At 32.3% G+C, this 72089-nt stretch overlaps 4 protein-coding genes across 8 annotated transcripts; all 4 read right to left on the bottom strand.

Moving 5' to 3' along the window:
• Window positions 1–3192: 3192 nt before the first annotated feature.
• LOC105799406 (uncharacterized) lies at window positions 3193–11216 on the bottom strand. The gene is made up of 9 exons (XM_052621080.1): window positions 10698–11216; window positions 8822–9544; window positions 6824–6919; window positions 6650–6733; window positions 5429–5663; window positions 5175–5335; window positions 3979–4257; window positions 3711–3895; window positions 3193–3541 (listed from the first exon to the last, which is right to left on the bottom strand). Exons 1-8 carry the CDS (start codon window positions 11055–11057, stop codon window positions 3845–3847), a joined length of 1989 nt encoding a protein of 662 aa, XP_052477040.1. The 5' UTR covers window positions 11058–11216; the 3' UTR covers window positions 3193–3541; window positions 3711–3844.
• A 17740-nt stretch (window positions 11217–28956) lies between these two features.
• LOC105799407 (protein DETOXIFICATION 42) lies at window positions 28957–32530 on the bottom strand. Of its 5 annotated transcripts, none has more exons than XM_052621435.1 (14): window positions 32364–32530; window positions 32095–32222; window positions 31807–31928; window positions 31457–31666; window positions 31130–31320; window positions 30863–30998; window positions 30668–30764; window positions 30476–30576; window positions 30238–30350; window positions 29940–30011; window positions 29732–29848; window positions 29548–29643; window positions 29339–29460; window positions 28957–29217 (listed from the first exon to the last, which is right to left on the bottom strand). In XM_052621435.1, exons 2-14 carry the CDS (start codon window positions 32172–32174, stop codon window positions 29175–29177), a joined length of 1500 nt encoding a protein of 499 aa, XP_052477395.1. In that variant the 5' UTR covers window positions 32175–32222; window positions 32364–32530; the 3' UTR covers window positions 28957–29174. The 5 variants fall into 5 exon arrangements, with proteins under 5 accessions (XP_052477395.1, XP_012485402.1, XP_012485400.1 ...); XM_012629948.2 differs by having other exon boundaries at window positions 30187–30350; XM_012629946.2 differs by having other exon boundaries at window positions 30139–30350.
• Window positions 32531–56318: 23788 nt separating this feature from the next.
• LOC105799409 (dicarboxylate transporter 1, chloroplastic) lies at window positions 56319–60681 on the bottom strand. The gene is made up of 3 exons (XM_012629952.2): window positions 59395–60681; window positions 57619–57840; window positions 56319–57079 (listed from the first exon to the last, which is right to left on the bottom strand). Exons 1-3 carry the CDS (start codon window positions 60487–60489, stop codon window positions 56717–56719), a joined length of 1680 nt encoding a protein of 559 aa, XP_012485406.1. The 5' UTR covers window positions 60490–60681; the 3' UTR covers window positions 56319–56716.
• Window positions 60682–67514: 6833 nt separating this feature from the next.
• On the bottom strand, window positions 67515–71505 carry LOC105799410 (transcription factor MYB46). The gene is made up of 2 exons (XM_012629953.2): window positions 70962–71505; window positions 67515–68351 (listed from the first exon to the last, which is right to left on the bottom strand). Exons 1-2 carry the CDS (start codon window positions 71243–71245, stop codon window positions 67670–67672), a joined length of 966 nt encoding a protein of 321 aa, XP_012485407.1. The 5' UTR covers window positions 71246–71505; the 3' UTR covers window positions 67515–67669.
• Window positions 71506–72089: the final 584 nt, after the last annotated feature.

Below are 72089 nucleotides of genomic sequence, written 5' to 3' on the forward strand. Positions count from 1 at the left end.
AATATTATTTAGAATCTCATAGTTCTATAAAGTTATGAGATGTAGTAAATTTTGAAATTTGCTTTGGAAGGCACGAATCGATAGTTCTCATGAGCATGGAAATATCAATGGGAAAGGTATTCAACCCATTTAGGTGATGAACATGATTTTGATCCTACCCAGAGAATGATTAATAATGTTCATGATAAAGGATGTAAAAATGTAAGATGTAATAGTCAAATGATTAGACAGTTAATGATTATCTAATATGACTATATTCCTAAAATATATGAAAAAAAACCCTTATACGTGTATGATTTGTTGAGAAAAAATAATGTTATTTGAGTATGCATACATGATAAGTTTTAACAGTCATCTATTGACTATGAAAATAAATATGAAAAATAACAAATATATTATTTTATTTGATCACCAAGGGATTTGAGGCCTCTTCACAACAACTTGGTGAAAAAGACACAATAATAATGTGATTACTGTGAATTGATAATCATACAAAAGATATTCTTGATAGCATTATTTTGTGAAAGAATGAATAATTAAACATGGTGAGGATGTTGGTCTTGTAAACTTTCAAGATGTAAATAAATATAAAGTTTCATTGTGTGATATAGAAAATTAGTATAGCTGTGTTGGAAATTTGGGGATGAGGTACAAGTTCATAATATTTGAGTCACTCATGATAAAAACTCGACACAACGCTAGGTATAACGTTAACTCTTGAGTTCAATGAGACAAACTACATCATCAATATGTGACTACTAGCACTATAAAATAATATATAATATATCATCCAAGGAAAAAAAGGTACTAGGTACCCATAATGATAAGGAATGATGAGTAATATACTCTTAATAAACTCATAACATAAATATGTTAAGAGTGTTATAATTATAGGAACACTCTTTGATGAGATCTACCTATATGAGTGTGAAGTGTGACCACTTTTAAAAGCTCAATGGCTTGGCTCTAGCAGCATTCATGAAAAGAGGTTATAGACATGTGACATAATGGTGTATTTGGATACTGTATATTGATTGATGTTGAAATCGTTGTGTGAGATAAGTTTGGTTAATCAAATGGAATAGCTTATTCAAAGTATAGTCTCCCATGCAATTTCAATTAACTTTAATATGTTTTCACTAAGTGAATGTTCAATCGTAAGACACCTTCATTTATACAAATGGGAGAGATGGTTAGAACATTTTCAAAATAGTTATAATTAAAAGTTACAAATAGTCCAAAAGTTATGTCTTTTGGTTATTAATCAAGAGTTGTCACAATTCATAGTAATGAGTAATATCTCTTGTTACCAAAGTTTTGTCATTTAATTAATAACAAATGGTCATAATTATTTAAGTAGATATCTATTGAATAATTATGTTTATTGCTAAAATATGTGACCATTCATTATGAGAACTCCTTTACATGGGAGTTAAATTTCATTTATTTAGTACACCAAAACATCGAAACTTTTATTTTATTTTTCATTCTTCTCCATTTTCTATTATTTTTACATTGTTCAATAAAAATTATTGTAGGATTTGTTTATAAAATTGATATTTTTGCTCAATGAACTATTTTCGTCATTACAAAACGTAAACAATCATTGAGTATCATTGTATCCACGAGATTCATTTATTAGTAATTATTTTACATACCAAAATATAAAAGGAATAAATAAATCCTTAAAAAGTAACATTAATACACGCATTAAAGCTTAACCTCACACTAATAATTAAGTGGAAATTTACATAACCAAAAACTTAAGTTGTTTAATGAAAAACGTATGATCATCTTTCATCTTCTAATTTATTATTATGTTTTCAATTTATATTTCCTTTAATAAAAAGCCAATTATATATATATTATATTAAATTGGTTAGTTGTATTAGTTGGTTTGTCAATTACATAAATCAACATTAAACAAATCAACTTATTTAAACAAAGAATTTTGGTAAGCCTTAGTAGCATCTTGGTTTGCCTTTTAAGCTACAAAGGGCTAAATACAAATCCAAAAAAAAGGTGATTATTGGTTAAGAATTGGGTTTTATTTTTGATAAATTCCAATTATGTTAAGAGATAAATTAGAAAAGTTTAAATAAGGTAAGAACCTGTCTCAAACAGCATAAAACATATAGAAAACGGAACTCCCAACTAAGTCGGAACCATCTTCCTACCATATGAGCCATCGGGCCACCAAACAAAAACCTTCAAAAAGGAAGCCAGCCATAAGCCCGAAAAGCCGAGCCAACTGGCATGCATAGAAAACCATCGATATTAGCTCATATAGCTGTCACAGTGAAAAATTCCCACAGCAACACACTCTAATATACAGTTGTCAATGGCTTGATATGAGACAGAAAGAGCATGCTTCAACCTCATACAAATATGTGTCTTTGCGGCTTAGCTATTCTAAATATTCGAAGAGCTCTTTATCACTGGGTGGGACTGCTGAGGCAACGGTTGCAGAAAAACAAAGGGGATGATTGGCCCAAGCTTTCTTTTGTCCCCACAGTGGAGCATAGCTGCACAAAAGATCCACTTGAAACTGGTTTTCAATCCGGATAAAGTTGCCTCAAGCTTGTTTTCCAAATTTGTCTTGAATCTAGTTGCGTCAAGTTCCTAAATTCCGACTACTTTGACGAGCAGGACAAAGCATCATTGGACGGCTGTTTTCTTTATGTCAATGATTAAAGTGGAATACAACGAAGTGAATTATTATCTACTTTAACGCTAAAACTGCGTTGAGGTTTTTCCCTGCAATTCATACTACTTGTTTTTTTTTTTTCTTACAAACATTAAAAGATAAAACCAAGTATAACTAAATTTAATTAATTAAATAATTATACTAACAATTATTATTACAGATGAATTTTTCGTCTTCACTTTAATCATTGATGTATAGAAAACAACCGTCCAAATTAAATTTTTTGGCTAGAAACCCCACTCCAATTGGATTAAAACTTATTTTTAGCTCGAACTATATTCAAGATAAAAAAAATTAAACTCATTCACTTTATAAAATATAAGCCCAATTCTCATGTTAATTAATTACGGTTGAATTCAAATTTAAATTGAATTTTTAATATTAATTAAAATAATAATAGAATAAACTCGATTTACATTAGAAGATACAAATTCAACTCACTTGATAACTGAATAAAGATGCATGAAAATCACAAAAAACTTGAATTATCCCCCCAAAAAATAAACAAGAGACTTCAAATTTCAAAAGCGAGTAACAGTTTAGTCAAATGGCAGCATTCATAACTAAGGGGCATATACTTTTGCAGCAGATGAATGAGAAAACAACCAAAGCTTTCTTCATGAAAGTGATACACTAATTTGACAGGAAATATATCTACAACTTCTAATGGTACACTATTACATGTACAAAATGCTCAACTGATACATACAGAAACATCAACCCAAAATGTATGTATCACTAAGATGCAATCTTTTTAACATAAAACTGACCGATAACAGTTCCCACACTGCTTCAACTGAGTAAAAAGCAGTAGCCGAAATCAATGTGTTGTGCCTGCAACACACATGCATTGCAAAGAGGAAGTTTTAGCCATAATTGAATGATTTCCTCCAAATGAGAACTTTGTCAGTTTGATAGGGTAATGTTTTATGATGGCGAAATTGCTAGGCCCACTTCAATGACCATTTTCAATCAAAGCAATTAAAAATCAACCAAAACTCACCATTTTTTTACAAGCCACTGGAGAAAGCCTTGAAAATATCTTACAGAAGAAAAGCGGTGAAGAAGACTGAAAAACTAACTGCTTCAAAATCTCTTGCCTTTTGTATTCCGAGTAATGAATGAACACAGACATGCTTAATTGTCCCCGAAAGCCATAGATTGCCCTAGCACTGTTCTCACACGGAGCTGTACAGCCATATTCTTTATTAGGTTAACCAGAAAAGTGAAGCGAACAAAAAACAGATTCGAAAGATAAAAAAGATAGTGACCTTAACATCAACACAAGGATCATTAACCATATTCTTTATTTGAGAAACTATCCCAGCATTGCGCAGCTTTTCAAGCCTGCAAGGTGCACCAGGACTCGATGGACAAGTAAGATTCACTATTGTCCAGACAGTTGCTGTGCGTAGCTGGCTATCATTACTCTGCAAAAACTTAACCACAAAAGATTGATTCTTGTCACCCATTTGTGTAAAGAGTAGCTGCATCACTGCTTCCCTGTGAAACTCATTCCCACTTGCCACATTGCACAGTGCATACATTCCCTATAGGGCAAAGAGTTCATAATAAGATAAAAAGAGAAATTACAAGTAACGCAATATAAAATCATGGCACTATCATATATTACTCTTGTTATTTCAGTTGTCAAAATATGCATCTATGACATTTAAATCCTTATGATTATATATGGAAACCAAATCAAATCCTTTCAAGATACTAGCCAAAATTTTTAATGGTTGTTGCCTTGAATATATACACAAAAAATCACAGTTGTAATTAGCTTATCTTAGGTTCACACACATTGTACTTCAATAGATGAAAAACAAGTCCATGAAAACTAACACATATTGTGAATCCCTACACGCTAATACACAATATACTCTCTCTGTATATGCTATAACAATATGAGCTTTCCATCAACTAAACAAGTACAATAATATCAAAAGAACTTCAGGCAACTTGTCAAGATCCGACTAGCCAACTACCAACTCCTCAAATCATGAAATGCAAAACACAAAATAGCACATATAATTTGATGAAAAGGGAAAACTAAAGGTTGTATTAGTGACACTAAGAGAACTTTGTCCTGGTTAAGGATGCAAAATAATTAATCATGAGATCTTCATTTCAAAGGTAGATGAAGGTTCGTTCAATTTTTTGTGCAAAAAGTAGTTACAGTTATATTTAAAAAAACAAAATGCTTGCTTCAATATAGAATAGAAGTGGAATTATCAAATAAAAAGGGCATAATTAGATGTGTGCTACTGCTGATATCTAAGGTTCCACATAGAGAAATCTTTATTGGTTACAAAGACAAAAATGAACGAAGAGATGTGATTTTTTTTAAGTAAAGCTGTGATCTTCAATCCAACTTCAAAGCAATTTTAAATTTTAAACAATTAAAATATAGAATGTTAAATAGTAACTGCAATCTAACTCATTATTTTCCCAGAATCCAAACCTGTATCCCTATCTCAGCTTTTGAAGCACACTGTAATTGTCTTCCAATGGCCCCTAATATGAGGCCATCTTCAGCAAACACGAACTCAATTAAGTTTATACATCCATCAACTAGATTACGAACAAGGGCCAAAGCTTGCTCTTGTACCGAAGGCTCTGGATCTGCAAGGTACATGAGTATTAAGCAACAACTTGATTTGATCTTATGTCAGCACATAAGCAAAAAACATCATGAAAAATCGTAAATCTTATTACCACGGATAAGGCTTGATAACAATGATGCAGTGAGCTCTGAGAAAACACCTTCTTTCAACCTATTGTCTGCTTGGAATACAAAATTCTTCAAAGCCCACAAAGCATTTGACCTGACAGAGGATTCCATGGACTTTGCTAACTGAACCAGCTGTTTCATCCCTCCACATTGTACAAAAATAGATTTACGTGTTGTAAAATCAACCACTATGTTGCTAGTGGCACCAAGTGCAGCAACCTGGAAACAAAAAAGATTTAATGACGGTGTTAACATCCACCCGATTCATAAGTTTTTGAGATCCAGTGGAACAAGATGGATTAGCTTGTGATATCAGACAACATAATTGTTGGACAATTAGTATAAAGTTAATCTCCATGATGTTGTTCTTAATGATTAATCTTTAGTTGATATAAAAACTGAATACAGGTATTTAGCAGAGGTTGAAGCAGTCTTTCAGGTCAAAAGATTGCAGCTTCCAAACTTTACAATACCATCATAATATTGACTTGTGGTGGTACCAAATTGCATCTAGATAATTTTGTATTAAAAAGGAATGAAAAAGAGAACACAACCCATACAACATCTAGCAAAGGAAAAGTATCAGGTCTTTCTGATTTCTGCTGCCATCTATAAAGGCCATGCTCATTAATACAGAAGGTCAAAACAGCTCACTCAACCAGACAAAACCAAACTAAAAAAGAAAGAAAGAAAAATTAAATGGAATAATTTCAACTAAATGACAATATATTTTGAGAAATTATTTGGTACACTGTCAGTGGAGTTTTTTTAACTCCACAAGCACTGTTAAATGAGTGACAAGGGTTAATTTTGATTAATTTCTCTCTTTTTTATATTATACAAGGACACATGGGGAATTCTAAACCCTGCTTATGGAGTTAAAAAAACTCCACTGACAGTGTACAGAATAATAATCCATTTATTTTATGAAATTAGATTAAAACCAAAAGCCTTTTTGATAATTAGCTTGACCTACCACATTTTATTTTTCAATGATATGTTTTATTTTTAGCTGTCTTTAGTCAATTCAGAGTGTCCGATCCATAGATAATAGGAAATAAATTAGGAAAACAAAATTTGCTTGAAATCTGATGACAACTGAAAAGTTGACATGTAATTTTTACAGCTTCTATCCCTTTTGGTTTTAGACCATACAACACAGATATTACCTATCAATTACCATGCCACTTTAGCAGCTTGATTACCTGGACAGAAGTTGAAGGGTCAAGAAAAAGCTGAACCAAAGGAATCACGATAGTTTCATTCATAAAATAACCTGCACTCAAATTCTGTATTGTATTGCATTGCATCAGCTATACTTGCAAATAAAAATTAAACAAAATACTGCAAAATTGTTATCACATGATCACATCACAAACCTTGATTGATCGAGTGACACTTTTCAAACATATACAAGCTGCAGCACGTACACCAGCATTATAATCAGTTAGTGCATCAGCTACCAAATTCAACACCTATATCATGAGAAAATATTAGAAACTTCAATGTAGTTGAAGATTCACACAAATAAGAATCTCCAATGAGATTTGGTTGAGAAAGTCCCTTAAAAGAAACTACAGAGAAATGCCTGAGAGAATGCCTTCAAAGAAAATTACCATAAATTTGCTTCAAGGGAACACATCAGACATACTGAAGTTTTGAAAATCTAATTTATAACTTTACACTGAACAATATAGAATAACCATAAAATAGAAAAAAAAATCTTAAAATTTGTCTGATTGTGATCTGAGATCTACTTCAGGGTAACCATAGACACCTCAGATAGAAATCAAAGATATAGGGATAAATAATTTTTGTCAAATTGCAGTAACTGCTGTTTTGGAACTTTGATGTTTCTTTTGTTGTCCTCGCAAAGTAGTGCCAAGTGATCCAAGCACCAAGATTAGAAAGTTCACTTAAGCAACATAAGAATAAAGAACCTTTTAGCCCTTCAAGAAGCAAAAGTAGACATCTCTGATGCATTTTTAATTGAGTTTCGGCATAATGCAAGTGGAGAAAATCTATTTTGATGCTAAAAGGTCATTACCAACACCATCGCCTAACAGTGAGAAAGTGCTGGTGACTAAAAAGATAGCCAAGGTGATCCCCTATGTCAACTTTCCACCGGACAATACTTTTAGGAATGATGCCAGCAACTTGGTTATATTAGAGTATGCCCTAGTTGACAAGATATACAGGCAAAAATGCTTATGAATCACTCTGAAATATGTTATTAAAGGGTTTCCTCCATCATGATAAACAAAAAAAAAGAGTTGTTAAGTACTAAGTGGATGGAACTCTGGGAATATACCTTGCATAGAGATTTAAGAGTTATAATTACAGATCCTTATATATATTCCAGATCATTGCATTGTCAAGAGAAAGTATTGACAATGCTTAAAGGCCAGTACATTTGAAGCCTCCTTACTCGTAAAGTAAGTTATAAATCTCATCATTTAAGTATAGAGAACCTTGGGAATAGCATGAGGTACTTGTTATGAAAACAAGTCCATTGAAAATGGCCCAGAATTTTAAAATTGATTTGATCATTGTTGTACTTAGTTACATGATTGTATAATATAAAAAGAGTTCTTAAAACACATTTTTGGTTTTTTTTTTTTATATTGATATTGGTGATGTTTTTCCAAAGAACACAAGTGCAAGATTTTTGCTATACTTGATATCAATTTCAGCTTGAACATGTTTCTCATTGAAGAATCCATAAACAAGCTTTTAGGGTCTAAACTTGTCTATAAAGTTGCTAGAATTTGATTGATATGGAGTTGTTTAGTCCCAAAAATAACTCTCAAAGAAATGCAAAACAGTTTGCATGCCAAAGTGTTTTTGAGAGTCTTAACCTTTTTTTTTTCTTTTTGTAAAACAAAACTTGCTAGCATCAGTTCTTGATCCCTACTTGAAGAAGGCTTAGGCTTTGTTGCTGTGTGAATACCATTGGAGGCCAAAGCCTTGAATGGCTCCAAGGCTTGACTTGGTTTGGCCTATCACAATATTAAGAAATCTCAATTAAGTATGATTTTTAATCACATAGTGTTATCTATTGTTTTAGTTATGTCAAATATTGTAAGCATGACCAAAGGAGGATATGGTTTATTCTTTGTTAACATATTATGTTCCACAGTGCAATATCATGTTCAAGGATTTGTTTGTCTATGCTTAATAGTCATTTGAGCATTTAATAGAAACCATCAGCTATCCCATTTCTCTATCCATCTCCTATGTCATAGATTCTACAATTTTATCACAATTAAGACAGATTCATAGTGTGTAGTTATTTTCTAATGTGAAAATCAAAAGGTAAACATGAAACTAAAAACAATTAACTGTGCAAGATAATTTGTTCCAGAAAAAAAACAAACCTGCAACGAGAGGAATTTAAACCTGCAACTTTCCAACTTAGAGCACATATCAGCTAATGCAAGCAATATTCCCTCATAACGTCTGGGATGCAATGAGCCTTTTTTTATGTGGTGGTGAAATTTATCAATAGCATTGGCCTCGAGTGCTAGTTTTTGAAGATCCTCCTTTTGCGCAATTAAACTGGAGAAAGCAAAAGGAGCCTCATCTCCAACTTGACCAGGATCATCAAGAAGCTCAAGTAAAATATGTATTAATTTAGTCTTGATCCCTATATCTTGCAAGAAGTGAGGAGAAGCATTCCTTATAACAATCAAGCACATGCAAGCTAACAACCTTGTTCGGGGGTACCTATCCTTCGCTAAATCAATAATAGAACTCAAAGGTCTTCCAATTTCAGGTCCAGCAAATTTTGAAATAACTTCTGGGTTATTCCTAAATACTGTGGCTAAAGACTCTAAACTAGCATCTCTCTGACTTAAAGAACCACCTTCAAGAAGACTATTCAGCCTCCTTAAAATACCAGCATCAAACAATGCTTTCTGCTCCAAATTTGTCTCACAAGAGCGAGTTATTATGCTTGCACCAAGTCCACTAACAGTTTCCTTCTCACTATTTAGTAGTGAGATAAGGAACTCCATATTTTTCTGTTGAAGGAAATCATATTTTGGGGCCAATTTTGATTGATATATCATTCTAAGGGCACGGGCAACAGCATCTACCACCTGAAGAAAAGGAAAGCCATATAAGTTATTATAAAGTAAGATATACACAAAAAGGAATAGAAAACTCAAGGAAAGCTTAAAACTAGATGCATGCATAGGGATATTATTGGAAAAGGTCAAAAGGGGTAAAGATTCTTTCTGAAAGTCTCAAATCTGCCATAGAAAAGAGAGAGAACTGATCACCCACCACCTTAGGAGCAGTGCTTTCAGCAATAAAAACTCTACTGTTTTTTATTTTTCTTTATTCTTTTGAAAGGGGGGAGGGGGGCACCTTGAAGCTCTGGAATATTTTTTTGAATGAACCATGTGTCGATATTTGCATTGAGATAAAATAAACATAAACCGACTAATGAGCACTCCAATGTGTGACCAAGCAAATCATGGTCAAGACAATAAACTTGTTTCCTATGGTTTAAGATGAATGAAATTGGTGCAGACTGTACCAGATCACACTAGACAGCCAAAAAGGCCCATTTCGTGATGTTTTCCTTTCCTTTGAGCAATTTATCTTAATCTTGCCCATCAAACAAATTAACACTTCAGATTTTTTTAAGCAAATTGACAAAGAAGACAAAGAATGCTAGAAACTAATTTCCAAAACAAACAATAGCTCTAATATCCAAACGATTTGTTATTTAGGACACTTTCAACACATAATTTTATTATACTTTTCTTAGAAAGAAAAGGAGTTCATCGGCATTACAGAATTACTTTTTCCCATCCTTTCTGATATCTGCAAAGAACCGGTATATTGAAATAGTACAAAGATATTTGGCAGACATTAGCACCTTAACCGGGTTAACAGAACAATCATCCTCATTAGGAATATAATCTAACTATGCATATTCCATTTAAAACAAAGAAATCAATCTAAATTCCATTTCTCCTCCCTCTTATTTTTTTGTCTTCAAAATTTCCCAATATGGAATAGATGCGAAGTTACAAATAAGCAAATCTTCTTTTCTATTGACTAAAAGTAAGTTTAAAAAAATAACTACAAACCAACTAAAAGTACTATCAATTAGAGAAACAAAATAAAATTAATTACAATTTCAAAATTTTGAAATCTCGAATTCTCCTTTTTGTTCTATCAATTTCCAAATTTCCATGCACAATTTTAGTGTTTAAAATTAAAAGGATAGAAAAGAATCACCTTCTCATTAGGATTTGCGAGAAGACGCAACAGATTAGGGAAAGCACCGGCGTCAAGCACGGCTTGAACTCCGGCGTCGAAGCCACAAGCGAAGCTGCCGAGAGCCGCTGCTGACTGGACCAGAAAGTTATTAGTATTGTTGCAGTTATTATTTTCGGCGACGTCGTCGATTGAATCAGCTAGGATGCCGGCGACAGCGGGGACGGCACCGAGCTTGAGGAAGGAAAGCTTCTTGGTACGATTCCCGATAATTTGGTTTTTAACCTCGCGAAGGGCCCTGACCTTGACCTCAGGCTCGGCGGAGGTCAACCGCGAGAGGAGTTCGCTCGGCCGGGGCTTGTTGACAGTGGCGCTTGGCATGGCGGTGGAAGTGGCGGTGGCTAGCCCCACGGAATTGTATAATTTATGTTAGGAGAAACGAAATGCTTGGAGGATTTTGAGTGGTGCTTTTTAATTTTGGTAAGGTTTTAACTTAAAAACGATTACAACCGAAATTTCCAATTTTCTTTTTTATTTTTAGTAACAATTTGAGTTTTCTTTTCTCCACCAAATAGTATGACGATGTTTGTAAACATTTTAAATTTCACCATCAATTTTTTACGTGGGTTTGAGAATACGTAATGAGAGTTTTATTTATAATGCTAGTCATCTAATTACCACTAAATTTTATTTTTTTCATTAAATTATCAAATGTTATAAAATAGTTTTTAATTTTTTTATTTTCAATCACTAACTATAAATTAGCTGAATAACTTTTAAAATTAGTATAATAACAAGTTTAATTATCAACATTTAAACGTTATTCCAATTTAGTCTTAATTCTAAAACATTAGCCATCAACATTTATACATTATATAATTTGGTCATTTGCTATTGTTTTGCTTTTCTTTGAGAACTTTTTGCCTAAAAAGCTAAAAAAATAAATTTAACAACTAAATTTGATTGAAAATATACCAAAAATAGAAATATCCAAAAACTTAATATCATAATTTTCACATTTTCTCGTGATACTTCTGATTCTTCACTGTTAGATTGAAGATTAACGACTTACATGACTCTGTCTTGGTAGTTCACTCTTCATCAATTTCACAAGATTCACATTTGTATTTTTTTAAATTATTCTAAGCGAGTTGCTCTTGTTATTGACAGAGCTTGTTGCTTGTTAAATTAACTCATTATTAAAAGGAAAATGAAAGTCGCTTTAAAAATCATCAATATTCGAAGTTGGCGTCGCAATAAGCTTAATCAAGTATGATGAGTGAATAAGTTGAGTTGAAAGTTCAAACTAAGCTATAAATTGAACCCGCTTCATCCCTTTACAATGCCATCTTTGTGTTTGACTTCATGGCAAAATAAACAACAACAACAACTCAAATTTCAGAAAATGCCCAATTCAAGTCCTCAAAAATAAAAGGCTCTTGTTTTGTTAATTCAACCCAATTTTAAGTTTAACAACTTCATCTTTTTTAAAGCTTTTATTTGTTTTTATCAATGGTGATCATCTCAAGCTAACCAAAAAAAAAATAGTCATTGAGCTATATTAAGTTCTCGGCCATTAGATGTCTAAGAAAAACAACATATTTAAGGATTATTTAGTTTAATAATAACCATTTTTTCAAAAAATATTTTTGTTTTATATCTAATTTACACATTGTGAATTGAATTATATTTTCGTGTAAAAAATAGAATAAATTAAGGTAATATGTAAATGTTAAGGGCTAAATTTAAAAAAATCAAAACCTAATTGACACAACGTGTAAGGGTTCAATTTGTTACTATGTCAAATTTAAAATTTGTGATTTCATCCTTACGTGTAATGACTAGTAACCAGAAAAGAAAAAATTGAATAGGTAGGTGACCTGTTTGTAAATTTTCATAGTTGAGTGGTTAAAACACAAACTTACTAATAATTAGATGACTATCAACTTAGTTTACTCTATTTAAAATTTCAAGTCACACTTTGTAGGGGTGAACAAAACTTGATTTAATTCAAAAAAATCGAAAAAATTGAATTTCAAGTTAATCAAATCGAGTAATTCGAGTTACTTAATTTTTTCGAGTCAACTCAAATAAGTAATTCGAGTTTCAAGTTTGAGTCGAGTTAATTTTACAATTCAAATAATTTGAATAAAAAATTGGTGTAAATAACCATTCGATCCCTATCAATTTTGAAAAGGAACAAGTTGGTCTCTCTCAACAAAAATTATAAAAAGTTCAAAATATTTTTCAAAATTCAAAATATTTATAAAATTATAAAATTATATTTTTTAAAATTATAAAAATAAAAAAGTAAATGATATATAAAGAAAGTTAAAGTTTTAAAATTTTCTAAAATAATAATTTTGGGACTTAAATAAGTTAATTAATGATTCAAGTTTATGATACTAAAGTTTTTTTTTTCTTATTTTGCTTTGAAAAAGTTTTGAAATATATACGGTTTCAAATTTATGTGTTCTAACATGGAATTATTATACTATAACAATATTTTCATTTGACATGTTTAATTTTTTAAGTTAATTCGAACAATTTCACTCAATTCGACTCAACTTGAATTTCATTTCACTCGAGTTGATTCGAAAAAAATTTCAAATTGAGTTAGGGTGATAAAATAGGACTCATCAACTCGATTAACTCAAAAATTTTTCACTCGATTCGATCAACGTTCTCCACCATCATTAGGTTAAATAATGGGTTTAGCATCAAACGACATGTCAAATAATAGGTCTGAACTTGTCTTGTCAAATAACGAGTTTATTAGGCTTTTATGCATGATTGGAATATGTAAAAGCAAAAAGAAAAAAATTGTTCTCTAACCATATACACTTCAAAGTAAACCAAAATTCAAAAAGAAAAAGCTAAAATACCCTAACGGTCTACCACATTTTATTTTTGAAAAAAGAAAGTTTGAGCCTACATACAATATATGCAATGGTTCAATCAGTGGACCATGAGTAACTGTATTCAACAGAAGAGTATGTGTTAGTATGTGAACAACACGTTTTTCAATTCATTAATGAGCACATCAGCAAGGTCATTCTCAAGCTTCCAAACCTCTCCAACTGAACCTAGAGTCACTGATGCGACAATTTGACCATCCTACCTCTTCGACCTGCTGTCTTGTTGGATCTTTGTCCATGTTGCTGAGAGATCCAATCATAGTGATGTCCCTTAGTCACCGTTTCTAATTCTAGTGATGGAAATGACATTGATGAATTTGGAGTTTACACAACTCTTCAGTCATATGAGCCCGAGCACACCTCAATCTCTACATCCCTTGCATCATTTATCTCCAATAGGGTAGCTAGGTATGCAATTTGAGTTCTTTTGACCAACAAAAAGAATGACAGAGGGAGATGAAGCTCTTATTCAAGATTTACTATGATGAAATGCAACTTGAAACCAATATCCACTAGGTTGTGGAACGCAACTGCCGCATTAGCATAATTGATGTTATCTTTTTCTTTATTTAATGTATTACTTTTTAGAAATTATAACAATTTTATGTGTAGTGATTTTTTTCTTTTGTATTTACATTTACATATCAATTTACAAAACTACCGAGTTAGATTTTTTGCATGAAACAACACGACATATATGACATTTGAACACCCATCAAGTATCATTGTTTTCTAGTTCAACACAACATATATGACATTTGAACACCCATAACAACAATAATTATAGTTCAAAATACTATTGATAGTAGGGGATTTTTCACAACAACAATTAGAAGCAATATTGCCCTTACTAGAAGAATGTTCAAAACTTTTCATAAATTTTTAGAATCACTTATTACAATAGTAGTTGAGTCACTTCTCTTCCCTCGCCATCAGAAATTTCTACTACTTCCTTGTTAGGAAAGGTACCCTTCTATTTACAAATTTGGGAGGTAACTTATTGGGATTTTTTAGCACTAAGAGGAGAAGTGTAACACCCCCAACCCATATCCCTCGCTGGAACCGGGTTACGGAGCATTACCAGAGATTACAGATCAAACAGACAGAAATCTCAAACATTTTATATCATCAAAACAAGTCATCAAAGCATCATTTTAATCCAAATTATAAACTCTCCAAAATAGATCTTATAACTTCATTACAATCAAACCACAAAATAACTAATATTTAGACACTCTAGGTACATGCCGACACAAAGAAATAAACATCACCATATTTGAGTTTGGGATCGTTGTTGGATGTTGAACCAGCGATCAAACTTAAGTACTTAACTTGCGAATGGAAAATAAAACCGTACGCTGAGTAAAAACCCAGTAGTATTTCTATAATCTGAATTTTTAAAAAAAATAAAACAATAAAATATGTATAATAAAATGTTAAGCACAATTGAACATTTAAAATCACATAATACTCAATTGTCATCACTTGCTACATATAATACCTTTTCATAATTTATTCACGTATCATTTAAACAATAACACTATCAATTCCACAATCAATTTATGAATATATAACTCGTGTATTCCATGTATTGACAACATATTTCACATTCTATTTTCAGTTTACTATCTCATATTCTTAGCCCAAAGTAGATTTTATAGAACACACCGGATATACGAAACAAATACAGAGGTGCATTATTATGCACTAATGAACAGAGAGCACTAAAGTGCTAAACAAAGAGCACGGATGTGCTAAATAGAGAGCACTGTCATGCTAGTAATCAGAGAGCACCAACGTTCTAATAATCAGAGAGCGAGCTAAAGTTCCTTAATGGCATGCCACTAATATCCCAGTAGTTCTAAATTCCATCTACTTGGGCATTAAAACTGAATTTTATACATATAAAAAATAATCCAATAATCATATTTGCACAATTTCACATTTACACATATATATATATTCATAATATATATATTCCAATTCAGTTCAACCAATATAATTTCATCACATATCAAGACAATCCATTTCAATTGTAAAACACAATAATTCTCACCTCAATCACTTACTATAACATTTAATCAAAATACAACAATTAATAATTAGATTCGGATTATAGAAATACAAACCAGGAATCCCGAGCTACTCCTCGTCAACTATATTTTTTCCCTTCTTAGTCGAGAATTCCGGTACAACGCTAGCTACGGAATTAAAACAATTAAAAATCATCAATACAACACCATTCAATCTCACATTAAATATTTCAATTTTTACTCAATATTTACCTAAATCTCAATTTAGTCCCTGAACCGAGACTAACTTTTATTCTCAAAACTAATTTCATATTTTCATTCCATTCCCACTTTAAACTAATTTAACTCTCTAATTTCACCATAAATCCATAATTTTGAAATTCTCTCAATTTAGTCCCTAATATTCAAAACTTATGTTTTATTTTACAAATCAACCCTTTACTAACTCCTAACTTGAAATTCAATCAATTTAACCCTAATTCATCAATTAATTCAACATGAACAACATCTAAAATTTACTAACTTTCAAAATTTCAACTTAAATCAAGTAGTATTTTGTTCTAGGATTCCAAAAACATCAAAATTATAAGAAAATGAACTAATTTAACTTACCAAATTAAGCTTGGAACTTCAAAACCCCAATTTTCCCTTTTCTTTCTTTCTTTCCTTTTCTTTCGTTTTTCAATTCATTTCTTCCTTCTTTTCTATTTGTTTATATAATATATATATACACTTAAAATTTAAGTATTATTATTATATTATAATATATTTTAACTTTAGATTTTAAATAAATATCTACTTATCTTTGCCTCAACTTTAAGTAATGGCATAATTTCTTCTTTAATCCCTTTAATTTTTTATTTCATAATTAAACTTTCATAATCAATTTAATTTAGTTCTTTTATCTAATTAACCTTAATTAAGTCAAACTCACCTAATCAAAACCTAATTAACTACACAACTAGCTTCGTAAATATCTAATTTACCGAACGGAGTCCCGGGAATGTATTTTTTTAAAAAATCACATTTGACTCGTAAATATTAAATAATAATATTTACGAATTTACTCGACGAATTTAGTGGCCTCGAACCACTATTTTCGACACCACTGAAAATCGAGCTGTTACAAGAAGTTTTTTTCACCATGGGAGTAGCCTTTAGAACTAGTGGTATCATCACTTTCGGTTATCAATCTTTCTAATCATCACTTTCAGTTATCAATCTTTCTAAGCTCGAATCGTTGTTATTATCAAACCTTAAATCATATTTCTTCTAAGGTTTGGGTTCAAAACTTCTTTCAAGAGATGATATATTCTTACTAATAATATTAACTCTGGTTATGTTAATTGAGTTTTCAAGGAACCTTTGAGAAAGTAAGCAAGATTGTCTATAACAAGCCAAGAAGACAAGTCTTTAGGTTTAGTGTTTGTAATAAGAAAACTTCTACTTATTCAAAAATTAAGTTAATCATAAATACACTCCTAGTTTTTAAAGGGTAGCTCATTAATGCTAATCCTCCAAAATATATTTATTAAAAATAAATAAGGAAAAATGTAGTAGAAAATAACATTGTTTTGAACAATATTTTATACTCACAAATATAAAGATTGGTCCAAGTTCATATCCTATGGACACCAAGTTCACTCATGAGCCTTTCAAACATGTTCCCAGCATGGTTCTTAGTGAAGATGTCAACCAACTGCTTATCAATAGCATTCTACCTTAATTCAATAGTATTTGCCTCAACTAGCTATTTGATGAAGTGATGTTGTATATTGATCTAGATGCTTTTAGATGTTAATTTCACTTGTAACATCCCAAAAGTTTTAGTTGAACATGTGACACTATTCTGGTAACGGATAAAGTGAAGTGGTGAGAAACTTTAAAAAATGAGTTGGATAAATGAATCTTTTGGAAGCAAAGTTGATAATTAAGATGGGAAAATTTTGAAAGTAATTTAAAAGTTTGAAGACGAAAAGACCAAATTACAAATTTTGAAAAGTTTAGACTAAAGTGAAAATTTGACCAACATGAGAAAATGAGCTTTCAATGTTTTCCATGGAAACATATTGGGTTATATGCTAGTGTGAAAGAAATCACTTTTGGAGTAAATTAAAAGAAATTCAAAAGTACAAATAGTAAATTATAATTTTCTCATTTTCAATAGAAAAAGGGAAAAACTGTAATCCTCACCACTTGAGCACTTATATTAAAGTTTTATTATGAATTATAAACTTGAATTGATCTAAGTATTGAGTTTTAAGAAGAAATCAATGGTAAAAAGGAAAAAAGATGATAATTTTGTTGTAAAAGGATAATTTGGTCAATTCCCAAGACTTTTACGATAGAAATAATATTTAAATATGATATTTGACATCTAAACTTATTTTGGACAGTGGGAACCCATATTAAGGAAATGAGCTTCAAATTGACAAATTTGGACTTAAATTATTGGATGTAAGCCCATGACCCACATGTTGATATTTTTTGTTCTTGGGGATGAGAACCCCCACCAGTCCCATTTTCTTTTCTTCTCCGGCTAGCAACAATAGTCATTGCTGCCATTGTTCTTTCTTATTCATCTTCTTGTTTATTTCTCCATTTTCTTTCAGAATTTCCACTACCCACATTGTGATATTGTTGAAATCTTCATAAAATCACCCCCTAAGCTTGTTTCATTCGTTGATTTCAGCCATGACAGCCTAGAGTTTTATGGGTTTTAGCGGGATAATTCATGGCTTGAGTGAGAAAGCTCTAATAAGAAAAGAAATGGTTTTCTACATCTACATTAACTTGATATTTGCTATGATTTGTCATAAGAAAGCTTAGAAAGAATTTATTTTTATTTTTAATGTATTTTTGTTGTATGAACATGGGGAGATAAGTTATGAAAATTATTAGCTTGAATGGTGGAGTGGAGCTCATGGAAGCTTAATTAAGTGTTTTAGAACATCCATGAAGGTAACTACCTTAAATACTCATAGGTGATAAATATGAATGAAAATTTTAATAAACATATAAAAATTCCATGGTTTAAAACATATAAAATAAGTCCATAATGTGTTATGTTGGAATTATTAGTTAAGAAATGCTTTGTAAAATAAAAATATGTTAGGAGATATTAATTTCTTTGGAGGTGTTAGTAAGCATGGTTTAACATATAATATTATATTATTAATATAAAATACGAATAAATGGCATCATGGCCATAAATAAGATTTATTGGTGAATTTATACTTTTACTCGATATCATGTTAAAATATGAGAATTGTTATGTAAAAGATAAATAGCAATGGAAATATGACTTTACACTTGTGGGAGCTATTGTATGAAATGAATATGTTTCTAATACCTAAAGATATATGAAAATGAATAAGTATATGAAAAGAATCTGTGGTGCCTATATGTGAAGATAAACATGCCCAAGAGGCCTTTATTAATATAATTTTGAACATGATTATATGGAGGCTCTTAAGGTGCTCTTATATGATATGTGTACATGCATTTGTTAATGGCGTTGATGGATACTTGTTAATTATAATTGTAAAGTTCCCTAGTAGACTTAGTGAATTAGAATACGGTTGGCATGCCAATTAGGAGTTATTGTGTGTTGGAGTTTTGTTGGAGTTTTTTCACTTATGTGCACTATATATCGCCTTTGGGCCTTACACTTATGTGCGTCTTGGTGTGGAGTAGTTTATGCTTTTATGAGCTCTTTGGTGTGGTGGAGGATGTTTATGCTATCTTACAATTTAGCACTTCGGTGCTCATTGTGTGATAGAGGACTTCTATGTATTTGGGTTGGTTTTACTAGAGTTTACTATGGCGAAAATGAGTTAAATATTGTTAATAAACTTTAAATGTTATTATAAATGGCTAAAAGCAAGAGTAAGTGTCATGAACTAAATGTCTTATAACTAAAAGAGATGAAAATAAGATAAATGAATAAGCAAGTCAAAGAGAATTCACATGGTAACGAGCTTTAATTATGTGTGACCTAGTGAACTTATCTTAAACGATATTAGGAAATTGATTATTTAAGCATGCTATAATTCAAAGAAATGAAAATGATGTATATGAATCATATAAAGATTAACGACTATAAATGGGAAATGTGAAAGAACATGTCGATATATTATGAACTCTACTTAAGGGTCATGAATAGATATTTTCATTAAAGGAATTGGTTAACAAACTATTAATGTGTAAGTTGAGCCCTTATGCTTTGATAAATCAAAATGAAATAAAAAATAATACTAAAATGTGGATTGAATGAAACTAGCATGAAATCCATAGGACTTGCTCAACACTAATAAAGACTAAGATAAGTAAGCTTATCCCTGATTAGTTACTAAGCTTTTTAAGCTCACACATTAGTTGTTTAACACGTGTAGGTTTGGACTTACATAGAAGTCATGATGTTGGCTTAGGAGCATCACATCATCCATCGAGCTTCTAAGGTTGTAATTCAAGTATTTAAATACCATTTGTATTGGATTATTGGCATATATACAAAAACTTAGATTACTTGAGCAATTGTAAAGTTAGATGATGAACTTGAGCTTCTTTTGTGTTTCTATTAAAAAATATATGTATATTTTGTTTTGGACGTGTTCATCCATAGGACTTGCTCAACACTAATAAAGACTAAGATAAGTAAGTTTATCCCTGATTAGTTATTGAGCTTTTTAAGCTCACACATTAGTTGTTTAACACGTGTAGGTTTGGACTTACATAGAAGTCATAATGTTGGCTTGGGAGCATCATATCATCCATCGAGCTTCTAAGGTTGTAATTCAAACGTTTAAATACCATTTGTATTGGACTATTGGCATATATACAAAAACTTAGATTTCTTGAGCAATTGTAAAGTTAGATGATGAACTTGAGCCTCTTTTGTGTTTCTCTTAAAAAATATATGTATATTTTATTTTGGACGTGCTCATGCCAAGTTTTTTTAAGCATAAATGACTTTAAGTTTTGACTTACAATGACATGATTTATGTTGGAATGATATGGTGATGTTTGTGATATGTTTTAGAGTAATTTTTAAGTATTTTGGTCAAACTCAATGAGTCATGTCGCGATTACAGAGTTGTAACGTTGCGAATTCTCTTTTCTTACATTGAAACCTCATTAACTCAGTCAGTCACGTCACGATGTCAAACATTCCTCGTTGCAATGTCGTGCCTGTTTCAACACTACACTATTTTAAGTCGTTTTGACCTTTTGAAGCTCATTTTTAGTTCCAATCACCTTTAATTAACCCTGAATAAATCTTGAATGACTTTAAATTGTTTTTAAAACTTTAAATCTTGGCTAAAAAATATTTTAATTATTTTATAAAAAAATTTAAAAATTCCAATTCTTAAATAAATCTAAGATTTATTAGTTGTACATGCTTCGGTGGCATCTCCATCCGTATGTCTGAAACAGGTGAGGGGTGTTGTAGCATTTATGCTATCATAATAGATTATCAGAATAAGAGTTGTAACATCATTATTCTCTAGCTTTTGTTTCATCCAAAGATGTTGTGCACAACATCCTCAACTACAACATCCTCAGCCTTTACTATTGGCAAAGAAATTGAGCTCTGTTTCTTGTTGTACCCTGACATCAAATTGTTGCCCAAGTTAAAGCATACTCCAAATGTGCTTTTATGATTGTCTAGGTTCCCAGCATAGTCAACATTACTAAAACTAACCAAATTCATGTTTAAATCTATAGAGAATTGTATTCCTAAATTCATGATTCCTTTCACATACTTAATAATACATTTAATCGCTTTAAAATGGGTTGCCATAAGAGTTGCTTGATATCAAGCACAAATTCCAACATTATGACACGAGTTTAAATGGGTGGCAGTAAGGTATAGAAGACTGCCAATGATGTTTCTATACAAGGTTTTCAAAACTCGACTGATGGTTGAGTTGGTTAAACCGTTGATTTTCTCGGTCTATTTAAAAATAGAGAAAACTAATTCAACCTATTTAATCGCCCATTCAACCATTTTTTAATTCCTCTCAACTAGTTCTGAGTGGTTCAGATGTCAACCAGTCTAACCCCTCTATCCAAATCGTTACCCCAGTTGGCTAGTCCGATCCAATTTAAACAATATTGATCCCATATGTTGCAACATCATTTGCAACACCTTGATCATCTCTAGATACTTTCTCATTCACTCCTATTGGAGTTCTCACAGGCTTAGAAGAATCTAATACAAATTTCTTCATAAGATTTTGAGCACACTTCTCTTCTAACATAAACGTGTCCTTCCTAAGTTGTTTAATTTGAAAACTAAGAACAAATTATAGCTCATCCACCATGCTCATCTCTAACTTAGATTAAGCTTCACAAAGCTTCCTCTCGTAGCTAGTAATGTAGAATAGAAGATGATATCATCAAAGTATATTTGTACAAAACCAACTCCTCCTTTTAATTTCTTAAAAAAAGAAGAAGATATTTTCAACAAAAATATAAACAAGCATTCTTACCAAGCTTGTAGAGCATTTCTTTTTATTTGACTTGAATCTGATGATTACCTTTCAAAATTTATCTAAAATAGTTTAACCTAATCCAAAAGCTTCTAATAGTCTGTATAACTTCAACCGATCATCAACTACTAAGATTTAAGGTGATGATTAGATTTTTATCAAAATACTTTAGCCCAATCCAAAAGCTTATCAACTATCAAACTTGATCATGATTCAAGTGTAGTCGAATTGGGAATATTCTAAAGTATGTTGCATTAAGTTTCCTTTACAAGATAAAATTTCTAAATTTTTGCTGACCATATGATATTTAACAATCATATTGATAAATGTAAATGCAAAAACTGCTAAATATAAAAGTAACTCTTAGGTTCTTGACTGCTTGTTGTAACAAGTAAACACAACTAAAGTAACAGTTGTGTGCACTAACAAAAACCTTGAAATCCATGCTTGAAGGTATTTCTTTGAATTATTTTTACTATTGTTTATATTTGAATTATTGTATTATCTTTTTAGTATGAAATGATTGTTTTAACCATTTTTATTTGTTTGTTTCTTTATGATTTCATGTCAAAATTTATTCACTTAGTTTTTATTCTTGTAAATTGTTTTTAATTATGTTTAAAGTTATTGTAAAAAATAGAATGTCGGTAATGACAATATATCGCAAAGAAAAGAGAAATAAAAAATAAAGAACACATAGATTTTCACGTAGAAACCCTTTCGGAAAAAAAACCATGGGCAGAGGAGAAGAAAATTCACTATGTCAAATTCGAATGATTACAAGAAGAGTAGACTATGTCTATTTATAGGCTTGTAAAACTATATTCTAATAGGAGTGTAGTAAGATTGAAACACCTTATTCTAATCAATATCAAATAGATGGAGTTTAACAAGGTTTAAAAAACCTTATTTTAAAATAAAATAAAAGAAGTGTAGTTCTGTATGGATTTTACTTTTATTTTATTTTACCACTGTATTTTATTTAAATAAGGATTCGGGTCACTTAATTCTAACACTCTCCACCTTGACACGAATTCTCAATGAACAAGTTCTTCATTGCGAATTCTCAACGAACAAGTTCTCCACATCTTCCATAAAACCCCTTAAGGGTTTAACTTCAACAATGAACACCAACCAAGTCTAAGAAATGCTCAAACTTGGTTATAGAAAGTGACTTAGTCATCATATCTGCAGGATTTTCGTGAGTACTAATTTTACTCACAACAATATCACCACGAGCAATAATATCATGAACAAAATGATACCGAACATCAATGTGTTTTGTTCTTTCATGAAACATTTGATCTTTTGTAAGGAAGATGACACTCTGACTGTCACAAAATACTGTACTGATTTGAAGGTCTTCATTGAGTTCACTAAAGAGTCCCTACAACCAAATAGTTTCTTTATAAGCCTTAGTAATCGACATGTACTCAACTCCAGTGGTAGACAAAGCGGCTATAGTTTGCAAAGTGGCTTTCCAACTGATTGCACAACCTCTGATTGTAAAGACATAATCTATGAGAGATCTTCTTCTATCAAGGTCTTCAGCAAAATCAGCATCAACATACCTAATGACTCCATCTCTAGTTCTTCCAAACTGTAAGCAAACATCAGTAGTACCTCATAAGTATCTTAAAATCCACTAAACCGCTTTCCAATGTTCTTTACCGGGATTCACCATGTATCTGCTAATTGCGCTGACTGCATATGATAAATTTGGATGTGAACAAACCATAACATACATGAGAGATCCTACTATACTAAAGTATGGAACATGTGACATGTACTTAATCTCATCATCTGATTGTGGAGACAAAGCCGATGAAAGTCTGAAATGGGCTGCTAAATGAGTACTAACAAGCTTAGCATTATGCATATTGAACTTGCAAAGAATTTTTTCAATGTACCCCTTCTGACTTAGGTACAATTTACTTGCTTTTCTATCTCTGAGAATCTCCATACCAAGTATCTTCTTTACTGGTCCCAAATCTTTCATCTCAAATTCTTCATTTAGTTGGGCTTTGACCTTTCTTATCTCTCATTTATCTTTTGCTACTATCAACATATCATCAACAAAAAGGAGTAGATATACAAAAGAACCATCACTGTTTTTCTTAAAGTAAACACAATTGTCAAAGCTACTTATTTTGAAATCATGAGAAGTCATAAAGGAATCAAACCTCTTGTACCACTGTCTTGGTGACTGTTTCAAACCGTAAAAATACTTTTTCAGCAAGCAAACATAGTCATCTTTTTCTGAGACTGTAAAACCCTCTGGTTGTTACATGTAAATATCCTCATCAAGTTCTCCATGCAAAAATGTAGTTTTTACATCTAATTGCTCAAGCTCCAAATCATGCATGGCCACAATACCAAGCAAAACTTGAATCGAACTATACTTCACAACTGGGGAGAACACATCTGTGAAATCCACTCATAGAATTTGACTGTAACCCTTTGCAACAAGCCTTGCTTTATATCTGGGTTCTTCAACTCCTAAAGTTCCTTCTTTCTTTTTAAACACTCATTTACAACAAACAGTCTTTTTACCTTTAGGAAGTTTCGCAAGATCTCATGTTTTGTTTTTGTGGAGTGATTTCATCGCCTCTTGCATAGCAAACATCCACTTTTCTAAGTCTTCACAGCTAACTGCCTTAGAATAATTAGATGGCTCTTGGTTTGCATCTATATCTTCAGCCACATTTAAAGCATAAGCAATTAGATCAACCTCGGCATACTTTTTTGGAGGTTTAATTTCTCTTCTAGTTCTATTTTTGACAATAGGGTATTATGGTGAAGAAGCAACTTTATTCTAAATTTTTGTATTGGCTTGAGGAGTCGACTCTGTTATAGATTCTGGATTAATCTGATGCTCCATCTACTTTTGATTTTCTTTATTGGAAGAATCTTTAAGAGATAAGTTAGGTAGCATAGCAGTTTCATCAAAAACAACATATCTGCTAATCACAACATTTCTATTTTCAGGACACCATAACTTATACCCTTTTACACCAGATTTATAACCAAAAAGAACACATTTAATGGATCTCGGTTCTAATTTTCCATTATTAACAAGAGCATACGTAGGACATCTAAAGATCTTTAAATCAGAATAGTCAGTAGGATTACCAGACCATACCTCCTGTAGAGTCTTTTTCTTAATGGCAACGGATAGAGATTGGTTGATCAAAAAACATGCAGTAGAGGCCGCTTTGGCCCAAAATGACTTCAGTAAGTTAACATTCGACAACATACATCAAACTTTCTCCATGGTCATTCTGTTCATTCATTCTGCAACACCGTTTTGTTGTGGAGTATGACGAACTGTCAAGTGTCTCACAATCCCTTCTGACTTGCATAATTCATTAAACTCATCAGAACGGAACTCTAAGTCATTGTTTGTGCGGAGGAGTTTTATTTGTTTTCCCGTCTATTTTTCAATCATAGTTTTCCAAGACTTAAATGCGAAAAACACATCATTTTTTTGCTTCAGGAAGAACGCCCAAACTTTTCTGGAAAAATCATCAATAAAAGTTAACATATAATTAGCTTCACCTCTCGAAGGCACTCTGGATGGCTCCCATAGATTAGAATGAATATACTCCAACGTTCTTTTCGTGTTATGGATTCCTCTGGTGAATCGAACTCTCTTTTGCTTTCCAAAAATGCAGTGCTCACAAAACTTTAGTTTGCAAATTCCTTACCCATCAAGAAGTCCTCTTTTGCTTAATTCTGCCATACCATTCTCACTCATATGCCATAGGCGCATATGCCAAATTTTAGTAATATTATCATCTAAAAAGGAAGATGAAGCGATAGCTGCATCACCAGTAACAGTAGAACTCTGTAAAACATATAACTTGGCAGTCTTTCTCATCCTTTTCATCATAACGAGAGAACCTTTGAAAATCTTCAAAACCCTACTTTCAGCTATGTATTTGTACACTTTTGAATCAAGAGTAGTACTCAACGAAATTAAATTTCTCTTCAACTCTGGAACATGTCACATGTCACTAAGTGTTCTGACAACTCCGTCAAACATATTAACTTTAATCGTTCCAACGCATGTGATTTTACACGAAGCATTATTTCCCATCAAAATAACACATTCAGACACTATTTTATAAGTTGTAAACCAATCCCGATTGGGACTCATGTGGAAGGTGCAATCTGAATCAAGGATCCACTCCTCGTTCACTTTAGAATTGTTGACGGAAATGACTAGAAGTTCTCCATTGCTGTAGTCTTCTACAACATCAACTTCACCAAAATTTTCTAGTTGTTTTCCCTTTTGATTCGTAGCCTCCTTTTGATCTTGTTCTATAGCTTATAACATTCAGATTTAATTTGCTCTTTCTTCTTGTAGAAGTTACAAGTTTTACCTCTGTTTGAAGACTTCGATCTACCCTTAGATTTATCGCGAGGATTCCGTTCCTGTGTCCTTCCACGATCATCATCAAAATTTCGATCTTGTCTCCCACGAACAATGAGATCCTCTCCTTGAGAGTCAGATTTAACCACAGGATGTTTCATCTTATCATACGAGGTCAAAGAATCGTAAACCTTATCAACTTTGAGAGACTCGCGGCTATATAAAATCGCGTCTCTAAAGGTTTAATAAAATGGGGGCAACGAACAAAGTAGAACCAACCCTAAATCTTTCTTATCATACTGAACCTCCATGGCCTCCAAGTTTGAAAGAATTTCTTTAAACACTGTTAAGTGTCCATGCACAGATGCACCTTCTTCCAAACGATGAGCATAAAGACGCTGCTTTATATGCAACTTGCTGGTTAGAGTTTTCGACATACATATTTGTTCTAGCCTCTTCCATAATGCAGCGGCGGTCTTCTCCTTCATCACATCCTGTAAATTATCGTTTGACAAATGTAAATGTAATTATGTTAACACCTTTCGATCCTTACGCTTCTTCTCTTCATCCATTAATGTCGAAGGCATCTTATCTATCCCTAGCAGAACATCCTCTAGATTCATCTATGCAAGAACTGCTTGTATCTTAATCTGTCACAACGCAAATCTGGTGTTGCGATCCAACAATAGAATTTCATACTTGAAAGACGCCATTACCGTGATCGAGATAAACAACCCTGAAGCTCGGATACCAATGTGTAAAAAAATAGAATGCCGGTAATGACAATATATCGCAAAGAAAAGAGAAATGAAAAATAAAGAACACAAATTTTTATGTGGAAACCCTTTCGGGAAAAAAAACCACGGGTAGAGAAGAAGAAAATTCACTATGTCGAATTCGAATGATTACAAGAGGAGTAGACTATGTCTATTTATAGGCTTGTAAAACCATATTCTAATAGGAGTGTAATAAGATTGAAACACCTTATTCTAATCAATATCAAATAGATGGAGTTTAATAAAGTTTAAAAAACCTTATTCTAAAATAAAATAAAATAAGTGTAGTTCTATATAGATTTTACTTTTATTTTATTTTACCACTTGTATTTTATTTAAATAAGGATTCGGATCACTTAATTCTAACAGTTATTGTTTAATTTAAGTTTTAATATTTGATTAAGTAATAAAATATTAAAAAGTTATAATATATATGAAACGAATAGCAGACCAGAAAGTAGTTTACACTTAAATGAAACTCTTAATTTAGAATAAATGTTAATCTAAATACGAAGCAAAGTATAAGAACTTATTTGAATACAATAAAAGTAAAGGAATATATTTAACAAAAGTAAATTATTTGAGGACTCTTTTAGTAGTTTACCCTATTTTAAGATACAGAAACTAAGACATTCTTCAAGAGAAAAGAAAACAGAAAATGAAGCTCATCTTTCTTCTTATCCAAGGATGAAAAGAAATCATGGGTAAAAATAGGCTTTATACCAAACATATTAATTTTTTTATAATTAGCCAATCACTTTTTACGAGAGCAAATGGTTTTCTTAAATCAAACATGCCATTGGTTTATTATTATTATTATTATTATTTAAAAAATTGAAGATTAAAATTTAAAATAAAAGCAAAAAAAGTCCATTCTTCTACTAGTTTTTATTTTTAATTTCGTTTTTGGTTGTGAAAAAATTCATTATATACCAGACTTGGGTCATGGGTCAGGTTACCCACTTGGATTCGAAGTTCCGTTCGAAAAATAGGAGGGTTTGACTAAAAATATAGGCTCAAAAAATTAGCTTACACAACAAAATAATGCTTGTTTTGTAAAGAGATCGGTCCTCAGATAAGCTTTTTTGGCCTAGTCCTGGACCCAATCCGAATCAACCTAAACTTCTTTTTTTACTGCTATTTTGTTGCCATTTTGCACTACTACTTTGTTGTTATGCTTTAAATACTGTATAATTCTTATTTTATTGTTAACTTTACTATTATTTTAGAAATATTTGTTTATTAAGTTGCAACTATCTTAGTGATATTTAAGTATAAAGACTTTTTTTAAATGTATTTTCAATTTGTTAGTAAACATTTATTTTAAAGTGTTTAGTGTATTTGATGTATTACATTTTTAATTTTTTTATATAAAAAGAATCTAAAAAATTAATACAAGCAGACCGGGTCAAACTCAAATTTAACATTTTTAATCTGAACCAAACTGGAATAAAATTTAAAACCTATTTTTTAAGTTGAACATGGACCTAAAATTTTAGGTCGACCTGACTCGATCCAAGATTGGTTTCATGATGTAAAAGTAATTTTATTGAAGCTTATAAAAATTCGCCATATGTATTTCCTTGAAGAAGAATTATCAGTCTTGCAATGAAGAATATTTGTGTTTTTAGTCCAATTTTATCCATAAATATTTCATGATTTGTATCTAAAAATATGCTTCGTATTTAGATAAAAAGTAAGCAAATTCTTTTATTTATTTCATTTTTTTTCTCTTTTATAAGACTGAAACAAATATTTTGGTATACCGCCTGTTTACTATATTTGTTAAGATACACATTTGTAGGCCTTTTACGTGCTTTCAAAGAATTCCCCCACAACTCATAATTATCAGATACAGAGGGAGGGTTTGAAAGCTAATAATCAACTTACAAAAGCCTACATTCAGCCCCTCAGAAACTTCCAAGGCCCTGTTCCTGTCCCTATCCTGCAAATACACCACATATTTTTTTTTACTTTATTGTTAAATACCAATAAGTGCGTATTTCTAACTTTTTGAAAACAGTCTTTAAATAATCATGTCATAGCAGTGAAAATGGAAAAATTACCTCCAAAATCCAGCAAAAGCTCGAAGACTCATATATATCGTCAGAGATATCCAGAGTCCGATGAATCCATGAGTGGAGGAGAGAATACATAAACATATAATGCTGGCAATAGCTACAAGAACCTGTCAAAAATCAACATTGTTAATATATATAACTTCTCTTTATGTGTCTCTTTTAGAGCAAGTTTTGGTGGTTATCAAAAGACTTGCCAAGGAGAAGGCTGAATATGCAAAATCAGATGCTCCAAAATTGACACCATCAAAAACAAATGCTAAAGAATTGATGGGCTGAGTAGCTGCAACAAACTGAACAAATACAGGAAATTAACGTTAATTACTTGCCTGTTTTCGGGTTTAGAACTTGGAGAAGGTTGAAATTGGTTATAGTACTTACTGGAATGCCTGTACCAATGAGGCGGAGGACATCGGCATCTTTGGTAAATAATTTTGCTCCAAAACTCAGTCCGCCTCCAAGAATGACAGCAAGTATCAATCCTAGAACCAATCCTAGCTGCACCACATATACATGGAGTTTTAGAGGAATCTCGTGCTAGCGAAAGGTCATGCGATGTTTATGGTAATATGAATATGATATACATCACCTGCAATACTCGAGATGCCGTGGCTGTTGCCTTCTCATTGTCCTTTCTTGCGAATGAACTTGCAAGTATTGCCTGAAAGTGTGAGAAAGCCATTAAGTTACAATAAGATCTGAAATCTGAAACAGCATAAGAGCAGCTATAAAGCAGTTAAATTAAGATACAACTTTAGTCTATGTTTTGGTAACATAAAAATTATCACCACAACGGTGTAACTTGTAAGTGACCAAACAAAACCAGTTGTTATTACTTGTCCCGCAACAGCCAATCCATCCGCAAGAAGAGAAGTCGCCAACCAGACCTGCAAGCATACTTGAAATGCAGCCATTGATGTTGATCCCAGTCTAGCAGCCATTGATGCTGAAAGGGTGATACAGAATGTAACAGCCATAACCCTTATTAATAATAGGAAACCTGGATCCAAACACAAACAATGAGGGATCAGTGATGGTAATTTGATCAACTCAAAGTATGAAAAGTTTTTTTCTGAATTGAAAACAAAGATGTTTGAGAACTTGTAGAAGTGAAATTAAAATTACCATTCTTTAGAAATCTACCAAAATATAGATGTTTTAAACTAGGAGGTAAGAGGTCAACTTGAGACATTAACTTCCACAAGAGTATAACGGAAATGAGGTACCTGCAATCACCATAGACATTAGCAAAAGTCATTGCAATTGCATGTATATGTAATAAACCGATTGTTGGACGATGATTTGGATGTAACTTACTGAGATATTACATGAGCAATGGCTGCACCACTGACACCCAGACGGAAAACAAACATAAATATTGGGTCCAAAATGATGTTTGCTACATCTCCTGCCACTGAGTTTACGAAAAGAACCATTTAAAACAGTCGGTAGATGGTACATGGGCAAAAGAAAACTCTTAAAGATGAAAATGAATTGATAGGATGTTGGTACCAGTGGCATATAAAGGAGTTTTTGTGTCTTTAAATCCTCGAAAGACACCTTGCATGGCTAAGGAGAGAAGAACGGCAGGAGCACCTAGTGACCTTAAAGTCAAGTACTGTTGTGCAGGGTTTAGCATGGGCGAATCCTACACAAATGGGAAGATATGCTGTCACTGATATTAAGAAATTGAAAATTAAACTAAAAAATAAAGACAAAAAACAAAAATAGTGGTTCAAATCAAGAGACTGTAGTTTATATTTCAATCTGAGTACTTACTGAACTGATTCCCATGAAGTTCAATAGAGGTTTTGCTCCAGAAATCAGGAATAAGGCTTGAAGGAGACCAAGGATGCCACCAATAACCAGTGCTGATGAAGCTGATGGGATATGCCTTCTTTCCGGCTCAATTTTAACAACATCAAAACTGCTTCCAAGTGTTTTTGGCCGATATGTACCCTCGATACATTCTAAATATAGGAACAACACAGAATTACTACACATTTTCCATAGTACCAATTCAAGTCTAAAGGATTTCAAATGAAACTGATCAGACCAAAAAACTTGAATCAACTTGATCTTTGATTTGGAAAAGGAAAGCAGTACCTTTTTGTGGTATTAACTCATTGCTTTCAGTATCTACACAGGAACCTGTTTCCACGTAATCACTTTCTTGTGCTTCAGAGCTCACTCTTCCAATTGTATCTTCCTCGGCCACGAAGGAGGTCGTGACGCTAACAAGCGGGAATATCGCAATTCTTGAGACTTGATTGAATAAGGCAATAGAGACTCCTACAGCAGCCAGTTCCACAGCACCTACATGCATCAAATAAACCCATGCTTTTAAGTCTTCCCATCCCATGTAAAAGAAACAGAAAACACTCCAACCAGAAGATAAGAAGTTAAGTGTAAAGAAAGGGCAGGCATTTTCAGGACAGAAATAATAAAGAAATTACCTATTTGGCCAATGAATGCTGTGTCAACAAGAGAAGCAATAGGGTCGGCTGTCAAAGCCAGTGCCGCAGGCAAAGCAATTTGTGCTATCTCTGATCCCAGTTCGTCCAGTTTGAAAACATGTCTGCTCATATAATTGCAAGATACATCGGTTAAGAGAAACATTACATAAAGAAATTAAGTTTTCAAGTCTTTGAGACCATTGTTGTGCTCTGAAACAGAGCAAAGGACCCAATCAAATCAACAATCCTGAAAAAAAATGCAAGCAAAGCAAATTCTGGGAAACATGCCTGACATCCTTGAAGAAAATGAAAATGGGGTATCTCATCTTAACACTAGATGGATATAGATCATCTTCTTCAGTCATCATTTCTGCAGGACTGAGTCACTGATCCCTGTATCCTCTTGATTCTATCACCTAAAAAATGATGAATTCTGAAAATGAATTTGGAATTTGAAAAAGCTAATACTATACTTCATCTTAGAAACCTCAAATGCCCCATCAAAACAAAACAAAACAAAACAAAAGAAAGCTGTTGTTTATCAACTCACCACCTACCTGAATTCAGCACTAGAAGAAATATCTAATTACCCACACACACAGTCAATTAAATTGACCTTAAAACAGGACGTAAAGACTTCAACTATTTCTGGTGGTGCCAGAGAGAAGAATGAGAGGAAAGACTAGCGTGTGGTGCAGTCTAGAAGGATGCGTTCCTCTGGTTAGAAAAGAATACTAGAAATTCCAAGTAGGCCCATTGTCCCACTAAAAGGGTTGATTCTCAATGGAGATGCCAACAAAGTTGGTTTACAAGTGTCAGTATCATATTCAACCCTTTTGCACATGAAAGTTTGCCAAAGTGTGCCAAGTGTGGCATGCAGAAAATTACTGAGTGGAAACCATAGTTACAGTCATAACGTACAATTAAATTATGCTTAGACTGGTACACGAATTTCCACAGAAACTTTGACTCCATTTTTTTCCTTAGCCACTTAAAAACGTTTACTTTTCAAAAACATTTATGTGCCACGAAAAATGACGATCGTAAGTATCGAAATAGGTATGAAATAAAGGCGAGTTGCAAAAGTACTAAGCCTAATTATTGCTGTTACAATAGAAGAAGGTATATTTTAAATAAAAAAATAAATTAAAAGTTTAAAAATAAAGAAATTAGTATAAAACTAAAAACAAATGCCTAAAATAGTTTCTCACTTATTTAGTGATATAGTGATACAACACAAAAAGAACCGTTCCAATTGAGTCGATGATACCATTACATTACTCAACCAGGTTGGATTATGGTAATTAGGGGTGAGCAAAACTCGATTTAATTCGAAAAAATTAAAAAAAATTAAATTTCGAGTTAATCGAACGAGTTATTCGAAATATTTGAGTAAACTCGAATAACTCGATTCGAGTTGAGTTGAATTTCACAATTTGAATAACTCGAATAATTTAAATATAAATACCCTTTTGGTCCCTGTCAACTTTGAAAATAAGAAAAGTGGTCTCTCTCTCAACAAAAATTACAAAAAAATTTAAAATAATTTTTAAAATTCAAAATATTTATAAAAACATCAAAATTTATATTTTAAAAATTATAAACTTTTAAAAATTCTAAAAATATATAAAATTGAAACTTTTAAAAATATTCTAAAATAATAATTTTGGAGACCTAATTAACAATTTAAATTTATCATACTCAAGTATATTATTTTTGTTATTATTATTTTGCTTTGAAAAAATTTCAAGTATATATAGTTTCAAATTTATGTGCTCTAACAAGGAATTAGTTATATTGTAACAATATTTTTATTTGACATGTTTAATTTCACTCCATTCGACTCGACTTGAATTTCATTTCACTCAATTTGATTCGAAAAAAATTCAAATTGAGTTAGAATGATAAAATAAGACTCGTGAACTCAATTAACTCGAAAATTTTTTCACTCGATTCGATTCGATCGAACGCTCACCTCTTATGATGAACATGGTAAAAAGTAGTTATTTATATTTTCTTACCAATAGGTCAACAATATCAACTTGTCTTCAGTATGCATATTGGATTTTGATCTGAATGTAAGCTTGGTTGATCCATATAAGTATGGCACGACATCGACATCCGATGGCAATCAATATAGTTTACTTAATCCGAGTCCAAATTATGAGATACAACATTTGGTATATATGGATTTGAACTTAGATTAGGTTTTCAAGAAAGTAATGTAGAAGTTTTGGTTCGAAATTGACAACAAATGTGAATGATGTTGATACTAGAATTGAGGATGTGCTATAAGATACTACATATGATAATGTAAATGTAGATGAATTTAGTGATCCTAATGCCAACGATTTTCCCATGACACCAATGACCAAGAAAGAAATGATGATTTTGACAAGGATGTTTCGACTGTAACTCCTACAAATGTCTCTCGATTTGGTGGACCTATACACGTTCTTATACCTACTAAACCTTCAACCTATAAGTGGAGCATTAACATAGATGCAATGCATGCCTTAAAAATTTATCAAATATCTTGGTATATTATTGAGGTATATGATGAGTTCGACTTCAAATTTCAAAAGATATGCGCATAGTTTTATAATTCCCATCAAAGGAGGCTTGTGTAGTGGCCATCAAACACTACAACATTAAAGTATTGGTAAACTACAAAGCCACCATATCTAATCTGGCATTGTATGTTGGTGAGTGTCGAAGGTTAAGGGAAGGGTGCAAGCGGAGAGTTAGGGCTTCATATTGAAAATGATATAGATTTGGGAGATTCAAAGATATAAAGGACCTCATGTATGCACTGTTGCACAGTTGACACAAGATCATAGGAAAACTAAATTGCATAATGCCTTTGGAGAAAGCAAAGCTAACAATTTCAATCTCAATCTTGATCGTTGATAGTAGTTTTGATATTAGTAGATTATCTTATATCAAAAAGCTTGGGTAGCTAAACAAAAATCTATGATAAAGTTGTTTGGTGATTATGACAAATCATAAACGATCTACAATTATAATTGGCTACAATGCAAGAGTTTATTCCTAGAACTATGATGGAATTGCAAACTCTCGATCCATATGATCAACCCGACCAACTAGTGAAGAGAAATAAAACATTCCATAGATTGTTTTAGACATTTAGGCCTTGTATTAGGGAGTTTCCTTATTATAAGCCTATTATTCAAATAGACGAGACTTGGTTTTACAAGAAATATACACACCCCCTTCTTATTTCTATTGCGGAAAATGAAAACCAAAACATATTGCTAATAACATTTGCCATTGTTGACAAAGAAAACATGAAACAATACGAGTTTTTCTTCACAAACTTGCACAAACATGTTGCTAAAAAAATATCATATGCTTGATATTTAATCAAGCCAAAAGGATTATAATTGAGATAATGCATTCTAGAATTTTATAAAATTTTATTTATTGCAATCGACATATTACATGCAACTTCCACAAAAGTACCAAAATCCTAATCTACGTAAACAAGTTGTTAACATGGATACATATTCAATACTTTTCAATATCGTATGTTTTAATTTAATGTTTTCTTCCAATTGTTAACTAAATGTGAAATTTAACAGGGTATGAGCTTTAAGAACCTTGGTTTTGTCGAAGAATGGTGATATTACAAGCTAAAAAATCAAACGCTAAGATTTGGTTGGATGACATCCCTAAGCATCATTGAGCTCAATCATATGATGAAGGTCGATGTTACAGTCATATGACTATTAACCTAGTGAAGGTTGTAATTCTGTTATGAAGAGGGCACGTCATCTACTAATAACTGTTGTGTTCACATTAACATATTATAGGTTGGAGACATTAATTGTTGAAATGGAGGAGAAAACAAACTTGGATGATGACAATGAGTCATAACTTCTCGGATACTCTAACCAAAGTGATGGTTGCCAATCATAGAAAAGAAAACTTGATGATGGTGCATATATTTTCAAATGAAAATGAAACTTTACAGATGACTAAGTTTATTGGATAACATATATGTATCCTGGCTAGGTCATACCAAGTTTATCTTTAGCGTCGGTGGTGCAATTGTGAGAGGTTTCAAGCATTATTGTGCCCATGAACGCATGATGTGGTTGCATGTGCTAGTGTCAATGTCGGTGGCATGCATTATATTGATGATGTGTACAAGCTTTAACACATTTTCTCTGTATATAAACATGAGTTCCAAAATATTATAACACTCAAAATATCAGGTAATCAAAATATTGTAAAATATAAATGCTAACATCATTGAAACAATTACAACAGTAAAAATATGTGCTTTGACAGAGTCATGTGAAGTGTGAATTGTTGGAATAGTCTTTGTCGACGACTAAGCTATGCTTGTCAGTTAAGCAAAATGTATTCATTACCCAAATTGACTCCATCATTCACTTGTGTTGTTGTATTCGATGGTGCGACATACACATAATTATTAAGAAAGCCAAAATAAAGATAAGTTATGTCATTAAAATTAGGCACACGACCAAATGATGCCAGAGTCTAGGAACTTCCAAGTGAGGCGTATTATGAAGTCGAGGCATACAATGATGGCAGTTGTTGCGAAATATTTTAAACAAGGAAAAATAGACCTGAAGAATATGTTCCCAACATTTTTGGTTCGTACAAACTTCTTTGTTCGACAACATACAATAACTTTTCCCAATGGTAAATAAATCCAACGGCCAAATTTCTTCCAACGGCTAATTTATTTGCTATATAAACCCAAATCATTTTCTTTCGCATTCAAATCTCATTCTCTCAATTCTCTCAACTATTTAGTTCTCAATTTTTCATTCAATTTCACAAAAAATCTTATTGTTTTAATTTTATATTTCGTAATTTATTTGATTTTAATTTATTTTTATAATGACAAGTCCACTTATTTGTTTGGATGACAAACACATTTCCGACGTCCAATTGCCAATGGTAAGAAAATATTATTAATTTTTAAAATTTTAATTAACTTCATTATTAAGTTGTTAACATTATTAATTTTATAATTTTTTTATTTTTATATAATCAAACCGAAGATCGGATTTTAGAGATGTACATACACAATTTAACTACGAGGGCACTATGTGTTATTGAACAACACTTGAAAAAGGCGGGATTCTTGCATGTGTCTCATATGCTCGGGGGGACTAAATTGGATCCTTCATTTATCAGAGCTTTGATGGAAAAATGGTGTCTCGAGACACATACATTCCATCTCTCGTGTGATAAGTGTACAATTACACTTGAAGACGAGCTTTACAAATAGGTTTAACGGTGGATTGGCTAGTTGTTACGGGGGCAGTGGGCATTGGCAATTGAGTGCAATTTGCAAGCAACTATTAGGCAAAGTGCCAAACAAGTTTTTTGGTAACCAAATAGAGATAAAATGGTTGGAAGACAATTTCAATTATATCAACAACTCTGCGAGTGTCGTTGAAAGAGAACAATAAACCTGAGCATTCATCCCGAGATTAATCGAGGGTTTTCTAATGCCAGATAAATCTCAAAATCTAGTACATTTAAGGTGGCTTCTACAACTCATCGACTTGAAAGAAGCGGGAGGATTCAGTTGGGGATCAGTTGTGTTGGTGACATTGTACCGAGAGATGTATTGGGAAACGAAATCACAAAAAAATTAAAATCAGTGGTTGCATGCTCCTTCTTTAGTCATGAGCATGGTATCGACTACCATTTTTATGTCCCCGAGTAAACGCCTCTTATGTATTCCCACTCGTAATAAGGTAAAATTCATTTGATAATATAGTTATCATAATATTTTTTTCATTATTATATTTTTGAAATAACATATTATTTGAATAGGTGGAATAATGAGGCGAGTCATGTAGGTATAAAAGACGAGTTTGAAAATATCTGACTACTGTTAGATTAACGATCGGAAGCTGATGTTAGTTTTAAAATTTTAAATTATATAATATTTACGTAAGGATTTGAAAATTAAAATTAGGTACATAATAACATTTATAATTTCGTATTACAGTTTGAATGGATGTCATACGTTAATTCTAGAATTCAAGAATGCATCTCGATCAAATTTTTGGCCAACTGCAATATCTGGCACATTAAGGTGTCATTGATAGTTTTTACGATAGTCAAGATGAACAAATTCGATTGAGTGATATGCCAATTTGGGTTTAGGCAAAGTATTCTGCCGTCATTCCAGGGTATTGAAGAACTGCACAAGATCAACTTGCGGAGAAGAATCGATGAAAATTGAACAAAATTTCATGCCAAATATATCTACATTTGGAAGCATAGGTATGATTTCATATCTATGCACGAAACAATTCTTCCACCAGATTTGGCAACCTCTCCGGATTACATGACATGGTTTAGGCTTCACGGTAAGTCATATCTACCACCGAAGGAGGAAATGAGTAGACAATGTTATCATAGCAGGCCAAGATGACCCCACATGAATCTTAGGTCAGGAGTACATGCCTCAATGGAGCACCAATCATCAGCTCCAACCCCACACGAGGCACCGATGGGTGCACCACCTCCTAATCAATATTGTTCATATTATTATGGTGGTTTTACTAACCTTATTTTTTTTACACAAGCACCATATTATTTACCATTATACCATGCATCAACACATTCTCTAGGTGTATTTTTTGCACCACCTCCATCCCCAACACCATATGGAGCTTCAATGTCGACAATAACATCGATGTATCCACCATCTCTGACAATTCTAATATTTTATCCACAACCGGGTTATGCGACACTATACATTTATCCATCGATAGCGTCACAAACACTCTCAGCAACATTGTTATACTAAGGTGGCTCATCTTTGCAACCACCTATTACTACAACATACAATATACGATGGCAACCTAAGACCACACGACACTTAAGCACGGAAGAACGAGATGAAGATGAAGATGAAGATGATGAGGAGTCGGAACCCCAACTACGAAGAAATCTTTGCAATCGACGCCCACCAGGTTGTCGCACACATTTGGGCCGATGACACCGATAATTTTTTTAATTATTGTCAAGTAAATCATTATTTTCTTTGTTAACTTCTTATTTGTATTCTATTAATTTTTTTCATCTGTAATGTATTTACTCCAATTATATATATAAAAAAGTTATTCTATTGTATTTTACATCAATAATATACCTATTTACAATCTAAGAAAAAAATAAAAAAATTTGCGTTATTGTATTCTATTGTATTTCATGTCAATGGTATATACTTATTCATTTACAATCTACAAAAATAATATAAATTTTGTTTATATTGTACTCTACTGTATTTTACATAAATAAGATATCAATATTTACAATTTACCAAAAAATGAAAAGCAATAAAAAAATGAATAAATTGTTTGCTTGTTTTTATGTCTATAAAAATGAATAAATGTTTTAATTAGGTTTTATCCTCAATGTTGCCCCCAAGTGTGGACATGTTGGTTTAGTATGCCTTGGGTTTCTACAATAATTGTATAACATCGGTTGGTTTATCTTCTCCTAAATATTCATATTTCCATATGTATGAGTAGAATTCGGCTGACCTTTTGACTTTCGACGCAGCGTAATATTCGATACCAACTTGAATGGAGCGCTTAAGATAGGCAACCACATACTTTCATATGGGACTGGGGGTTATGCGGTCATGGGTTGAAGTATAACTTGGACCTATAGTTGATAGTGGTTATGCGATTACAAGTTCAAGTTTCATGATACCGGAAGAGGATGATTTATAAACCCCAAACATAAGTTTGAGATCAGAATTATAGGGAAAAACTAAAGAATTTTTCAATATAATTAACTTATTCTTTTTCTCCATCTCCACCAAAGTAGTAACTTTAACCTTATTGTCCATAACTTGTGACAGAGTTGAGGGCAAAAGGACTTTCAGAGGGAGGAGCGTAAGTTGCAACGCGATGGACTTTTATGGAGATGGTTTCATCCTCACATGACAAATGAAATGTGTGGGTCTCTGAGCGTCATCGCATCACTGTGAACTCAAACATACCTTAAAACTATCACAATATCTACCTCAAACACAAATACAAATAAATCTTTCTCCCCAAATTTTCAACAAAAAAAATAGAAACAGAAAACGCATCATGTAGGAAGAGTTTTCTGCTAAAGTGGCAACTAGGGGGTTGAAAATGCATCCTGAAGCGTTTTTTGTTCCTCTATTCAAAATTGATCTATTTTTCTAAATATAGAAATGGTTTAAATCCCTAATTATTTTTTAAAATTGACATTTTCTTCAATTTTACCCATTAATATGATACTTCTTGTGTTACGGGGCTAGATCTTTCGTCTCGCGATCTATGCGGCCTTAGGTGATCCGTTCGCTCAAACTCGCCTAATTCAACTTTTACTCCCAAAAGTGAGGATTCCTTTAGAATTCCTCCAAGGCACCAATTTGTATAGCGAAAGCAATTGTGCCAAAAGAAGCTACAAAAGCACAACAGAAAGCCACAGAAAGAACGCACACAAAGTGTTTGAGTAAATGCTCAAAGAATTTTATTACTCTTAAGAATTTAACTTACAATGGATGAGATACAAATGAGGGAGAGGCACTCTATTTATAGTTGAGCTCCCCAAAATCAACGGTCAAGATCAAATTACATCGACGGACGAGATTAGCCTATCTTTGATTTTAGGGATTTATAAGATTACATCATATCAAATCAAATATACAAGATATGATTCCCATATTTACTAAAAATAGTTTATGCTGCCATATCTTCATTATAGGGCCAACCAGGCTTCAATCTGACAGGCTTCTCCAACAGTTCTTGGAATCGGGCCAGCTCTCGTGGGCTAAATAATCTTCATCTAATCGATAAACCTCTATAGGGCGTATCCTATGCCATGGTCACGGGCTTTACACTTTGGCCCGTGACATTCTCTTCCACCCATTCTCGCAATGCCCACATTGCGACTTCCGAATGACACTAACTTGATTCACCTTGGAACTCTCACGTTGCCTTAGCTTCTTCTCGACTTGTATTGCGATCTGGTTGTCCCTTCCTTTGAAACCTTTGTCTGGTTTCCGTCGCCTCTTAACTTGAACTGTTGCACTCGTTGGTACATCTCGTTGGTAAGAAGTCTCTACTCTAACTTGCCCCAATTTTGACTTGTTCCCATTAGAATCCCCTTGATTCTCACATCTTGGTTTCGTACTACCCATAGTCCCTCGACCTCCTTGCTTAAGAACTTTGAAAGGGCCCCTACGACCTTGCCAAGCCAACAAGTCAGAATTTAATATACTATCAGAGTGTTCATAATGTACCTTACTCTCAGCATTTACTCGTTTCAAATATTTTTGCATTACTTTTTCCCCTCGAAGTCTGATACACAACCCAATTTCCCAAAGGCGGCGGCTCCACAGTCGACGACAGAGGCCTCATATCGGTTTCATGCTTCACTAACTTTTCCGAAGGGGATTTCTTAGCATTCTGTTCTATTGAGTTAGTGTTTCTCCCATACGAAACATCTTTGACTAGTTGGATTGACGATAACACCTCGGTCCCAACCTTCATATCCTGATACACCGACACAATTTTTTATAACGGACCAGTGACAATATGAATTTGATCAGCCTATGGATACAAAACTATCTGAATCCTATCAAGAAAATTTAATCCAGGAACATAATCGTAATCATCTAAGTGGATTACCTCAAATTCTTCATTACCTTTCCATTCATCGATTTGTAGTCTCACATTTTGAACTACTCTCACAGTTGATATTCTTGATCTTCTTGTTCGACATTCTAATCGAGAGACCAAGCTTCTTCGTAACCTTTTTCGATATGAACAAGTTCGATGCTCTCGTATCAACAAGAGCACTCCACTTCAGACCCGCAATGTTGATGTCTACAAACATCAACCCTTCTTCACTATCCTTATTCTTACGAAAAAGCACCATTGAATTGACCCTCGATATCTTTCTCTCTACAAGCTTCACTTCCTTTGGCTCATCTTTCTTTTTAATAGTTGAAGTCATCAATTTCTTTAGACATTTTAGCACCATATGTGGTCTTTGACAAATGAAGCATTTTATCCTCTTCCCCTTATCTCTTGGGTTGGATCCCCATTTCGCATCTCGTGGTTTCTCATTGCCACTTGCGTTATTGGTATTGTTGCCATCATCGCTATGTCCCTCTTCATCTTTCTCATGGTTTCTCTCACAATTACCCTTTTCATTAAGTTTAGACAACTCGAACTTGTCTTTCGTTGGACTAAGCTCAACAAAGGACTCTGCTTAAGCCATGGCTACAGTAAGTTCAGTGATTCCTTTCCTACGCAACTCATGCTTTGCCCAAGGCTTTTACCCATCCTCGAACCAATAAAACGCTTCTTTCTCGCTCAAGTCGGAGATTTGAAGCATCAACTGGCTAAATGCCCGAACATAATCCTGAATAGTGCCTTGTTATGTGAGATGACGCAACTTAGCTCGACCCTCCTTCTCGATATACTGTGGGTAAAACTGCTTCTTCAACTCTCTTTGGAACTCCTCCTAAGTCTCAATTACGTTCCCACCACGTTTCTCATCCGTGGACCAACGACGCCACCATAAGAGAGCCACATCAGTAAAATAGATTAAAGCAGTGTTTACCTTAATGACATCATCCTCGATGCTCATCGCTCGAAAGTATTGCTCCATTTCTTACAAGAAGTTGTCCACATCCTTTGCAGACCACCCTTGAACTTCTCCTGTTTAGGAACATTCATTGCTTGTTGCTTCAGCCTTGAAGACAGCATCCCATTACTCAAAGCAGCTTTGTAAATTGTGAGCTCCCCCTTAAGCTTTTCGATTTCCTTCTTCATGTCTAGCACTATATCCTCGAGAGTATCATCCCTTTCTGCCAGCTTTTCCGCAGTGAAATTGACTAATCCATTCATCTTTTCCACATTGGCACCGAGAGAATCCAACACAAATTCTCTAAGTTGCTTTTTTATTGAGTCAAACTCATCTGTGCGTCCCTCGACCAACTCAAACGTCTCCTTCATGTTCCCTACGGGCTCCTCGAGATTACCAACTCGATTTTCCAAAGCTGTCAGCATGTCCCTCGTGCGACTTGCTTTTCTGGCCCTCCCACTGGTCTGAATTAGCTTATTCTGATCAATAACTTCTTTCAACATCCTAACAGTACCTTCGAACCAATAGCTTGGATACCACTTGTCACGGGGTTAGATCTTTTGTTTTGCGATCCGTGCGGCCTTAGGCGATCCGTTCGCTCCAAACTCGCCTAAGTCAACCTTTACTCCCAAAAGTGAGGATTCCTTTAGAATTCCTCCAAGGCACTAATTTGTATAGCGGAAACAATTGTGTCAAAAGAATCTACAAAAGCACAACAGAAAGCCACAGAAAGAACGCACACAAAGTGTTTAAGTAAATGCTCAAAGAATTCTATTACTCTTAAGAATTCAACTTACAATGGATGAGATGCAAATAAGGGGGAGGCTCTCTATTTATAGTTGAACTCCCCAAAACTGACGGTCAAGATCAAATTACATTGACGGACGATATTAGTCTATCCCTTGATTTTAGGGATTTACAAGATTACATCATACCAAATCAAATATACAAGATATAATTCCCATATCTACTAAAAATAGTTTATGTTGCCATATCTTCATTATCGGGCCAACCAAGCTTCAATCTATAGACTTCTCCAATAGTTCTTAGAATCGGGCCAGTTCTCGTGGGCTAAATGATCCACATCTAATCAATAGACCTCCATGGGGCGCATCCTATACCATGGTCACGGGCTTTACACTTTGGCCCTTGACACTCGCACAAAGGTGATTGAAAATAATTTAATTTACATATTTTTTAAATCATAAATTGATTATTATTTGCCTTTTTTTTAACTTACACTTTCATTTATTATATTTACTTTTAGTTTATACAGAAATTAAATATCACAATTATATTACATGAAATCCTTTTAACATGAAAAACTTTTAGTCGATATATTATTAAAATTAAAATTTATAAAAGGAAATATAAAAATATGAAGACAAAATATTAAATTATAGTATAAGAAATTTTTTAATACTAACCAATATTTTGTCTCAAATTTATTTAAATGATATAGTTTATTAATTAAATTAAATATATATTTGTCACAACTCACTACACCAAAACAGGCTTTTAGCGGCATTTTTAGCGGCGTTTGGATAAAAACGCTGCTAAAGATTGATCATTAGCGGCGCTGTCAGGAAAACGCCGCTGGAAATAAGAATTAGCGGCGTTTTCCAGAAAGCGCCGTAAAAAACCTAAGCCCAACGACGCCGTTTACCGAGCTTTCGGGGATTTTGTGGCGTTTTTAAAAAAGCGCCGCTAATTCTCAGGGCTTTAGCGGCGATTTTGAGAAAGCGCCGCAAAAAAACCTAAGCCCAATGACGCCGTTTTCTGAGCTTTCGTGGGTTTAGCGGTGTTTTTAAGGAAGCGCCGCTAATGCTCAGGGCTTTAGCGGCGTTTTTGAGAAAGCGCCGAAAAAAACCTAAGCCCAACGACGCCGTTTTTTGAGTTTTTCGGGTGTTTAGTGGCGTTTTTAAGAAAGCGCCTCTAATGCTCAGGGCTTTAGCGGCGTTTTTGAGAAAGCGCCGCTAATGCTCATGGCTTTAGCGGCGTTTTTGGGGAAGCGCCGCAAAAAAACCTAAGCCCAACGACACCGTTTCCTTAGCTTTCGGGGAATTAGCGGCGTTTTTCAGAAAGCGCCGCTAATGCTCAGGGATTTAGCGGCGTTTTTGGGAAAGCGCCGCAAGAAAAACTAAGCCAAACAGCGCCGTTTTCTGTGCTTTCGGGGATTTAGCGGCGTTTTTATGAAAGCGCCGCTAATGCTTAGGGATTTAAAATAATTTAAAATATTTGTTAAAAATGGAAAAATTAAAATACTATTATTTAAAATATTTTTAAAGTTTTTTGGATACATTAATTGTTTTTTTAGTTTATATATTAAATAATTTCTTATATAATCGTAAAAGAGATAGTATTAATTTTAAAATATTGAATTAATTATCACTATAGTATATGGTTTAGAGTTTAAGGAGTAGGCCGGGGTATGGATTTAGGGTTTGGGATTTAAGGTTTAGGGGTTAGGTGTTATGCTTTAGGGTTAGAAGGATATAAGGGTTAGGGGATTTAGGGGTTAGGGATTTAGGGGTTAGGGTTTTAACGGTTAGGTTAGAGTTTATGTTTAGATTAATTAGTTTTATTAATTTTTATATTAAATATGTTCTTATATATTTCTAAAATAGATAATAATGAATTTAATTTATTGAAATTATGAGTATATAGTTGATATTATTTAAGAGATATATAATAGATAGATGATCACTTTATGCATGTAGATTGATACATGTATCAAATACTTTTAAATAAATTTTTTTGGATGGTATTTTAAGGAGTAGGGGGTATGAATTTAGGGTTTGGGTTTTGTGGTTTAGGGGTTATGCTTTAGGGGTTAAGGGGATTTAGGGGTTAGGGTTATGTTTCAGGGGTTAGGGGGATTTAGGGGTTAGGGCTATGTTTCAGGGGTTAGGGGGATTTAGGGGTTATTAAATTTTATATTAAATATGTTCTTATGTATTTGTAAAATAGATAATAATAAATTTAATATATTGAAATTATGAGTATAGTATATTATTTAAGATATATATAATAGATAGATGATCACTTTATGCATATAGATTGATTGGTTAATTTAGGGTTTAAGGTTTATAATTTGTTTTCTTATTAAAATATACGATATTTATTTTGAAAATATTTAGTTTTTTATAAAAATCTAATTTATAAAAATAGTAATAATAAATGTTTTATAAAATCACTTAACTAATAATTTTTAGCAGATAAAATAAAGGATTTTAGCATAACAAAATGACGTCGTTTTGTTCAAAATGAAATAATTTTTTATGCGTTTTTATAAAACGCTATTATTACTACCTTTTCCGGCGTTTTTCGTAAAAACGCCACAAAAAATCATTTCATTTTGAACAAAACGACGTCGTTTTGTTATGCTAAAAATCATTTATTTTATCTGCTAAAAATTATTAGTTTGCGGCGTTTTTCGTAAAAATGCCACAAAAAATCATTTCATTTTGAACAAAACGACGTCGTTTTGTTATGCTAAAAATCCTTTATTTTATCTGCTTAAATGAAATAATTTTTTGTGGCGTTTTTATGAAAAATGCCGCCGCAAATACTTTTAAAAAAATTCGCGCCATATTTTCCCCAAATTTTCGAAATCCCTAATTTTCCCCTTCAAACCCCTAACGTTTCGTTCCATTTTTCCTCTTTATTTTCTAATTTTGGGTGTTATTTATTCTATATAGATTTTTAATTATAATTTTGATCATCTTCCAAAAGAGGGAACTCGTTTTTGAAAACCCTAAGCAGAAGGAAGAAATCGAAGTGATTTTAGCCACCGCCTCTGCTCCGCCGCCAGCCATGAAGGTTCTATCTCTCAACCATGAATGTATCTTGCTTACACAAAAAAATAAGCTTTACGAAGTTTAAAATTTAACCGTGCACCCTTTTCTTTTTATTATTGTTTTTTTTTCTCTTATATTTTAGCTAGAAATCGACGATGACCAGAAACTGTAAGTTTTCTTGCTTATCTCTTTATATATTATATGCTTATCTTTCAATTTTCTTTAGCTTTATTTTTGAAATGTTTTATTCCAAAATAATCAGCATTTGTAGCCAATTTTTACTTACTGTAGTATAAACTAATATCAAGCATTTTGCTTGACGAATGCAATTTTATTCATCGCAATGGGGTTTTTGATTTGTTGTTTTTTCGTCAAATCTTTGTAAGAATCCGGTTGATGGGTTCTCGGCCGGATTGGTTGATGAAAAAAATATCTTTGAATGGAGTGTTACAATTATCGGACCACCTGATACACTTTAGTAAGTCCTCCCCGCCTTTTTTTTTTTGGGTAAAGTTTCTTTCTTTCTTTTGTTATTATCATTGAAATTAGTTGTTCTTGTGCTTTTGGAATTTGTTTAGTCACAAAAGCTTGTAGCTTATGTTCCTTGTTACGTGTCTTGCCTTCCTATTGCTTGTTATCCTCAAGTAATCTTGACATTGAATTTAGTCACAAAAGTTTTCACCTACACATATTACATATTTTATTTTGTTCATATTGCATATGTTATTTTTAAATAAAAATAATGTTATTTTTGTATGTGTTTTAAAATGCAAATCTAAGATTTAAAATTGTAATTTGAAGACTGTATCTTTTAAAGAAATTATCTTTTTATGTATGATCTCATAAATCTGGTAATATTTGTGGAAAGTGCCGTTTACAATAATTTTTTTATAATAATTTGTGGTGTTTTTATAATTTTTTTTTTATTTTTCATGACCTTTAGTGGGGCTTTCTCTAAATACGCCGCTAAAGGTCTTGCTCTTTAGTGGCGTTTTCAGGTAAAGAGCCGCTAAAAGTCTTGTTCTTTAGCGGCGTTTTTATGAAAAGCGCCGTTAAAGTTCTTGTTCTTTAGCGGCGTTTTTGGGAAAAGCGCCGCTAAAGGTCATGATCTTTAGCGACGCTTATTTCTAAAAACGCCGCAAATGTTAGCGACGTTGTCGATAGTTGCGGCGCTAAAGGCCTAAAAAAACGCCGTTAAAAACCTGTTTTGGTGTAGTGACTGTTATTAATGAATTTGGAAATATTATTAAGTTGATATAATTGAAAATACGAATAAAGAAATTTTAATTCTTGAAAAAGTATTAATTAATATTTGATGAATTGATTTATTAGGTTGACATTATGTATGAAATTTAAATTTATTCATAAATTTGGTTCAGTATTCAATTTAATTGTAGACTTCTTGTACTAAACTAAGTAAACATAACTTTATTCAAATACAATTTGTTCCACAATTAATTTTATTTTACGATACTTTTGGTATGAAACTTAATGCAAATCAAAACCTGTTCTAAAATTAAAATCATTCTATCAAGGAATATATTAATTAATTTTTAAACATAGTATTTTTTAAAAAGTTAAACAATGAGAATCAATTTATATACTTTGTACCAAATTTAAACTTATTGTATATACTAATAAAGTTTGTTGTATATACTAAATAATTTATTATTAAATTTAATCGATTTATTAATAAAATTTACTACGGACTTATTTATCTAAAAGTAAAGATTATAATATATATATTAGATTACCACATCTCAATCTGGGTCAAAATAATTATGTAAAGAATTTATTGAAAATTAATATTAGAGTTAAATATGGTTTTAGTGGAAATGGTTAATGAATAATTATTATAAAATCATAGGTTCAAATCTCGCATATTTATTATATTTGAAAATAAAAAGATTAAAGTATTTTAAATAATTTAACTTACTAAATTGAGTATTGAAATACTAGTATAAGTAGGGCAGCAGGCTGCTATAGAGTTTGTATATGAGCTTTTTACTAATTATTTTAAGATATTTCATATCTATATTATTTTTTTGCAAAATAATAATAATAATTATTCTTAAATCTAGTTAATGATGTTTTAGCAGTGTTAGTAGACATTGTGATGATGAGATTTTGATATGTTAAAATTGTTTTTATTCCAAATACATAATTCTAATTAATTAATTCATGTGTAAAAAGTAAGTGGTTTGAGGAAAGTGTGAGTAAATTCCATAATAGACCAAAATTGAGTGTCATTATTGGTTCTTTTACAACCACACATCTTCATCTTATATTAGAAGACCACGTAATCTTTATAGCAGGGACAGCACCTCCGATTATTTATTCAGTTTTTATATTTTTAATTTTTATGTTTCTTTAATTTTAAAATTTTAGTCTGATTTATAAAATTTTATTATTTTTAAAATAAGCCTTTTGCGTTAATATTAAAATTTTAAAGTTAAAAAGGTAAAATATCAAATTAGAAAATATAAATTCAATCTACCATTTACATGTATATATTGAAATTATTGGGTTAAAATTAAAATTTTTAAGATTTAAAAGTGATGAACTTAAATTATATGGACTAAAAGAAATCCATTAATTAAAAAGGTATAGAAAAAAGTATGCTAAAAAGTATAGATGTGAACATCAGCTATCCAGCCTACTTTAACCACCATTCCTTTACATTTAATATATTAAATTCCATTGTGACCACGTATGCTTCACCAATTGCCTGTGATGGATCTTTTCTTAAGCTTTGGAGTGATTCTTTATATATTGACGGTGCATTGGCTTTGTTGAAATTCCCTGTTTCGCAATTCATGATCATAGTGGTTGATTTGATGAATTAATTTTATTAATTATTTTATTTAAAAGTGTTTGACAAAACTTAGCTGATAGTTGAAAGTTGAAAGTTGAAAGTTGATATTTGTAAAATGACATGTAAATGCATGACACATTTTATTGTTAAGTATTTATTTGTTGATAATACTTTGGTTTTTATTGGGTGAAATTATTGAACTAAAACACTATTAACAAGGAATTAAAATATCCATTATAGAAATTAATTAGTGAATATTTTAAAATTTTAAATGAACAAATTTCTAAAGTTCATTATTTGCAAATATTGATGAATATTAATAGTGTATCAAAATAATTGTAAATTATATTCTTAGTGATAATTATGCCATTTTCTTAGTATGCAAATTAATGATAATTATGTCACACTCTAAATAAATTTATCAAGTAGCATGTTTCAATTAATATAAAGTTGCATAAGAAATCATTTTACACAAGTATATTAGTACCGTAAAATACTTATACAAAGCTTAATAAGTCAGGATCTGTCATGTAAAACCATCAAGAATAAAACTAGATGCGGAAGTGTACATGAATCTATTGATTTCTTGAAATCTTCAGATCTTATGGTTTTGATCTTCCAAATTACCACACAAACAATTCAGAGAAGGTGGCTCTCTCTTTTCTAAAGATGTCTTTTCTAAAGATGGGATATTAGAAAAGTTCTATATGTGTAATTTTGGGGATCATAACCCTAATATATAAATATTACACATTAACCTAATTTCTTATCAGCCCATCATTAATTAGAATTAGTTACTAGAGTATATTTGACTTATACTTTATTTAATAACTAAAGCCTAATAAACCTTAACCAAATTAGATCACTTTCAATTTGGGCTAACATTTTATGATAGCAAATAATAACATGTAATTACTCTTATTATATATATGGTGTCCATATTTTCTAACAATCTCCCACTTGGACCGCATATATTTGCTAATTACTCTCTAATTACATGTCATTATATAACCTTATAAGCTCAAAACTTTACTATCATATCCAAAAGGTATTTCAAACAATCTCGTCCATTAATTATGTTAACATAGAACCCAAGGCAAATTTTGTTACATATATAGTAGCTAAATATATCCCTTATCACGCATATTAACACAACCAAATGACATATATCAAGTATAGATGTGCTGCATGGAAATTACATGCAATATGATCCAAACATGCCTATTTCCAACTGGTCCTCCTTAAACCTTAGTGATATCAAACATTATCAAAATCAGAGTGTAAATAAACCAAATAAACTTTATTTCTGTAGAAAATAACAGAAAATTTGTCTATAATAGAAAAACATTTTAAATTACAAACTCCCACTAAAACTGAATATCCTGGAATGACATTACACTCATATGAGCAGTGTACTCTTATAAAACCTTGGGTGTAGTCCCTTAGTAAGCGGATCTACAATCATGGAGTTTGTCTCAATATGCTTTATAGACACCTAACCACTCTGAACTTTTACTTTAACAATCAGGAACTTAAAGTTTATGTGCTTTGACTTTGATGTGCTCTTGTTGTTATTGGAATGAAGGACTACCAATTATTGTCACAATTTGCACCCTAGTGACAAAATTTTGCATCAATAATCCATCAAAATCGGAGTTTGTATACCTGATGATCTCTAACTTATTAGACCTCTGATATGTAAGTATGTAATTTGTTCTCTGAAGATACCTCATAACCCTCTTGACTGCTATCCAATGCTTCATACCAGGTTGCTTAAATGTCTGCCTAACATCCCAATAATGTACATAATATCCGAACGCGTACATACTTGATGCATAGGAAACTTTTGCATTTCCTAAATTTCAAGGTTACCTTTAGGGCATTAAGTAAGACTAAATTTGTCTCCTTTAGAAACAGGGGTGTCACCTGATTTACAAGCTTGCATGCCAAACCTTTTGAGTACTTTATCGATATAGCTCTTTTATGACAATCTAAGAATACCCCGAGATCGATTTCAATGTATCTGAATTCCTAAAAAAAAGAGGTGCCCCAACATCTTTCATCTTAAAATGTTTGGATAAAAATACCTTGGTTTCGTGCAATAAGCTTATATCATTAGTGGAAAGCAAAATGTCATCGACATATGATACCAATAATTTATACTTACTTCCATTGAATTTGTGATACACACAATCGTCAACAATATTCATCTCAAAACCGAATGAAACAATTATTTGATGAAATTTGTGGTACCATTGAAGGAAAGCTTGCTTGAGTCCATAGATGAATTTTGTTAATTTGCAAACTTGTGGTACCATTCTTTGGGTCTTCCAACACAAGGTTTTCTAGTTGCACCATATAAATTGTTTCTTCAATGTGACCAATGAGAAACGCAATCTTAATATCCATCTGATGTAACTCAAGATCAAAATGAGCAACAAACGCCATGATTGTCTTGAAAGAGTTTCGATGAAATTGGAGAGGAAGTTTCTATAAAATCAATGTCTTCTTTCTAACTATATTTTTTATCTACAAGATGCACCCTTATACCTCTTCACATTACCATTTGCATCCCTCTTGGTTTTGAATATCCATTTACAACCAATCGATTTTGCACTTTTAGGTAATGGGACAAATTCCCAAACTTTATTATCTTGCATAGACTTATACTCTTCTTGCATGACATTAATCCACTTTTTAGAACTAGAAATTTTTATGGCCTGACGAAAGTTGATTAATCCATCTTCTATGATTCCATTGTCATCCTCTATTCTTGGAGAAATTCAACATAATCATTTGAAATGACATTTTCCCTCTCTTGTGGACTTTCTTAATAAAATTTGTTATTAAGGTTGTTGAGTTTGTTATTTTGGAACAATTACCTCATTTTGAATAGGGAGTTGTTCAATATTGTCTTGTTGAGGTTCTGGATTCACTTTTTGATCAATGATAGGTATGAGAACCTAAACATCGTCAAAAGTGATAGTAGAAACTGAGTTAGAATCCAATTCCTCCTCAAAAGCAATGTCTCTAACCTTATTTCTTCTTCCAAACTCAACATCCTCAAAAAATATTGTAGTTCCCATCTAAAAAATATTCTTAATTGTGGGATCATAAAACTTATAGCTCATAGATAGCTCAGAATAACCAATAAAGTAGTTGTTCATTGTTTTGAACTCCAATTTCTTTTCATGTGGCATATAAGGCCAGCTGGACATCCCCAAATGTTAAAGTGCTTTAGACTAGGCTTTTGATCTCTCCAAAACTCATAAGGTGTTTTTTGCAACTGCTTTAGTAGGTACTCTAATGTAAGCTGTTGTCTTTAAAGGCATTGGCCAAATGAGCACTTTCAGACTTATCATGTTTCAACCTTTCTTCCTCTTGCACACAATTATAAATGAGCTTATTTAGAGTCCATTTCTCCTTTTGAAAATTGTAACTAATTTTAAATTGGTTAGACTATGCAGGAAGTGATACCAAAACCATAAGAATAAACAATTCCTCAGAAAGTTCGATCTTAAGTGCTTTAAGTCTTGAAGCAACATGGAACATCTTAATAATGTACTCCCTCATGTTTCCTTCACCCTTATGCTTTACCGACATCAAAGAAGTCATAACTGATGTCATCTCAACCTTATCATTTTGGGAAAAAATGTTTCTCAATTTCGTCAAAAAAACCCTTGGACTGAACAATCTCTTCAGATTTTGTACCCCTAAAGGCTTCTAGAATGTTGTGTTCATGATCATTAAACTTGCGGTTTGAATGATCCTACCTTTCAAAATCCCTTTTAGCATCAGGGGTGCTTGCCACAGTGAGAGGTGCAAGTTGTTCTTTTCTTAATGTAAGGTCTATGTCTATACAACCAAGCATTATAAGTAAGTGTCTTTTTCATTCCTTGAAATTAGTCTCATTAAGCATGTGTATAGAATTTAAGTTAGTAGATATTGTGACAATAGAAGATGAACTAGCTGAATATAGAACAAAATAGATAATAACAAGCTTACATGAATATTCATAAGTAAACAACAAATTCAAAATAGTGGCTAACCCCATCTCAATATACCAAACACAACATTAATATCAAGTCTTTGGACAAGAATATTAATGATAAGTGGTACTCGGTTGTAACAATCAAACATTGATAATAAATTATGTTAAACAATGAATCAATCTTTGGACTAACTTATTGCTCACATAAAATAACTTATAGTTGTCACACATTTATCACCACAAATGTCGTTGAAATTTTGTTAAATATTAACTTACCTTTGGGTCAATTAATAAACACATAAATCACAAAAATATATAATCATCTTGATATTTTAAATAAACTAATCTACACAAAAGATGTCACTTTGGTGACATTTTGTTTCAACTAATCTTATTTAAAATATTAAACATCCTTAATTAAATCCTAAAGTCAAAATCAATTTATTTGTTTGAAAATATTTTAAATTTAAATCAAAATAATTTGAATAAAGGTAAATCTCATCTCAAGATATCGGACACTCCATTAATATTTCATCTTTGGACAAAATATTAATTTGTAAGTGATATCTTATTGTAGTAATCAAATCGCCAATAAAAACATATAATTTTGTTAAACATGAACCTTCCTTTGGGCGATCAATATTAATGTAGCTTAAGTTACATGCACATAACCTTTTATATTTTAAAACAAAATAATTTCAATAACAAAGGTCACATTAGCAACTTATTATTTCAATTAAGTTATTTTAAAAATATATAAACATACCAATATTTAAATTTAAAATATTCATAATAATAACCCAAAATAAGGTTAATTTATTGCTTAATGAGAAACCGAATGCCTTAATAACAAATTACAATCGGCTATTAAAATTTTATAATAAAATTCAAAATCAAATTTGATAAGAATGAACTTAATACTCATGATTATCATGAGTTTATATAAAACACCCATCAAACCAATTCACCAAAGTTTATAACCGTACCATTAAAATCAATCTCAATCATGTAAAATAAAATCATACATTATTCCTTAAATTTATTGCTATGCATATGCATATCATAAAAATATTACCGACTCACTTTGCATCTACATAAAACTCCAAAATTAAATATAAAACCATTTATTCTTAAGCATATAAAGCCCAATTATAAATATCAATGAACTAATATTGTCTCCACCATCATGTCAAAAACAATTTAAACTTTAGATACACAATTACCAAAACTTTTATAATAAAATAAAAATTATATTTACCCTAAAGCGACAACAGTTGAAAAAAAACCAAATGTCGCCAACGAAATTAAGCACATTTAAAATTAAATAAAAACATAGCAACTCATAATCATCTAAAATTATTATTAATAATAACGAAAATAACCTGTCCATGCTTTTCCTTTGAACCTAAAAATTTTAGACAAGATGAGCAGAGAAGAACTTATATTAAGAGTACATAATTATTCAAGAAATAGATACATATTTCATTAGGTTTGAGAGTATGTGGTAAAGTGCGTAAGTTTAGAGCAAGCATGATCAGATATGTCATTCCACATATCTTATTCTTTGTCTATTTTTACATTTTTTGTTTTGAAAGTTTTAGCTTAACAAACCCTTACAAATCTTCCTTCACCAAACACAATATTTAAAAGATTTGAATACCCAAACTTCCACTTATATCCAAATCAACTAAAAAAAGCCCAAAACTTTATTTATCAAATTACTCAATATATTTGTTATGCTAACATAAATCCTACCGAAAAAATTCGAATAGAGGAACTTATTGGAAGAGGACTTGTCAAATTTTAAGGAAATTTTTGGGAACATCAGTTCGTCACTCCACTTCTCAGTTGTTCTATCTTTTCTTGTTACATCAAATCAAGTTAAAGTTTTTACTCAAGGACCATAACAAGGTCTAGTCTATAAAAATACCACTTTTTCACTAAAAGAAACTCCAAAGACATTAATATTATCCAGATTTTGTATAGATTTCGCTTGATATCTAAAGTTATCACTAATGGATCTCCACCAAATCTTACATCGAACAATTGGTGCCATCTATAATCCATCTTTTTATATTCTATGAAAATTTGATAGAATATATAAATATTATAGATTAAATTTGTTAAATAAGGATTAAATTGATAAAATTTGTAAATATTACAGGATAAATTTGTTAAATCAAGACTAAATTGATTGAATATGTTAATTTTAATAGTTAAATTTATTATTATGCCAATAATTGATGAAAAGCAATAATGTTATGACACTTTTGAAATTGATAAGGATTAAATGACTTCAATTGAATCAATAACAAAATTAAGAGAGACCGAAATCTTGATATCTAAAATTTTCTATAATCAGATAAATAAAGCTAAATTTTTTTATTTAGGAAAAGGTGGGTAAAGCTTTTTCATCTCTCAGCTGCTACATCTTTATAATATTCAATTCTAAGCTTACGTTTGAATTGAAAGTAGGGAGGGGAAGGGAAAGGATGATTGTGATAGACTTTATAAGTTAGGTCAAGAAAAGTAAGGGAAATTGGGTATCCTTTTCTTTTGTTGGGAAGTTAAATTTGGGAGGAAAGCTAAGGGAAGGAAAACAAAATCAATTTTAAGAAGAAAAATGTTACAATTGTAAGAATTAATGATAACATCCGAACAAAAACTATTAAAATTACTTTCCTTGGCTAATTTTAATTATGTAAACAAGATAGTTGTTTAGCTTTCCACTCTTTTACTTTTAGTCTAAACATAGTGTAAGGAATATGTTTTTGGTGAATTGAAGCCACTCCATTACCTTTATGAAAATCATACTTGACTATTAAATATCAATAGATATAAAAATATTGAAGAGAAGCCAAACCTTACTGAGTATAGCAGCGGCACAAGTTGAGCAAGAATAAATTAAGTAATAATTATGTGGCAAAATGTAATGTTATTTCAAGTTCAAAATAAACAAACACAAGTTGATCTACAGAGTTAAGGCAAGCATGGCTACTATCAAATCTAAATCGCTCAACATTTTCATTAGGAATTCCAATATATATTCTCAAACTCATATTTGCCCTCACTCTTCCTTGATATTTAAATCAGAACCCAATTAATAAAATTTATTTTTATTAACAAAAGTTTTTGCTACAGACCCAGGAGTGTTATTTTCTTAAAATTTAATGAAAGGAGTGCATTAGGAAAAACGCTTATGTTTTTTTTCTTCTAAAGTAAACAGAGGTAAGAAATCCAGAAAAAAGGATGAAGGCAAAAAATTCCATTAGAGTTCTAACTCAAAGTAAACAGAGGTAAGAACCCGACAGGCACTTTAAAAAATACAATAAAACCATGACATTGTTGGCACCACCTTACCTTGCCTCATAATCCATAACCCAAAAATTCGTATTCAAAATAATAATGTATTTTCCATTTGTCAAAATTTGTGGTAAAGATCTAAGCTCTGCTCTAATACCTCCACCTCAAACTCAAATCTTTCTTCTTTTTCCAACCCTCTAAACCCCACCCCACTATAAAGATTATTTCTGCAACGTAAAGAATCAAAGACAAATCAGTTTCCGATGTGAAGAAGAAACTGTAAACTTCAAGTTAGGTGAGAAATCCTTCTTAGCTCAGTATCAGCAAATTTTATGACATTCTGCCTTACCACAAGCCGATAGCCTTCCACCAGATGCCTCCTACTCCAAGCCAGATTATAATATTCACCACCGATATCAGGAAACCATATCCCCACCATTTTGCTAGTGGTACATAGCCCGCCCCATAGAATACAGGTGCGGATCCAATTCCATAATGAGTAATGCCTCCCATTAGGTTGGAGAGGAATGATAGAACAAGGGCTCCCAAATACGATGGAGTGCCCAAAGCACTAGCCACAGACAAGAAGGCTGTAAACATGGCACCAATATGAGCAGCTCCACTGGCAAAGAAGTAATGCGAGTAGAAATAGAGAAGAACCAGAATGCCAAATGACATTTGCCATGAAAGACCTAATCCACCTACGACCTGTAAAAATGAGCAGATCATTGACATGAAAGGCAATTCCAAACATCTGAATTTTTAATTTCCATCAGACCTGTGCTACAACCTTCGTAAAAAAGGTTCCTAGTCTGATTGCCAAGGCAGAAGCATTGAATACAGCAGTGTCAGAACAACTTAGCCTAAAAGAAAAGGAACATCCTAGGGCATTGTTTCATAGGACTCAAATGGACACGCCAAAGTAATATGAAAATATTAATAGAACATGAAAACAGAACTAGAGAGAGCCAAATAATCATACTGACTAGATATATATATTACAATGTAGAGCACAAGTATTTCAATAGTTTGCATTATTTAAGAGAAGATATAAATAGCCAATGATAGTCTGGTTTTTCCTTTCTATTTTCCTTTTGAGAAAACATGTGATCCCAAGTATTTCCAGAAAAAGCAAAGCACCGCATGTAGATTATGGTGATGGCTCTTTGGTGATTCCATAAAAAGTTTTAGTAATTGGACATGGCAGAGAGAAAATAAGACGAAAGTACAAGGAAAACAGGACAAACCTTAACAACGGTTTGACTAAACCATGAGATGAGACCATATTTGTTCAAATACCCAGCCATAGCGATGAGTGCAGCAAACCAAGTAAGTGTATCCCATGCAACTGATTCAGCAAGACACTCCTTCCATGTTACTACCCCAGTCACAAGTAGGACAGATAACCCAAGAATGGCAGCGGTAACAGCATCCACATTTAACACCCCTCCAAAAATCCAGAGCCCCACCTAACGCAACAGAGGAAGATAAGAGAAAATTCTTGATAGTTGAACATACAAGCTCTCACATAAGTAGCTTTCACGCTCATCAGTAGTAGCCATAGTTACTCATGCCATTATACGCCCAGTAAAAGATTCGCATCAAATGAGAGCAGAAAGTAATACAACCAGAAAAAGCATTGAAATTCTATTAATCAGTTGAGAGCAATCAAAATATTGCTGCAGAACATAAAATTGAATGAAATGCAGGAAAACCTAGCCATATTTCAGTATTTCCTTTATCAATACTCAAGGATTCAAATCAATAACGAGGCACCTAGAGATACTATCACATGCATGATTCATTTCCAGCTAATGAAATTGCAGCACCTCTGAGGTTTGGATCCAGCTATGAAGCACATAAAATATGAAAACCTTTGAGGCCTATGTAGCGAACAATTAAAATGGCAAACAGAAAACCTGAAAAATTGCAGTATTTCCTCAAAATCCTACATATATCTAACATCTTTAGAAGAATTCCATATTAATTATGCTAAGTCTGCAGGGTAAGATCATATAAAGCATAATAATGTCTAGATTTTCATGAGCTTGTGAGGGGATCATTAAGTCATTTCTATCATGCTTATTTTATTTGATAATCATTAACAAAGAGAATATGGCATGATAAATTTTATATTTGACCAAATTACTTGTTAAGAAGTATCTAGGAAGCAAGATTATGAATCCACAACATAACCTGATTTTTTTTACTACCGTATCTGTCAAACCTATTAACTCTAAAAACAGATTTATTTCAAAAGTTCACTTCCAAAATCACATTGAGTGGCAATGCATCCATGTTTATATTCCAAAAACTCTTTTGAGACCTGCTTAGCATGAATACTCCTAGATGGCAAAATATAACCAGATCAAACATAACTCTCATCTAAACTTCCGAAAACTTTATACCTCTTTAGTCCATTAAGATGGTAGGAGTTAACTGTAACAACCATGTCTTGAACTCTTAGTGGATACCATACTAACACAACATAAATTGATGTAACAACTTAATTAAACGCAAATACTGAAGCAGAGCAAAATATATAACCACATGAACAGATTGAGCATAGAAAATTACATTTTCCCCCAAATCCTAATTTTTATAGTATCTCTCTCCCTCCGCACTAAAAGGATGTACTAGCTGCTAAGTGTAGCTCTTCAAGGAAAGACAAAGCAGGGAACAGAGACATGTGCCAGTGTCATAAGGTCAAGGCCAACTACTGTCTGTAGAATCCAACAGAACGATTACCACAAGCAACAGCTAAAACTAGATAATCTAAAACAGATGAAGAACTTTAAATGATGGCGGAAAATGAGCGCCTCTCCAACTAAAATGTGGCTAACCTCGTGATCACAAGTCACTATTGTCCCCTATAATTCTTTTTTAAGTGCGACATTTCCACTTGATAGATTGTGATAGCAGACAAAACATACTTACAAAGTTGTAAAGGCATTAGGTATAATTAAAACATAAAGAATCAAAGGTTAAGAAGATTTTATCAATAGATGTTAATATTATTATACCGTTAGAAATAGAGTCCCAGCCATGATAATCTCATTCTTGGACATCGGCCCCATCTTCTCCAGTTTCTCCCTAGCAAGCTTTGGCGCGTCGGGACTAGTTTTCACCGTTGGTGGATAAATAACATACAAAATCAATGGCACAACAAGCAACGAAACTAAACCCGGCACGAATGCCGCCTTAGCCCAATCCATCCACCCGATCTGCTGTTTAATGGTATTGAAAGCTAAATTAGCACTTAATGGATTCGCCGCCATTGCAGTTAAAAACATCGAAGAAGAAATAACGGAAGTTTGGAAACATGTCAGCATTAACCAAGATCCTAATCTATTTTCCGTTCCGTCACCCACGTTGCTGCCACACGCGGCGCAGAGAGATTTGACTAGAGGGAGGAAAATTCCTCCAGCGCGTGCGGATACGGATGGAATTGCCGGCGCTAATAAAGCTTCGCTGAAGACTAAGCTGTAGCCTAAACCTAAAGAGGAAGATCCGAATAAGGAAACGAATTGGTAAGCGATTCGATTACCAAGTCCAGTCTTGATGAAACCCCGAGCGAAGAAGAAGGCGAGAGCGATTAGCCAAGGAATGGGATCGCCAAAAGCGGAGAAGGCAGCGGAAAAGGTTAGGGTTTTGGTGAGGACGGAAGCTCCTAGTCCAAGTAAAGCCACAGCTCCGAGTGGTAATGGTTGAGTGATGATGCCGACGATTGTGGCGAGGAAAATGGAAAGTAGCTGCCAGGCGTTACGAGAGACACCGGATGGGACGGGAAGGAACCAGAGAATGACACCTGTAGCAATCGAGGCTATCAATGGCTTTAATGCTGCACCTTGCCATGGTTGCTGGGACGGCGGAGTTACGGCGGCTGGAGTTGATGCCGCCGCTTTGACAGTTAACTTGCTGTGTCTTTTCTGGATTCCATTGTTCGTTATGATTGGAGTGAGACTTAACGGTTTAATGAAGCTGGAATTATGTGAAGTGGATTTTGGGAGAAACGGGTGGGAAAAGACCGGGTTTGGACATGATCTGGAAGAGAAAGCAAGTGATTTGATACGTGAGTAGCCGAGGGGGCAGGAGGAGGTGAATGCGACGGAGGCCATTTAAGACGGTTGCGTCGACGGCGGAGAAACGAGAAATGGTGGAACTGAGTGAAGGAAGGCGGAGATTATATTTAAAAGGGTAAATGATGGGAGAGGGTTAACGCTGGCCGTTTGATTTTGATCAAACGGTCGGTGTGGAGGTTTGGAATTTATGGTTGGCTATTGAGATGTGAACTTTATATATTATTATATTATATGATAGAAAAAACAGAGTGAGCATCGATGAGGTTGTCGTGGTCTACAAGAGATTTCATTTTGGAGAGGTTGGGATTTCCGTCCAAATTTTTCTATGGTTTGGCGACCGGCCACATGTATAACATTCGCCCACGTGCCTTCTGATTATTGGATAGTATTGTTCCCAGTGAAGTGGTAGGTGGACCAATGGGAATAAACGTTTCCACGTGGCGGGCTATGAATGGATAAGGAGCTCTGAGGGGGAGATCCGGAAAGGAAGAGTGATTTCTGTTTCGGGTGACTGACACCACTGACACAGAAAGTGGGAGTTAATTTATGTTGTGGTATTTGGATGTATGAGGCTATGGGGGGCCAAAAGGGCGGAGTGAAATGACAAGGATGTCCTGAAGGGCCCGGTGAGTAGCGAATATGAGCCGCAGAAATGCATGTGCAGTGATACTAGATGCGAAATATATAATAAGATTCATTAGATTTCAAAGCAGAGAAGAAGCAAACGAAGAGCATGTGATGTTAGTGGGTGCCCTCCCAAGTTCGGTTTTACTATTATGTTCCGATTTCACCCGCCCCAAGGTGATTCAACTACGAATCAGTGGAGATTACTTAAATCCGACCAAAATACGATTAAAAACTAAGTATATATATAGTTATTATTTTATTATTATTATAAATTTTTAATAATTTATTTGATTTAAATCGGTTGAACCAATCAAACTTAGAGCAGTTGATTTAAATAGTCATTTTCAAAAACATTGATTTTCTAACCATTATTATTTAGGGTTAGTTTAATATTATTTTGAGAAATACTTTTAAAAGTGTTATAGAAAAGTGATTTTAAGAAGTACTTTTGAAAATTTTGATTTAAGATTTAAGTGTTAGTATTGTTGTCAAAAAGTATTTTGAGAAATAAAATGTCTATTTTAAACATGATATTATAAATTAATAAATATGCATTTAAATAATGTTCAAATTGATTAATATTATGATATTTTAGTAAGAATTAAAAATAATTTATTATAATTTGTTGTTAATATTTTAATATATGACATATAAATTTTAAATATCTTTAAAAATTTAATATTAATTATTCATAAAATTTAATTCAAATATATATACTATATTTTAAATAATAAAATATAACCGATAAAAATTTAATAAATTTTAATAGGAAAATAATTACATACAAAATATAAATATTATATAATATATATTATAATGGTTAAAATGCCATTTGGTCTAAAAGCACTTTTGTTAATAGCAAAAGAAAATTGTTTTTGCTTTTAGGTTCAAAAGTAGTTCTAACTCCAAAAGTTGTTTATTTAGCATTACTTCTTGCTTGAAAACTACTCTTGACCCCAAAAGCACTTTTGAAAAGCAATGCTAAATAAAGCCTTAGAGAAACGAGTACGTATACAATAACAATCATTTTGAAAATACTTTTTTCTTTTTAAGATAAACCACACAGTTAGTCACTCAACTTTTATAAGTTTTCATTTTGGGCACTGAAAATTAAAAAAGTTGTAAATATGGCACTATCGTAAACAATCATTTTTATTTTAATCACTCAACTTTAATAAGTTTTCATTTTGATCACTATTGTTAATTCAATGTTATTTTACACTTATTTTAGTAACCCAATTTAATAAGTTTTCATTTTAGTCTCTCATTTTATCTTTTTCAAATTTAGTTTTATTTTTCCAAAAAATCTAGGTTTTTTTCAAGAAATTGAGTTATTTAGTTGCAGAGATGAAATCCATGTTTTTCTCTGTAACTCAATTCTCGACAAACACACAAGTTTTTATGTAAAAATTTAGGTTTTTCTTAAGCTAAAAATTAAAAATTAATTCTAAAAATTTAAAAGATAAAATGATTTTCCTGTAAAAAATCAAATAATTTTTTTTGTAAAACACAGGGTTTTCCTTTTACCAAGGAAAAAATCAAAATTAATTTTAGAAAAGAAAATAAATGAAATAAAAAATATAAATTGGTTTTTCCTATAAAAGAACCTAGATAATTCCTCTAAAATCTCATTTTTCCTTTTACTAAAAAATAAAATTAATTCTAAAAATAAAAATAAATAAATAAAGGAAATTAAAAGATTAAATGTTTTTTTCTTGTAATAATCCAAGGTATTCCTATAAAAGCTAGACAATTCCTATAAAACCTCAAGTTTTTCCCTTTATCGAAAAAACTAAAATTAATTTCAAAAATAGAAAAATTAAAATTAATTTTAAAAAGCTAAATGAGTGACCAAAATAAAATTTATTAAAATTGGGCGACTAAATGAGTGTAAAATAACATTAAATTAACGATGGATGACCAAAATAAAAACGTATTAAAATTAAGTGACTAAAATGAAAATGGTTGTTAACGACAATGCCAAATTTATAATTTTTCTATTTTGAAGCCCAAAATGACAACTTATAAAAATTAAGTGACCAACTATGTAGTTTATCCTTCTTTTATAGAACAATTTAAAAAATAATAATTTAATACTTAAACTACTCATATCCTCCAATATATACAGTAAATTATATTCAATTCATATTTTGCAAATTGTACAACAATAACGATGACAATAGAATTAAAATTTAAACGATAATACTGAAATATATGAAAATAGGTTAAAACTATTCTTTAAAAGAATTTAATATAGTCTTATATCTTATATGTAATATTTAATTTTGTCATGTGTTATATTAATTAATTATTTTTTATTTTATGCAATGCTTGTTGTATATTTTAAAAATTGTTATTTAAATACCAATTAAAATATTTAACAGTCACTGTCATAAAAAATTACTTTAAACTTATATAATTTATTTAAATTATTTAGTTGTTTAATAAATAATATGTTGAACTTTAAAACTTGTAACAAAACTTTTGATAAATTAATTTTATATCGTATTTAAAATATTTTTATTTATTTTTGAGAGTAAAATAGTTTAAAAATTCAGTTTTAAAATTTTGAAGAAGTTTTAAAAGTGTATATGGAAATTTCATTTTAAAACATTCTTTTAAAATGGTTTTATTTTAATATTATTGATAAAGAGATATTTCAATTTTAATGTTTAAAATTATTTTTCAAGATATTAATGTGTAAAGTTTTTAACAAAACGTCAAAATGTTTTTAAATCATTTAAACATTTTTAGGGAAAATGTTGAAAAGATAAATTTAATCTTGATTGAAAAGATATTTATTTTAATATTTTAGAATTTATAAAAATTCTAATTGAAATTATTTTTACTTTTCTAGTTTAAATTGTTTTTATAAAATAGTAACCATATTTTTAATAAATAATATTAAAAATACTGATAATGTTAACTTATCTTAGAGTTATAATTTTTAACGTTTCTATCATTTTAATAAACAAAATTTTGTAAAATTATCCACATATTTTTGTAATAAAATCTAGAAGCAAATGTTCTTCCTACTGTTACAACAGAAGATGTAGCAACCTTGTTCCCACTTCCGAGCAAAAACTCTGCTTTATTAAAATCCTAAGACCTTAGAGGACCGAAGCATCTCCTGCCAACGTATTTCTCAGTTTTGATTGTTGCTGCCTTATGAAAGAATGCCTTCAACCACAAAATACTTGAAACTAATGCCAAGTCGACTCCTAATCTTATGGGTTCTCCATAGTTCCTACTGGCCTACCCCATTGCTCCCAATCTCAGCTTCAATAGACGTCCCTCTCTCTGCTACTCCAAAATCAGACTGATTCCTTGTTTAAAGAATATTTTAAAACTTCAAAACTTAAAAGCAAGCTCCAGTTTTATTAGAAGAAAACATTTCCTATTACACCAAAGGCATTGAAGGTATTGAGACCCCAATCGAAATCATGCAAATACCATTAACTAAGAACGATCCCAACGCCACCAAACACGACTCACCTGGACATCAGAAAACAATGAAAATGAAAATGATTAATGCATCAACCCCTTTAAAATCTCCTCAACAGCTCAATCATAAAATCCCCCCTAAACACCAAATACCTTTCAAATAAGTCTCTGACCCTCCAAACAACATGGAGTATAAATAGCAGCAAAAATCACCTCCACATTACACTTACACCACTCACCTTTATCAGCAGCCACATTAGATAGCACCAAAATATCATTCAACACAAATTTACCCCTCCCAAATAGCAATAAACCCACCCAACTACCTAGAGAAGGAGAAATATGAAACCAAAATCAGAATTAAGCCATACCAAATCAATCCGATGAGTTAATACTCTTGAATCAACACCAATCTAGCAATGCTTCGTAGTACTTTCCTCAAAGTGCCCAAATTCACCAACTTACTCGCGCTTCAAAAATCCAAGAACGTAGTTCCCAGTTAACTCCCCTAGCTTCCAAAATACATACTAAGTCCTTTTTAATAAGATCGTCGTAACCATCAGTTTGTAGCCCACTAATTTCCCAAATTTAGAGTCTCCTCCCCCTCTCTTTTAGATAAATTTCTTTCCATTTCTAAAGTCAGTATTTGATAATGAGACATTAGCCACCAAACACTTGCTCTTCTTCTTTTGGCTTTCACCTCGAAACTCCTTTGATTATACCTTTTGCAACCCTTCTTTTTCTTTTTTCTTTTAGGCTATTATCCACTTCTTCTAGCTCTCTCAACAACTTAACTTTTCTAATCCGACCACGACCAACATTTGACTCGACGCAATTTGGGAAACTTAGAATCTCCGTAGTCCTAGGGGAATCACCCTGGCTCTCCTCTTCCTTAAACCATAGTCTCAAAGCCCACTGCACCTTTTAAAATAACCTTACCCTCCTCACAAGCCCTCTTTTGGCTCAATCATCCTTCCCTTGGTTTGCGTGAACATCCATTGACGACCCCTCATCTTTATTAGAATTTCTTTCCAGTGTCTTTTTCCCCATCGCTTCTACCTTTCTTCCATGGAAAAACTCGAATCAATATCACATTCACGATATTGATTAATTACATTGGGACCAAATTCATTAACACGAACCCTGTATCACTCATCTCCCACTTGAAGTTGAATCATCTCATCAATTCGAGATGAACACTGTTAAAATTTGTATATTTGCTCTCATAAAGGAACTAGGATATAAAGTCACACTGTCAACAGATACATATTCACCCCATCTTTCACCAATATTCTGAGAAGTAAGGGAACCCACGCATGAATCAGTACCCCCTACATGCTAGCCACACTCTTCGACTATCCACCTTGATATTCCCGACCAACGCTACTTCTTTGTGAAGCAAAAATCCAGAGTATCCCAATGGTTTGAACTGACATAATTCAAAACTTCCACACTCTCAAACATCAACAGAGTCATAGACCTAGATAATCTCATAATCGTCGCCCCCTAATACCCTTTCCTGCAATATCCTTTGCTAGCTCCTTACTCTTATAAAACCTTTTACACCACCCAATCAAACTTGTATGCAAAACATATAATTTCTCCACATCAATCACACCAATGGTAATATTTCCATCATTCTCTTTAACCTTTACCCTAAACTCGTCTTAAACACCCTTGACATTCTCTGGGGTCCTCGACTCCTTTTTTCTCCAATAAAAGTGAATGACCTTTGAAATTTACCAAGTTAACAGTCAACTGATTATTAAACATCCAACAATCGTTCATTCTCCATATGGCTCTTCTAGCATCCTCCATGCAAGAAAATCTAATGAAACCGAATCTTCTACGTTTTATACTTGTTTTGCTCAGTACGAAGGCATGTGGTAACCAATTAACAATTGCTTCAGCCATCGCAACTCATTCTATATGGGAGATCGCTAACAAAGACTCACACAACCGCTCTTCTCCATGCTGATCTTGTTCCTTGATGATGCCGTCCTCGCCTTTAATCTTGTACAAATGGAATCAATTTAAGGTGGATTAAAATTTATCCAGTGGCGGCAATGAAGAGAAATGGAAAAGTTTAAAATTGCTTGGACTCACATTTTATTATTTTGTCCTATTCCTTGGTATAATAACTAATGCAACAACAATATTGTAACAAAGATAAATGGAATTAATGCAGAATAATAAAATGATTTTAGTTACATTTTATATAAAAAAGAGTATCATATTATAATTCGCAATATTTTTAAAAATGAGTATTACCATAAAAATTCGAGATCAAGGTTTTATTATATTTGTTATTAAAATGTAATAATCTCTGGGATATTTTTCTCTCAACTTAGCATCGATTTGGTGTTGAATTATTTAGGCTTATTGAAAATCTCAACTTAAATTGGGAGAGTTTTGGTGAATGGAGATGCTGGGCGCGTACGTCGTTTATGGGGAACTCTGCATCAAATTTTTTTTTTTTTTTTTTGGAGTATGGTTGGAGGTTGAATCATATTGAAAAAAAATGGAAATGTTTCTTATATTCTTATTACCGTGGATTGTCAAGGCTTTGAATTAGATGATCTCACGAATTGATGAGTGGTCAATTGATTTGACTGAAGTTTATTTTTTTAGCACTTTCATATTGCCAAGTGCAATTGAGTTAAAGCAAAAGAAGCAGTTTTATCCTGTTTTTTCTTGGAACATCTCTGCTGAGATTTTCTTTTGTTTTGAATTGGTGAAGTGAGTTATGTTTTGACTTGGAGGAGGGGTATACTTGAGGAGATTTCCAAGTCTTTTGAGTATTTTGGTGTTTGCTTGTGTCTTGTTTGGGTTTTTTTATATCATTTTTCTGTTTCTTAGTGTCCTGTGATGTGAGCTACTTATTTAGGTGTTGTTTCCTTGTATTTAGGTTTTTTTTGGGTTGAGCTTGTACTCTATGACTTAGTCTTATGCTAGCTACTAATAAAACTTTTGGCTTAGAAAGATTTTTTTTTTTTTTTTTTTTGCTTTGTACATCAATCTCAATAACATTCCTTGAGATGTTCCTTTCCAAAAGTGGTTCAAATACATGGATATATATATATATATATATATATATATATATTGGAGGTTTATAATTATAACTAAAGTTTAGAATTAACTATTTTCAGCTTTGGAAATCAAGAAAAGGAAAGGAAGAAACATCTTTCATCAAATTTTCCATGTCCCATTCTCCAACTTTTAGCTCCTCTCCTATCCAAAAACTCCCAACGTCGTCGCTGTCCATGTTTTTCGACATGTTATTATTGTTGTTGCTTCTAACACCGCTAGTATTTATGATATTGAAACCGTTGTTGATGTTCCCATCAACTGAGTTTTCAGTTTTAAGGTCTTTCCCAATGCTTTCTAGTGGAGGCACATATAACTCCCTTTCTATCCCATTATCAACACTTCCAAATATCTCACTTTCACCCAAGGAACTGTCCCCGTTCACCTCAGCCTGTGTCACGCATGAGCCTGCCGGATCAAAGTATCCGACAGCCCCAACAACGTTTCTGCCATGCTGGAGCATCGGTAAAGAGTTGCCGGAATGGTTAAGGACCATGGATTGCAAGAAAGAATTCGACCAAGCCGATGATAAATCCAGGTAAATTGGCGGAACCTCTTGTTCAAGCATCGTCATGAACCCTGCCGCCATGGCATCTTTGTTAGGCTCCGACGATGAATCACTGGCGTTATGTGAGGCAGTAGATGATGAATGCTTTAGCCTTTTCTTTATTGTTGAATTCCAAAAGTTCTTTATTTCATTGTCCGTACGACCAGGCAGGCGAGCCGCTATTTGAGACCACCTGATTTGAGGGGTTTGAAAGAGTCAGTACGTTTTCATCAGTAGTATATGAAAAAGTGTCGCTGGGTTTTGCATGTTTCTTGAATAAATAAAATGCATGAATGCTCAAATTCTAAACAAGAGTGTGTTTGAAATTGAGGTTAGAAGCAAACAACACCATTTTCAATGCCATTTTCCAATTCAAGTAGCTTAAAACAATCACAATTTTTGTTTTAAAAATAATACTTAATGGATCATTGGTGTATTAGTCTCATACTCCATCATTGAATAATAGTATGACTCATCATCATTAAATTAAATAATTAAAACACTAATAATTTTATTCAAACATATTGAACATTAATCGTAACTATTATAAATATTAATAACTCTTGGATTTATGATATTAGGTTTAATGGGGCTTAAGGTCTAGGTCTCAAATTTAATTTTTAGGGTTTTAGCATCATTAATAAGCCCTCCACTATTATTTATTTATTTAATGATAATATGTCATCTTATTATCCATTGATAGTACGTGAAACTTATGCACAGATAATACATCAAATATTCCCTCTTAAATATATAGCTAAATTAACTATGGTAACAGCAATCACATGCATTTTTTCATGCATGGCCCTGCTAATTAAATTAACTATAGTAATGGCAATCACATGCATTTTTTCATGCATGGCCCTAAAGAGGAGACATAAATCTTATATTAGATGTATATTAGAAGTGATATATATTATTTGGTATTACTAATAGAATATTTTAATTGATTGAAATAGTGCGACATGATTTCAAAAGACCAAAGCAAAAATGCCTCTGAAAAAAAGAGAGTTTACATTGCTATTTGCATAAAGGAATGTATACGTCGAGGAAGTGCAAAAGCCTCATCTCAAAATATTGGCGTATCATATAGAGGATCTATGTTTTTGTTTAGCCTTTTCTTTTTTTTCTAAATAATATCTTTCCCTTGCAAATTAAACGTTAGATTTGGTTATAGATTCTTGATACATTACAAAAACGTCTTTCATTTCACTTCCAACATATAGAGTATGCAAACCAAACACTCAAATCATGTTCAACAATTATAAAAAAAAAACCCTGAAATTTTCATGCTACTTTCAGCTTCATATTTCCATAAATAGAGTATCCAAATACTAAAAATGGACAAACTTTGACTGATGCATGTGCTTATATTATATATGTCCATAGACTTGTAATTTATAATTACTTTTTGCTTCTTATCTCTCCACCAACTACCCTAAACACCCATGATTTGAGTGCTTTATGGTATGCATGTGCAAATTAGCTACCAAACAACAAAGAGAGCTCTTGATTGGTGCTTATCTTTTTTTATCCTCAAATTACTCCACAGGTTTTTCCACATCAGCTTCCCACTTAGCCCTTCATGTTTTGTCTTAGTTAGAATTTCCTCATAAGTTTTGGGAGCTTATGAACTAGTATCACTTTATGTAGGTATTAATCTACACAAGAAAGAAAGCCCTCTTCCATCTAATAAACCCCATATTTCCTTTAATTCATGTCATCAAGTTTATAATTTTGAGTTACTAATATCTCTTACACACTCACTTAAAAGGTGAAACCAAAAATTGATTTAGGAGAATTAAGTTTGTATTTGTGTTATGTATGTATAATGCTATAACTAAAATGAAAAATAAAATTGCTTGTGAGAACTTTAAATTTAAATATAATGGTATTGAACCCCATGTGGTGGCTCGATGATAAAAAACAATTCTAAAAATAACTAAAGGAAAAAATTTTCCATGTGAAAAGAATACTTAAGGATTATAGCTAAGTACATTCTTTAACTATTTCTCTATATATTATTGGCATAAAAATATTAACATAATAATTAATGTTAGAATATCTATTTAATCAAATAGAAAGGAATAGAGGTAATTGTGCTAATAAAAAATGAGGTCAATCAAAATTAAAAAAGTGGTAATAAGTTTACCTTATGGATGTACGAATTTTACAAAGGAAGGCCAAATTGAACTTTCTGGGGAGGGGAAAATTATAATTATACCTTACTTGCAAGCGAAAATTTAAGATATTTGCAAGGATTATCAAAAGTTCTGAGGCCAACCGGAGCTTCTGCTTATTGCCCCTGTACTTCTTTAGACAATAATCGAGGTTGAGGCCTGAGGGGATTGTATATACCATATAATTATGTAGAAGACTATGATCATATGTATATATGTATGCATCTCCTTCTTGTTATATGTTGGTTTTAATGAATAAAACGTTGGCTTACTAAAAAAAAAAAAAAGGTTTCACCGTTTCACCCGATCAAGCAAGCAATTAGAATATTTCTAGCTAATGAATGTGAGTTGTACTATACCTGGTAAGAATGTTATAGAGCTAATAACCTAGAAAAAAAAATAGAGTTTGAAATAGAAGGCATAGAAAGAGGTTCATGCTAGAGTTAACTACTGTAGGTGATTGGAATAAAATTTTGGAAGAGAAAAAGATCTGATCACTCTACTTTGCTCTTTCACTTCAATGAAAATTTAACTGAATTCCAAGAAAATGAACAACGAGAAGGGAAATAAGTTACCTTAAAATGTAAAATAATTAGCTTTGCATGCAAGATATAGAAGTGCACCTGTTGCCAAGAATGGAGTGTAAATGGACGATAAGCTCTTGTTCCTGAGGCGAAAACGCGCCTCGTTTGAGATCGGGTCTGAGATAATTTATCCATCGAAGCCGGCAGCTCTTGCCACACCTCTGCAGGCCAGCATTTCTAGCCACGTCACTCCAACAACCCCGGCCATTTGTTAGCATATAGGTGACGAGCTTGTCGTCTTCCTCTGGCGACCATAACCCTTTCTTATGCTTATTGGTCCCATTACTATTGTTACCCTTCATGGATGGAGGCTTCCTCATCATCAAACCAATATCTCCTAAGGGAGAAATTAATTGAGAGATAAGCCTTGGATCCTATCCAACAACCACAATAAATAATCTTGGTGGGTTATTTTTGTTGATCCTAACTAGTTTGATCATATAGATTAGTGGGCACACTTTATAGATTGGAACTAAAAGAGGAAAAGAGAGAGAAAGGAGAAGGCTTCATGGAGCGGAAATGGTGCTCATGATGATGCTGATGGTTGTGGGGTTTGCTTAGAATACAGGGAAGAAAGGAGAGAGAAAGAGAGTTGGTTGATGGGTCTAAGTAGACAACGGTTTGGAAGGGGACTTGAGAGAGAGAGAGAGAGAGAGTTAAAGAGAATGATACAGGAAGAAAAGAGAGGGTGATCCTCTTGTCATTGACTCTAGGATCTTTTCTTTCATTTCCTTATAAATACAAATTGAAAAAAAAATGATTTTTAAAAAAAAATGAAAAGCAACTAAAGAATGAAAAAATAAAAATAAATGTAATAGAGACATTGGTTTGTAACCAAGCCAAGATTTTAATTTGCTTCAAACTCACATAATGCTTCCTTTTCCCATCTCATGAACCCCCAACACACACGTGAATTTGAAGCTACAGATATGGGTAAGAGTGACTAAAAATAATAGAAGTTAATTGGATAATGGTTGCGGATTTAGTTGTGGATGTAAGTGTCGCAAACATTATTTAGCATGATGCGGATTGATAAGTGCTCATTGTAACTATAATTTAAGCCTTTTTTTATTATTTAGTTTTAGTTCGTTTCTTAAGTTGCATTTATTCATAGTATTTCAGTGTAATTTGCATTCATACATATATTTTGCATTCTTTATAGTTTTA

Source organism: Gossypium raimondii, chromosome 9 (genome assembly GCF_025698545.1).
Source record: "Gossypium raimondii isolate GPD5lz chromosome 9, ASM2569854v1, whole genome shotgun sequence".
Classification (NCBI taxonomy): Eukaryota; Viridiplantae; Streptophyta; class Magnoliopsida; order Malvales; family Malvaceae; genus Gossypium; species Gossypium raimondii.

Bases quoted from the DNA above. Each gene is read 5' to 3' on its own strand.
- LOC105799406 (XM_052621080.1), bottom strand. From the start codon at position 11,057: ATGCCAAGCGCCACTGTCAACAAGCCCCGGCCGAGCGAACTCCTCTCG. The intron at 6,734-6,823 runs GTTTGTGATGTG...AATACAATACAG, and splicing joins GTGTCACTCGATCAATCAAG to AATTTGAGTGCAGGTTATTT. The intron at 4,258-5,174 runs GTTTGGATTCTG...TTTGCCCTATAG, and splicing joins AAGCTGAGATAGGGATACAG to GGAATGTATGCACTGTGCAA.
- LOC105799407 (XM_012629946.2), bottom strand. From the start codon at position 32,174: ATGATGACTGAAGAAGATGATCTATATCCATCTAGTGTTAAGATGAGA. The intron at 31,929-32,094 runs GCATGTTTCCCA...TTATATGAGCAG, and splicing joins ATTTTCTTCAAGGATGTCAG to ACATGTTTTCAAACTGGACG. The intron at 29,461-29,547 runs GCAAGTCTTTTG...GATTTTTGACAG, and splicing joins CATATTCAGCCTTCTCCTTG to GTTCTTGTAGCTATTGCCAG.
- LOC105799409 (XM_012629952.2), bottom strand. From the start codon at position 60,489: ATGGCCTCCGTCGCATTCACCTCCTCCTGCCCCCTCGGCTACTCACGT. The intron at 57,841-59,394 runs GTATAATAATAT...CTGTTGCGTTAG, and splicing joins CTGGGACTCTATTTCTAACG to GTGGGGCTCTGGATTTTTGG. The intron at 57,080-57,618 runs GTTTGTCCTGTT...TCATTTTTACAG, and splicing joins TTAGTCAAACCGTTGTTAAG to GTCGTAGGTGGATTAGGTCT.
- LOC105799410 (XM_012629953.2), bottom strand. From the start codon at position 71,245: ATGATGAGGAAGCCTCCATCCATGAAGGGTAACAATAGTAATGGGACC. The intron at 68,352-70,961 runs GTGCACTTCTAT...CCCTCAAATCAG, and splicing joins CACTCCATTCTTGGCAACAG to GTGGTCTCAAATAGCGGCTC.